At 38.3% G+C, this 72089-nt stretch overlaps 1 long non-coding RNA gene across 1 annotated transcript, besides 1 other annotated feature; it reads right to left on the reverse strand.

The window, feature by feature from the left end:
- Positions 1 to 7846: 7846 nt before the first annotated feature.
- On the reverse strand, positions 7847 to 24536 carry Gm33501. Its single transcript, XR_378983.2, has 3 exons — positions 24226 to 24536; positions 12164 to 12235; positions 7847 to 8048 (listed from the first exon to the last, which is right to left on the reverse strand). It is a non-coding gene; the product is annotated as a predicted gene, 33501 (long non-coding RNA).
- Positions 50284 to 52487: an enhancer, noted in NCBI's record as "VISTA enhancer mm1688". NCBI's record gives its function as "enhancer in: dorsal root ganglion[4/8] | limb[5/8]" and the evidence as "EXISTENCE:transgenic organism evidence [ECO:0001131][PMID:17130149]".

A 72089-nucleotide genomic window follows, 5' to 3' on the forward strand; every position in this document is an offset into this window, starting at 1 on the left:
CATTCCTGAAATGGTAAATATTCTTTTTATTAAATCTTATTTCTTTGGAGTCAAAGCAGACAATGAAAACTGGGCAAGTTACATCATTTAGTTTTCAATTATACAAGAACAAGATGATATAAAGGCATACTTTTAATTGGTACTCACCCATAAGAGGAATTTACTGTGTATGTCTTTTAAAAGTCCCACAATATGATGACTAGCATTGAAATGGCGGCTTCTCAAGCATGCATCAAAGAAACCTTTTAAATGCAATGCAGCAGCACCTAAAGTTAAAGTGAGGGTGTTTTTTGCTAATAACATTGCATTTTATGCCAGGAAAGCCCAGAATATCTTAAAGAAAGAATGATAGTATTTTAATTAGGGTATGTCTTTGAATATTAATTGTCTTACTTAGCTACATTTATAAGTGTCTTGTTTTAAAGTTCTCTCTCTTTTTGATTATAAACATAAGGAGTACTTACTCTTCAAATCTGAAAATGAATAACCATAACCAAGATAAAAGTAATTTCAATGGTCACAGGTTGTGCCTGCATGTATGAGCATGGATATCCAACCCTATACCATGGCACACACATGGAGAGCTGAAGTCGACTTACATGGTCTGTTTTCTCCCTTCTCCATGTAGGTCCCGGGGATCCAACTCAAGTCTTCTAGCTTGTCTGTGTGCACTTTTACCTGCTGAATGGAACATCTAACACTAATATTTACCTCCTTGCTAGCTTTAAATTCTGAAATAAATTACTTGGCTCATAATCTTTCTTGATTCATATGTTATACAGTTACTTGGACTTTTAGCCCTTAATTCTTCTTCTGAACAATTAATTGGACTAGTAATTGGTCTTTTGTTTGTTTGTTTACTGTTTTGAACTTAATCATGTTGCATCTTCTACTAACTTCATGTTTTTATTTTTGCTTTCGTTTTCTGGCTTCAAACGTCTTTTATTTAAAATAGGATTTTTCTCTTTGCTTCTGCACATGACTTTTCTACCTTTTTTCCTGCTCTGTTTTGCAGGTTCAGAGGCTTTTGAAGCATGGTAGCAGGGAGGAAGAGAGAGGTCACAGGGACCCTTTCAGCTGACAACATGTCTCCTTTCCTTCAGTTGGAAGCTCACCTGAGAATCTTTATCCGTGATGATCTATCTCCCTGCTAGGTTCTAACAACACAGGTTTTGCTCTTTTGTCCCACCCCTTTATTGAAAATAGATCCTTTTCTCATACAATGTATCCTGATTATAGTTTCCCCCTCCCTCTCTTCCTCCCAGTTCCTCCCAACTTCCCCTTCCCTTTCAGACGATCTAAGCCATTTCTGTCCCTCATTAGATAAGAACGGGCTTCTAAGAGATAACAGCTAAGCATAACAAAATAAAACATAATATGTTAGAAACAAAAACCATTACATCAGAATGGACAAGGCAAACCAACAGCAGAGATAGAGACCCAAGAGAAGACCCAAGAGTCAGAGAGACCTACTAGCTCACACACTGAGGAGTCCCAGAGAACTACTAAAGTGAAAGCTATACTATACACACAGAGAATTCGGTGCACACCCGTGCAGGCCCCGTGCTTGCTGCTGCAGTCTCTGTGAGTCCCTATGAGCTGGGCTCGGTTGATTTAGAGGGCCTTGTTCTCCTGGTGTTCCCCCCTCACTCTGGCTCTTGCTCTTCTGCAGGGTGCCCTGAGCTGCAACATAGTTTTATCAAAACTTCCTCTTTCAAATGTTTATGGTTTCCCATTTCTCACAGATTCATTTAGTTTTTCAAGTCTTAAGAGTTAGATCACCAGCAGCTGGGAGCAGTGGTTAAGAGCACCATCTGCTCTTCCATAGGGGCTGAGTTCAATTCCCAGCAACCACATGGTGGCTCACAACCATCTATAATGGGATCTGATGCCCTCTTCTGGTGTGTCTGAAGACAGCACAGTGTACTTGCATACATAAAATTTATTAAAAATTGATTTAAAAAGAGATATTATTTGAGAATTTTGCTTTTTTGGTTCAAGTTTTTAATCATTATTTTATGTTTAATATTTACTGCTTTGAACAATGTCAAATCTTAAAATGTACTTTAACTTGTCATATTCAAGTTAGCTCTTTGTTTGAAGCTTTTTAAAACTTCTTTAATGTAGTGATGTATTATAGATTTTTTTTATCAAATGGTAAAACGTAGGATCAGAGAGAATGAGATTTATTTAGTTTACTCCCAAAACAGGATCATTGTAAGGCCCCCTATAAATTTCCACCCTGGTTCTTCAGTCAAACTCCTTTTTAAGAAAAAAAAAATCACCTTTCTAAGGACCGGGGAAATAGGTTAGAACTGAGTTTGGATCTTCAGCACCTACATAAAATCCAGTTGTGGAAAGCCTCTATTTCCATGGCTGGAAAGGCAGAGACAGGAGTATTCCTGGAGCCTGCTAGAAAACAAGTCCAACTGAATCAACGTGTTCCAGACTTATTCACATGTACGCATGTATGTACACACAATCACTTCCTTTAAAACATAGCAACCCCTAACTCAAAATATCCAGGAAATCCAGGACACAATAAGAAGACCAAACGTACGGATAATAGGAGTGGATGAGAATGAAGATTTTCAACTCAAAGGTCCAGCAAACATCTTCAACAAAATTATTGAAGAAAACTTCCCAAATCTAAAGAATGAGATGCATATGAACATACAAGAAGCCTACAGAACTCCAAATAGACTGGACCAGAAAAGAAATTCCTCCCGACACATAATAATCAGAACATCAAATGCACTAAATAAAGATAGAATACTAAAAGCAGTAAGGGAAAAAGGTCAAGTAACATATAAAGGCAAGCCTATCAGAATTACACCAGATTTTTCACCAGAGACTATGAAAGCCAGAAGAGCCTGGACAGATGTTATACAGACACTAAGAGAACACAAACTGCAGCCCAGGCTACTATACCCAGCCAAACTCTCAATTATCATAGAGGGAGAAACCAAAGTATTCCACGACAAAACCAAATTCACGCATTATCTCTCCACGAATCCAGCCCTTCAAAGGATAATAACAGAAAAAAACCAATACAAGAACGGGAACAACGCCCTAGAAAAAACAAGAAGGTAATCCCTCAACAAACCTAAAAGAAGACAGCCACAAGAACAGAATGCCACCTTTAACAACTAAAATAACAGGAAGCAACAATTACTTTTCCTTAATATCTCTTAACATCAATGGTCTCAACTCGCCAATAAAAAGACATAGACTAACAAACTGGCTACACAAACAAGACCCAACATGTTGCTGCTTACAGGAAACTCATCTCAGAGAAAAAGATAGACACTACCTCAGAATGAAAGGCTGGAAAACAATTTTCCAAGCAAATGGTATGAAGAAACAAGCAGGAGTAGCCATCCTAATATCTGATAAGATTGACTTCCAACCCAAAGTCATCAAAAAAGACAAGGAGGGACACTTCATTCTCATCAAAGGTAAAATCCTCCAAGAGGAACTCTCAATTCTGAATATCTATGCTCCAAATACAAGAGCAGCCACATTCACTAAAGAAACTTTAGTAAAGCTCAAAGCACACATTGCGCCTCACACAATAATAGTGGGAGACTTCAACACACCACTTTCACCAATGGACAGATCATGGAAACAGAAACTAAACAGGGACACACTGAAACTAACAGAAGTGATGAAACAAATGGATCTGACAGATATCTACAGAACATTTTACCCTAAAACAAAAGGATATACCTTCTTCTCAGCACCTCATGGTACCTTCTCCAAAATTGACCACATAATAGGTCACAAATCAGGCCTCAACAGATTCAAAAATATTGAAATTGTCCCATGTATCCTATCAGATCACCATGCACTAAGGCTGATCTTCAATAACAAAATAAATAACAGAAAGCCAACATTCACATGGAAACTGAACAACACTCTTCTCAATGATACCTTGGTCAAGGAAGGAATAAAGAAAGAAATTAAAGACTTTTTAGAGTTTAATGAAAATGAAGCCACAACGTACCCAAACCTTTGGGACACAATGAAAGCATTTCTAAGAGGGAAACTCATAGCTATGAGTGCCTTCAAGAAAAAACGGGAGAGAGCACATACTAGCAGCTTGACAACACATCTAAAAGCTCTAGAAAAAAAGGAAGCAAATTCACCCAAGAGGAGTAGACGGCAGGAAATAATCAAACTCAGGGGTGAAATCAACCAAGTGGAAACAAGAAGAACTATTCAAAGAATTAACCAAACGAGGAGTTGGTTCTTTGAGAAAATCAACAAGATAGATAAACCCTTAGCTAGACTCACTAAAGGGCACAGGGACAAAATCCTAATTAACAAAATCAGAAATGAAAAGGGAGACATAACAACAGATCCTGAAGAAATCCAAAACACCATCAGATCCTTCTACAAAAGGCTATACTCAACAAAACTGGAAAACCTGGACGAAATGGACAAATTTCTGGACAGATACCAGGTACCAAAGTTGAATCAGGATCAAGTTGACCTTCTAAACAGTCCCATATCCCCTAAAGAAATAGAAGCAGTTATAAATAGTCTCCCAGCCAAAAAAAGCCCAGGACCAGACGGGTTTAGTGCAGAGTTCTATCAGACCTTCAAAGAAGATCTAACTCCAGTTCTGCACAAACTTTTTCACAAGATAGAAGTAGAAGGTATTCTACCCAACTCATTTTATGAAGCCACTATTACTCTGATACCTAAACCACAGAAAGATCCAACAAAGATAGAGAACTTCAGACCAATTTCTCTTATGAACATCGATGCAAAAATCCTTAATAAAATTCTCGCTAACCGAATCCAAGAACACATTAAAGCAATCATCCATCCTGACCAAGTAGGTTTTATTCCAGGGATGCAGGGATGGTTTAATATACGAAAATCCATCAATGTAATCCATTATATAAACAAACTCAAAGACAAAAACCACATGATCATCTCGTTAGATGCAGAAAAAGCATTTGACAAGATCCAACACCCATTCATGATAAAAGTTCTGGAAAGATCAGGAATTCAAGGCCAATACCTAAACATGATAAAAGCAATCTACAGCAAACCAGTAGCCAACATCAAAGTAAATGGAGAGAAGCTGGAAGCAATCCCACTAAAATCAGGGACTAGACAAGGCTGCCCACTTTCTCCCTACCTTTTCAACATAGTACTTGAAGTATTAGCCAGAGCAATTCGACAACAAAAGGAGATCAAGGGGATACAAATTGGAAAAGAGGAAGTCAAAATATCACTTTTTGCAGATGATATGATAGTATATATAAGTGACCCTAAAAATTCCAACAGAGAACTCCTAAACCTGATAAACAGCTTCGGTGAAGTAGCTGGATATAAAATTAACTCAAACAAGTCAATGGCCTTTCTCTACACAAAGAATAAACAGGCTGAGAAAGAAATTAGGGAAACAACACCCTTCTCAATAGCCACAAATAATATGAAATATCTCGGCGTGACTCTAACGAAGGAAGTGAAAGATCTGTATGATAAAAACTTCAAGTCCCTGAAGAAAGAAATTAAAGAAGATCTCAGAAGATGGAAAGATCTCCCATGCTCATGGATTGGCAGGACCAACATTGTAAAAATGGCTATCTTGCCAAAAGCAATCTACAGATTCAATGCAATCCCCATTAAAATTCCAACTCAATTCTTCAACGAATTAGAAGGAGCAATTTGCAAATTCATCTGGAATAACAAAAAACCGAGGATAGCAAAAACTCTTCTCAAGGATAAAAGAACCTCTGGTGGAATCACCATGCCTGACCTAAAGCTTTACTACAGAGCAATTGTGATAAAAACTGCATGGTACTGGTATAGAGACAGACAAGTGGACCAATGGAATAGAATTGAAGACCCAGAAATGAACCCACACACCTATGGTCACTTGATCTTCGACAAGGGAGCCAAAACCATCCAGTGGAAGAAAGACAGCATTTTCAACAATTGGTGCTGGCACAACTGGTTGTTATCATGTAGAAGAATGCGAATCGATCCATACTTATCTCCTTGTACTAAGGTCAAATCTAAGTGGATCAAGGAACTTCACATAAAACCAGAGACACTGAAACTTATAGAGGAGAAAGTGGGGAAAAGCCTTGAAGATATGGGCACAGGGGAAAAATTCCTGAACAGAACAGCAATGGCTTGTGCTGTAAGATCGAGAATTGACAAATGGGACCTAATGAAACTCCAAAGTTTCTGCAAGGCAAAAGACACTGTCTATAAGACAAAAAGACCACCAACAGACTGGGAAAGGATCTTTACCTATCCTAAATCAGATAGGGGACTAATATCCAACATATATAAAGAACTCAAGAAGGTGGACCTCAGAAAATCAAATAACCCCCTTAAAAAATGGGGCTCTGAACTGAACAAAGAATTCTCACCTGAGGAATACCGAATGGCAGAGAAGCACCTGAAAAAATGTTCAACATCCTTAATCATCAGGGAAATGCAAATCAAAACAACCCTGAGATTCCACCTCACACCAGTGAGAATGGCTAAGATCAAAAATTCAGGTGACAGCAGATGCTGGCGAGGATGTGGAGAAAGAGGAACACTCCTCCATTGTTGGTGGGATTGCAGGCTTGTACAACCACTCTGGAAATCAGTCTGGCGGTTCCTCAGAAAATTGGACATAGTACTACCGGAGGATCCAGCAATACCTCTCCTGGGCATATATCCAGAAGAAGCCCCAACTGGTAAGAAGGACACATGCTCCACTATGTTCATAGCAGCCTTATTTATAATAGCCAGAAACTGGAAAGAACCCAGATGCCCCTCAACAGAGGAATGGATACAGAAAATGTGGTACATCTACACAATGGAGTACTACTCAGCTATTAAAAAGAATGAATTTATGAAATTCCTAGCCAAATGGATGGACCTGGAGAGCATCATCCTGAGTGAGGTAACACAATCACAAAGGAACTCACACAATATGTACTCACTGATAAGTGGATACTAGCCCAAAACCTAGGATACCCACGATATAAGATACAATTTCCTAAACACATGAAACTCAAGAAAAATGAAGACTGAAGTGTGGACACTATGCCCCTCCTTAGAAGTGGGAACAAAACACCCATGGAAGGAGTTACAGAAACAAAGTTTGGAGCTGAGATGAAAGGATGGACCATGTAGAGACTGCCATATCCAGGGATCCACCCCATAATCAGCATCCAAACGCTGACACAATTGCATATACTAGCAAGATTTTATCGAAAGGACCCAGATGTAGCTGTCTCTTGTGAGACTATGCCGGGGCCTAGCAAACACAGAAGTGGATGCTCACAGTCAGCTAATGGATGGATCACAGGGCTCTCAATGGAGGAGCTAGAGAAAGTACCCAAGGAGCTAAAGGGATCTTCAACCCTATAGGTGGAACAACATTATGAACTAACCAGTACCCCTGAGCTCTTGACTCTAGCTGCATATGTATCAAAAGATGGCCTAGTTGGCCATCACTGGAAAGAGAGGCCCATTGGACACGCAGACTTTGTGTGCCCCGGTACAGGGGAACGCCAGGGCCAAAGGGGGGGAGTGGGTGGGTAGGGGAGTGGGGGTGGGTGGGTAAGGGGGACTTTTGGTATAGCATTGGAAATGTAAATGAGCTAAATACCTAATAAAAATGGAAAAAAAAAATAAAAAATAAAACATAGCAACCTTACCATATACAAAGACCCATAGGTTCATAAGTCATGGAATAGTTTATTTTCTTTATGCATGCTTTCTTTTTCTCACAATCTATTTTCCAGTACCAACAAATGTTTGAAACTGCTCATCTCAGCATCTGTCGTGGCTGGCACAAGAAACCAGTGGTATCTGCAAACCATATCAGTATGTTGTAAACAAGCACATCTTGACATGGATCTTCATCCTCCAGAACTCCAGTCTCTGCTAATACATCCCAGCAGGAGACAGGCTGGGCAGGGAGTGGCACTTGACATTCCAAGATAGGAAATCAGTTGCAGAAACAGCTGAGCCTGGGAGAGCTAAGAGTGGCTCATGTAGGGATTATGGTCTCTCTGGGTTGTCTGTTTGGCAAGAGAAGATGTGGGGCTGCATTAGGATACCGGGAAATGCGCTCTGCCCCTTATAGTAAGATGGCTGGGGAAGACGCGCCAAGGAGACGGATAAACCTTCAGATAGGCGATTAGGAGATGTGGACATCAAACATCACTGACGGTAAAAAGGACCGAAGAGTCCACCCACAACAGGATTAACTTGTCCCTTTTCAAGAATAGGTCGCATTTTTAAAAAGTCTCCACAAAGAGATTATTAGTGTTTATCTCATTGATTGGTGTTAATTCCAGGACCTTATTATGATAGGCAAGTACTCTACCAGGGAGCTAGATGCTAATAAAGCCATGGAGAAATCAGACTTGCAGGGAAAAAAAAAAAAAAAAAAGGATGAATGAACCAATACTGGATACTTACAGATTCTATTTTGTGTTTTGTACAATCAATAACAAGAATTAGTAGAAATAGAAAAATAAAACTTTGAGAAGACAGTATATTAGTTCTGAGTGATCAAAAATAAAGTCTATAGGGATGCTATTGAGACAACTCAATGGCAGAATCTAGGATGGAACTGGGCTGCCTGTGACCTGGCTTGGCCCAGACAAAGCCGGCTCTGCCCCTCAGTCTGCCATTCTCTGTGTCTCTGCTCCAGTCTGCACTGGGTCTCCATGTCAAAGAACATTTATCAGAAACCGACGCTATGGCTTATGGTCCACACGGGAACTGAAGTTATTTTGTTTTGTTTTGTTTTTCCATCTCAGATTTGGTACATCCAAACCATCCCTATGAAATGTCTTCAAAGACATGGTGGTCAGTGAGTAAAAGTCATACATTTACAACAAATGACCCAAAGTAGGGGGACACACATTTGAAAAATTAGCTGAATACAATCAGGAAAGAGTTCAAGAGAAGTTCTGTCATGACACTCACCATTAGGAGAGCTCGGAGAAGAACAATAATGAGAAAAAACACAATTATAACATGTACTTGGATTTATGTACAGTGTAGTGTGTGTGTGTGTGTGTGTGGGTGGGTGTTTGCTGTGTGTGTGTATGTTTGCTGTGTGTGTGTGTCCATGTGTGTGTGTGTTTGCTGTGTGTGTGTGTCCGTGTGTGTCTGTGTGTGTCCATGTGTGTGTGTAAGAATAATAACAAGGGCCAAATGGTCTTTAAACATTACTTTAATTTTTAGTGTACTTTTGTTTCTACAAGTCTTTTATTGTAAGCATCTTCATTCTTTATATATATCAAAATATTTAAAGATTTATTATTTATTCATTCATTTATTTATTCAAAATGATGGGGATTTGTGTGTGTGTGTCTGGGTGGGTTTCCCTTCATTACGTGTAGGTAGCTTCTGTAGCCAGAAGAGGGCAACAGATCACTTGGAGCAGGTCCATGTGAGCTGAGATTCTTTTTTTTTAAATTAGATATTTTCTTTATTTACATTTCAAATGCTATCCCTATACCCTCCCCCCACCCTGCTCCCCTACCCACCCACTCCCACTTCTTGGCCCTGGTGTTCCCCTGTACTGGGGCATATAAAGTTTGCAAGACCTAGGGGCCTCTCTTCCCAATGATGGCCGACTAGGCCATCTTCTGCTACATATGGAGTGAGCCGAGATTATTGAGATGACCTACTGGTTCATTTGTTTCCATTCCTTCCAATCTCATCACAGTATCTCAGACTCTTAATCGATTTTGGTTGCACATTTGCCTCTTTCTAGACATTTTGATCAGCAATTTCCTGGTTTGATGTTTTTCTTATAGCATTTCATTCACATGTAAGAGTATTTTAATTTCCAAGATTTTTCCCCTTTGAAAATAATTCTTAATACGTAATAAATTTAAAAAAAAAGGAAATGAGATGAAAAAAAAAGAAAATAGTTCTTAATTTCTCAAAAAAAAATTTTTAGACAGACATTTTGTACAAAATTCTGCTTCTTTGATTTAGTTTTCACTGAGGTTAATTATCCCCAGTTAAATACATTTTTTATTATTAGGTATTTATTTAATTTATATTTCCAATGCAGTTAAATACATTTTTATATATGCTTTATGTTCTAAACGTATGGCAGTTTGATATGAAACGAACTATGTACATATTCTATTGTTTTCTTATTTAAATTCTCTGAACATTATTTTACTTTTATTTTTATAGGGAGTGTACTTTTATTTTATGAGTGTACCAATGGTGAACTGGTTCTCTGAGAATCATGTGGTGTAATTATCTTCTTCTTTATGGAATCTGAGGAAGTTACTTTGTTCTTAAAGGGCCTTGACTGGTATTTTTCATAGTGAATGTCGTCTTGGGGACTGATTGTAAAGACTGAATGAGGCAGTGCTTGGAAGGCATTGACTCTAGACAAGGTAAATGAGAAAAGCATAGTAGATATTTACTCTTCTACAGGATTTCTACAAGCATCTTTGTTTATTTATCAGGGTCTAAATAATTTTGAAATTTTTATTTTTAGTAATTTTTCCAGTATAAAAAGTCGAGAAATAAATAAATACATACTATAAGACAGTATGACTATGGATATAAGTAAAAAGTGACTCTTCTCAGCTTTTGCTCTGTATGTAATTAATATTCATGTCCACTTGCATTCTTTATATTCTGTATATATTTCAGAAACTTTCTACATAGTTGCTCAGTTTCTGTGATATAAACTTGCGCCCTACACCCTTAAATTGTATCTTGAAAACCCATGGGATTTGTGAGCTACAATCTTTTTTTTTTTTTCTTAAAAAGCTATAAATATTGTCTTTCTCTTGCCCAATTTTCCAAGCTGTTGAGGGAGACATGTCTATACTGACTGGTGACTGGTTAATTCCAGCCCCTGGTTAGAAGTTGTAGGATTTGCTTTTGTTCCTTGGAGTTCAGGAGTTTTTCCAGGTAATATAGTGTGACATGTGTTGTTGTTAATCTAGCTTGTCAATCAAAAGCCTTTGATCTGAAAACTCAAGTAAGTGAAATACTGTTCCTTCTATTTCTGCTTCTCCATCTGTTTCTTTGTTCTGAAATGCATATTTGATCTTTTAAATTTTTCTTCTATTACACTTACTTTTTCTTAATTGATACTCTGTTAACTATTGATTATAAGATTGTTTCCATGTTATTATGGAAAATTTTACCAGTATTGACATTATTTTTCACTGCTTTTATTCAATTTTTAAATTAAACACACCCTGATTCTGAAAAAGCTTTGTTCTCATATGTGCTTGTGTGTGCATGTGTGTTCATGTGTGTGTGAGTGTCCATGACATGTGTGTGTAAGTTCATGTGCATGTGTGCATGCATGACATGAGTATGTGTGTATGACATGTGAGTGCATATGTATATATGTGAGTGTGCATGCATAACATGAGTGTGTGTGTGACTGTGTGTGCAAGTGTGTATGTATAAATATATTTAAACTTTCCTTTCATATATCACTTATTTGTTAATTCTTCTTTTCTTCATTACCTTGGTGCCTAAAAAGATTATGTAAGGTAATGATGCCATCTCTAATTCTGCTATACATTAAACTAAGGGCCAATCTTGAATATACATAGGGTAATTTCCACTTACTGTTTATCATTTGTACACTGGATCCACACAGCAACTTAGTTATTTTCTCTGAACCATTTGTCTTTGCAGGGAAATATGGTGGGAGCATGTGAGGAGTGGAAAGCACAGCAGATACAAATACAGATCTGCTTCCTGAGAGGAGGATAACACTTGGGAACCGATGGGCTGTATCTTTTCTCTGGAAGTTTTTATCTTTGAATGCAATCTCTTTGTAGTTCTACAATAGCAAAAGGACTTAATCCAACATGGAGGCATAACTTAAAAGTAACAAGCACCATCAGTTTGCAAACATCTCTCTCTTTTGTTTGGCAAACCTGAGCAAGACACCAGAAGTGTGTTGATGAGGATCTGCTAAAGATAACTGCAATTCCTCAGGAGTTCACCGAGTTCAGCTACCTAGGACTTACTAAGGAAGCAGACCACCTCACTGTGAGCCACTCTATAAACTTGTGCATGATGGTAGTCTGATCCACGTCTCCAAAACCCAAACCTACTGACTGAAACGTTAGAACAAACATTCTCTATGTTTATCATTAACCAAACAAATTCATTACATTACCGAGGACCTCAGCGGAGATCTGAGAGGAGTGAAAAGCAGGAGCACAAATAACAAATGCCTGACTTGATGATTCTAAAAAAAAAGGAGAGAACATCGATAATATATTAAAATACACCTCAAAGGATAATTTGGCTCTTTTCAAAAATGTCTCTGTGGAAGAAAAGTCCTTCATTAATTCTTTCAAACTAATAATATTTTTGCTCCTATGACTCCCCAACATTGGACTGCCAGTGTTCATCAGCTTTCTGTTTCTGTAAAACTGGGCCAAAATTACCTTATAAAGAAGATGAGTTTATGTTGGCTCATTGACTTTTGAGTTTGTGGTCCATGATAGAATGGCACTTTGATCTGAGCCATATGGTAAGCCAATACACTATAACAAGTGGTTCATATTGGAGCAAACCTCTTGCTTCATGTCCAGAAAATGAAAAAGAGGATGAGGAGAAGGTTGGATTGCCACTAGCTGTCCTCTTTTAGGACCTAGACCTAAAGGCTGCCCACTAGGCCCTACCTTTTAAACTTTCCACCATTTTCCTGCAGTCCCAAGGAGGGTCTCAGCCTTTAACATGTGGGCTGCTGGGGAGATTTAAGAAGTTGGACTGGAAAGCTGGCTTATTCCTACTGAGCCTAAGAAATACTTAGCACAGAGTTATGATGGTCTGAGCAAGCAAAGTGAGACATGATTTTAAGACAAAGAAAGATGGACCAGAGAACTTTTGCACAGGAATATATAACAAGATCTAAGCATTGCATAATCTGCTGGTATTTTTTAAATCATTTATATTTGAAGTATTTGCCACAAAATTATACTTCAGTAGAAGATCTCTGGCTACTTCCTTGAAACACACACACACACAGAAAACCTAAATATTAATGTTTAACCTATGGATTCTCACTGGAATTTTAAGTGTTTCTAGAAAAGTTCTCTGGAGGTTAAGCTCCCTGATAGCAACAGACACTACAGAAACAAGAACCAAACAAGTACACAATTGTAAAAATTTTGATGACCTGTATGGAAGAATGTGGTGTTGAGATGGTAGACTGGCTATTTATGATTTGACCTATAAGATGGCCCAGCTATTATTTTTTTCCTTGATTGTCACATAGTGTCTCCTTCATAGTGGGTCTTATAACTATCCAAAATTGTAAAAATTTCCTGGTTTCTGCATGTATTGATTGCAATCTTTACTTCTCTGATACTAAATGTAATTGTCAAGCTTGACAACTATTGTTGACAGAGTCTTTTAGGACTGTGGCCAGCTTTTTGTTTTGTTTGTTTTGTTTTCCCAGTAGGACAAATAATGTATAGGATCAGGACCACAAGGCAACAGGAGTTGCACATCATCCCTTCCCCAGAAAGGAAAATAATAATAACTAGGGCACCATTTGGATAACGTCTGTAAACCTGTTTCCCTGTATTCAACTTAGCATCCTTCTTAGTTCCCCTTCAGCAATAGTCAATGAAGGGAATACAGTCTATTACCCAGCTTGCAGTTTGCTTTCTTGATGTGCTAACTACTGATTCCTATGGGCTTTATTCACTTTTTGGTAACTGGCTTGAGAGCCTGTCGTCCTTCCTTTCTCAGAAATCCACATGTCTGTCAGCTTCTCATCCTTTATTGCCTAAACTATTTAACTTGTCCTATAGTTTGCAGATTTGATTCCACAACACATCTTAATTTTAGTATACTGAGAATCCTGCTGTAATAAAATACACATTATATCTTATCCCACTACATTTAAAACATTCTTTATTTGATTTTTAACCTTCCAAACCATATCCTATCATGTCGCCACCAGACGACTGTGAGAACTTGAGGGGACAAAGCACAGAAATGAAAATATTGCAGAATTATTGTTTCCCAGCATAAACTTTTTCCAAATTCTTGGATACTTTCACTCTGACAGTGTAAGAATACCTGATTGTGGGGGTTGGGAGAGTCTGCATTGGTGTTATAGCTAGAAGAAATAAGGGGAGCCTATCTTTGAGTGACAAGGTGTAATTGGACCACCTATGAATTTACTACTGTTAGACTTTAAGACAAGAACAAGTACACACAGAAGGGAGCATTTGATATTATTTGTCAATATATTGTTTGTCATTATAACTACCAAACACAGCTTCAAAACGCATGAAGCAAAATCACCGGAATCGAGAAGTAGTCAACCCCACAAAGTTGGTGGCTTAAACTCCTATCTCCCAGTAATTAAAGCTTTAAATTTTTAAGAAGGAAGATATAATTGCACTTGTCACTCACCTTTATCAAACTGACATCGGTAGAATATAACACCCACCTAAAGACAGCATCTTCATTTTTTTATGAGATGATAGATCCTTCACCATGCTATGGAATCCTGGCAAATTTAGTTTCACAGACTGAAATTTACAGTGTTTCCTGCCTGCACTTGGATTAATACAAAAATAAGTGGGCAGCCAGTAACAGGAATAATTTCCTTTATTGTTTTGGGAACCTCAAATATCTCTCTAACAATCTACATGGATAAAAGCTCACCCCTAGCCTTGTTTTATTGTCTCTTAGCTTTCTCCTCTTTGTTTTTGTGGCATGTTTGTTGGTTATGACCTTTCTCCAGGTAATCCTTTTGACGCTCTTTTTCTTAAACTTTTCTCCCAAAATTTATCCCAGTCAATGTTTTAGCTGTGATAGCTCAGGCCAGTTAAAATGCCATGTTATTTCATTTCTAATTGCAAATTGCAGAAAGAGGTTGTTTTCTGTAGCACAGTTGTTGATTATCCATCCTGACTTTGGAGAAAACATTAGTCTTCCAGGCTTTAAATTTTTTCATATTCCCTTTACCAATTTCTTTCATTCTTTGCCATATGACTTTTCTTTACCATATACTTATATTATTTTATGTAACTATTATACATAGTGATTCTACCAAACTTACACCTATTTATTCTTTCACTGCTAGAGCTATGTCGAAACTCTCAAGTGTTTTGACCTCTTTCAGAAATTTGTGTTTGAGGATAAAGCCTACTTTATCCCTGTGAATTTCTGAACTCTTTTCTCCTGAACCTTTGGATAGTATAGAGATCCATGTTCAGGCTGTTGTAAGAAAATCCCATGATACTCGGAGCTTGTAAACAACATGAATTTATCCCTCATAGTTCTGGAATTTGGCATATCCAGTATCAGATGATTTTAGGGTCTGATGCGGGTGTTATTTTCTCAACTGGGCTGCAAACAAAGGCCACATGATACAACACAGTGTTCAAATTCTCTATAACCATGATGTGAGAACATTAATTAATTAAAGTGACTCCTGTTCATTTGTTTTATATATTCAATACTCAGATTGCTTTACTCATCATTTATGCCCTACTAATGTGTATATATTTACATCTAGAATGTGTATAAGAGAAAATGTGTAATGTTTAACTTTCCAGCCTATTTCACTTAACATAAACAACTCCAAAACTTCAACACCAAAGCAACTAATTATCTAATCATGCATGCTAATTAATTAAATTAAAATATCTCCAAAAAGGAAATATATTGGAAATAAATATGTTTAAAGTGTTCAATATACTTAGCCCTCATGGAAATGAAAATTAAAACTGCTTTGAGATTCCATGAAACCCCAGTCAGAATGGTTATTATGAAGGAAACAAAGGCAGCAAATTCTGATGAGGAGGCGGTGATGGAAAGGAGAACCCTTGCATGATAGCGATGAGAATGTAAGTTAGTCCTATCACTGCTCAAATAGGTTTGGAAATTCCTCAACAAAGCTGTTATAGAACAACCATATGACCTAGTCCAACTGCTGCCAGGGATCCTGAAGCAGCTTAACAGAGAAATGCTTGCACATCCACGTTTATTCCTTTAGTATTCATAATAGCCAAGATAAGAACCAAATTTCATATCTCTTACCAGAATAGACTGCAAATGTGGTACACATACACAATAGAAATTTATTCAGCTGTAGAGAAGAATGAAATTGTTACATTTGCAGGATGATGGATAGATCTGGAGCTCATTATTTTAAACTCTCATCCCTCATCAAAGAATCTTCTCTTTTTTTTTTCTGTGTGCAGCAGATTGGAACTATTCTAGAAATCCACAGCTAGTCAGTATGCAAAGGTCAAGTGACTATGGGATGCCCAACTCCAACCGCCATAGCATCTACAGTGCAACCCCTACCCCTACGTGCACAGGGACCATTGTGGAAGAAAAGCAGAAAGATTTAAGAGTCACAGAATCAGAATACCTCATACTAGATTGTGTCTCTTACACGCGTTCTCGCGACCGGCCAGGAAAGACGCAACAAACCGGAATCTTCTGCGGCAAAGCTTTATTGCTTACATCTTCAGGAGCAAGAGAGCAAGACAGCAAGAGAGCAAGAGAGCAAGAGAGAGCAAGAAAGCAAGAAAAAGAACAAGAACAAGAAAGCAAGAGAGAGCAAGAAAGCAAGAAAAAGAACAAGAACAAGAAAGCAAGAAAGAGAATGGCAAAACCCCGTCCCTTTTAAGGAGAATTATCCTCCGCCTAGGACGTATTACTCCCTGATTGGCTGCAGCCCATCGGCCCAGTTGTCATCACGAGAAAGGTAGAACACATGGCGGGAAAACTGCCCCTGCACGTGTGCAGATTATGTTTACCACTTAGAACACAGCTGTCAGCGCCATCTTATAATGGCAAATGTGAGGGCGGCTCCCAACAGTGTCTCCTAAACATTGCAAGGAAGTCACACGCACGAAACCTCAACAATATGGTTGAAATGCATAATGAAAATAGCAGTTGAAGGCTGGAAAGATGGCTCAGTGATTAGGAGCACTATCAGAAGTTCTGAGTTTAATTTCCAGCAACCACATGGTGGCTCACAACCATCTGTAATGGGATCTGATGCCCTCTTCTGCTGGATCTGAAGAGAGTGACAGTGTACTCATATACATAAAATAAGTAAATCTTAAAAAAAGAAAAAGAAAAGAAAATAGCAGTTGACATGCCAGTGGGGATGGGGAAGTTTCACAAGCCCCCACTTGTAGATGAAGAGCTACAGGCAATCAGTGACTGATGAGAGAAGACACTTAGTTTTCTCCAGGGAGGAGACCCCCCCCATAAGTTATCCAATGCTAAGTGGCAACCCTAAGGACGTGCACAACTAACTAACACCAAGGAACACTAAATGGACTCAATAATGAATACACACACATACATATACATATATATATATGTATACATATATATATATGAATATATATAACAATAATAATTATAAAAGAGATCACAAATTTGAGGGGGAGTAGAAGACATGAGTTAAGGGGAAAAAATGGGGTACAATAATATAAATATAGTAATTATATACTAAATTCTCAAATAAAAATAAATAAAAACATACTCAAGTCATTTCAATGAGAATGAATGAATAAATAGGTATGTTTTGTAATGTATTAAGACATATAGGACAGAGTCAATAAGCAAATTATTTCTGTGTAGTAGAGTGAACCACAGTGAGATTATTTCCTTTGACCAATAGAGCAAAATAATACAAATATGATAAGCAGTCAACACGTTTTTCTCTTTTTTTTTATATTTTTTATTAGGTATTTTCCTCATTTACATTTCCAATGCTATCCCAAAAGTCCCCCATACCTCCCCCACACTTCCCTACCCACCCATTCCCCCTTTTTGGCCCTGGCGTTCCCCTGTACTGGGGCATATAAAGTTTGCAAGTCCAATGGGCCTCTCTTTCCAGTGATGGCCGACTAGGCCATCTTTTGATACATATGCAGCTAGAGACAAGAGCTCCGGGATACTGGTTAGTTCATAATGTTGTTCCACCTATAGGGTTGCAGATCCCTTTAGCTCCTTGGGTACTTTCTCTAGCTCCTCCATTGGGGGCCCTGTGATCCATCCAATAGCTGACTGTGAGCATCCACTTCTGTGTTTGCTAGGCCCCAGCATAGTCTCACAAGAGACAGCTATGATGAAATATGAGTTGTAGAATACAGTGAAGAGACTGTAGCCAGTATTAATCAAGTATTCTAGGATTGTTTAAAGGAAGGAAACAGGAAAACTCTCTAGTACTATACAGCTTTCCTCAAAAGTAAACAATAGGTATATATTTTATGAATATAAATTTTAATTTGCTAGTAGTATTCCTAAGGAATAAGTATTGTGAACATCATGAAGGTATGTGAGAGACAGGCTTCAGTTAACTTTGCTGTATAACTGGAGGTTATGATCAGTGCAGACACAGCTAAAAGAATAACTGGCCTTTGGTGAGCCAAGCCCCCGCACAGGAAAGAACATTCTATGATCAGTGTCTGATCTCATTTCAGAGCACCAGGCACTGCAGATTACCGGAGAGATGGTTTATTTTTTTTCCCACAAGTCCTATTGTCAGAACTTAAAACACAAACTGAATTATTAGAACATCACAGCAAAATCCAGTCACTGTATATTTTGGAAGAAAAAAATACAACAGAGATAGAAAATATAGCTGGGGGTGCTCTTATATCTTGTGACATATGATATATTGATTGATTTAGATTCCCACTTTAAGATACAATAATGGGCCACAATTATAGCCCTGAAAGTTATATTTGAGGAATTTATGATTTTACTCTTCTTTGGATTGTGAAAGGCACACACGGATTACTATGTCACTGTGTGAATACACACCACTGCCACCAGCATCCCACCCTACCCTGGACATTCAGTGTCCTGGCCTGTAGTATTGCAAATACCTGCAAGCAGTGAGCATTCAGACACACACACAGCAAAGGCAGTCTGTCTGCGAATATCTGGCATACCATCAACAAAATGTGCAAATATGTAAATACACCATTTAGTGTTTAACTGACACTTCTTAGTGTTTATTTACCATAGTCTGCAGTTGCATAAGAAAAGACTAAAATTTCTGTCTGAAATCCAAAAGGGTTTTGGTGTGGGTTCAGCTAAGAATGGCGTGGATTTCCATCTTGGTTCCATTTTAATGATTGTGTGTGTGTGTGTGTGTGTGTGTGTGTGTGTTTCCCAAAAGCTCTAAAACGGGAAACATTTCTGGGAAGCAAAGTATTTGGCCAGGAGAATTTGTCTTTCCCTGTCACAATCTTTAGCTACCATTCAGCTAAATGTTGTTTGGAATAATATGGCCCTAATGCCCCTATCTCCTGCTGAATTGCTCAGACGGGTAGGAGATTAGAGTGAAAAGAGGTGCCGGTATTATCTATGCGAGTGCGCCAGGGTCATGCTACACTAACAAGACCGCCCCAGCCCGGGTGACAGAACCCAGCTGCTGGTCCGCAGGCCCTTCATGTCAGAGGGTTCCACTTACTGTGGGGCCAGTCTGCAGAGAGCCTGGATTCTAAGTAGGTCTCTTCCAGCTCTAAGTGAGACACTGACTTCATCATTTTTTGCCCCCTCACCCCAACCCTCCTCTCCCGCTTTTTTTTTTTAAGGAAGGGCTTACGTGTAAAATCACTTACCTGTTTAACCTATGAACTTAAAGAAAACTTGGATCCCCACTTAAAATACCTAAACTCGGGTTTGCCTTCGCTCCATCCTCCCAGTAACTGTACTAATAAGTCGTTTATCACAAAGACAAAACACCGGGTTTCATTTTATGTTGTCCTTACAGTACACAGGCCCTCAACCATGAGGTTTGGTGAGATGAGGTTTTAGCTCAGGGTTCATTTGTTTTATATCTGTCTTGTACGAAGCGATGCCCTGTGCACAGAGAACACGGTGTGCCTATATTAAAGAATTGTCTTGTTTTTTTTTTTCTCTCTCTCTCTCTATTTTTTAAAGGAAGTAAGTCTTCCTTTGAGTGTTGCTTAATAGATATGTATATTTATATTCGTATATATGATGTAAATAAAGACTTTAGCATAGGATTTGGTGAGTGGCTTTCTTTCCTTTCCCTGCCTGTTTCTGGAGTGAAGGGTTTTAGGTTAGTAACACACAAAACCTGGTAGAGTTGTTTAGCCAGTAGAGGGAGATAGAGCTATCCAGCAGCTTTACTGGGTACTCTTTTTTTTTTTTTTTTTTTAGTGTGACTGTTTCTTAAATGCTCCACCAATAAGAACACTTTGTACATATCTTTTCCTACAAGAGTGAAGCTTTAAATGAAAACTATCCATACCTCTAAGGAGAATCAGTCAAGAGAAGATTATAAGAGTAGCCTTAGGAAAAGAGAATCATTGGAAAGAGAAAGAACTTTTTAAATTATCCTCCTCTTCCCATTGGACACGCAGACTTTGTGTGCCCCGGTACAGGGGAACACCAGGGCCAAAGGGGGGGAGTGGGTGGGTAGGGAAGTGGGGGTGGGTGGGTAAGGGGGACTTTTGGTATAGCATTGGAAATGTAAATGAGCTAAATACCTAATAAAAATGGAAAAAAAAATTATCCTCCTCTAACTACCACAACTTAGAAAGACTACTAAATAAACTTGCATTTACTTAGTGGCAAAATAGTTAAGGAAACACTCTTCAGAGATAAGCTCAAGGAGACCTCAAAGCTTGATCCTGCCTTACACTTCTGGTGTATCAGTGATCTCAATGTGTTAATGGGTGGCATAGATTTCGTCAGTTCATTGAAAGCGTTTGCACAGGCAAGCTTAAAAACAGAAACAAAAAGCATTTCAGGTTCCATAGGGTTTTTTTTTTTTTTTCATTTATCAACGCTTGAAATTTTAGTTAAGTGATTCCAAAACAGAGTCTCCATTTTATATGATGCTTTTAAGTTCTCAAAGTATTTTTATAAGCACTATCTCATTTTAAAGCAGTCTGCTGTTCTTTAGGCTATAGTCATCTCAGCTAGCATTTTAGAACTTAATGAAATTGTGTTACTAACCCTTCCATGACGAGTATAAAATGTGTCGAGGTGGAAACTTTGCCGAGAGCTACTAAATTATTCTTTCAACACCCAGAAACCTTTTGCACTTTTATTTCAACAGAATGAAGTTCTATTGAGTTTCTGTGAAATTAAATGCTGTTATGAATTTGTTGTGGCCACTACTGCTGGGGATTTTGTAGAAATAACTAGATTTGTGGGTGTGCCCAGATGTGTCCATCATAGAATAAGACTTTTGAAATGACACTTTTGAAAAAATTGATGAATATGATAAAAATGTTTTGTTATTAAAAAATTATATTGTGGTATTTTTAAATATACCCAACAGTGGATAAATATTTTTATTGGTTATTTTCTTTATTTACATATCAAATGTTATCCCCTTTCCTGGTCCCCCCTCCCAGAAGCTCCCTATCCTATGCTCCCTCCCCCTGCTTCTGTGAGGGTGTTCCCACTCCTGCCTCCCTGCTCTTGAATTCCCCTACACTGGGGCATCGAGCCTTCACAAGACCAAGGGCCTCTCTTCCCATTGATGTCCAGCAAGGCCATTCTCTGCTACATGTGTCTGTAGCCATGGGTCCCTCCATGTATACTCTTTGGTTGGTGGTTTAGTCCCTGGGAGCTCGGGGGGGTGGGGAAGTACTGTTTAATTGATATTGTTCTTCCTTTGGGGTTACAAAACCCTTCAGCTCTTTCAGTCCTTTCTCTACCTCCTGCATTGGGGTAGAGAAAGTCCTACCTCAGTCCGACGGTTGGCAGTGAGCATCTGCCTCTGTATTTGTCAGACTCAGTGGAAGAGAGCTGGACCCGACCTGAAGTCAGTCCCCAAGTCCCTATAGGGCTAGCACTCATAGTATCAGAAGGTGTTATACAAATTGCCAATGGAGAAAAGCAGCCAACTTTATCCATCTGTAAAGTTTAGGAGGCACAGCAATGACTTATTCTGCATGATAAGCCCCGTGGGGCTATAGAGACCCATACATCTGGTGGAAACAACTGTCTAATTAGACTTAGCTAATCAATAGGAGGGAATTCACACCTGGTACTGGAAAACCTAAGCTGGAGAAGTCATAGACCCTACAGGAGAACCCACTACTGCCATTCTCCTAAACCAACATCGGTTTTGGTTTTGGTTTTGGTTTTGTTTTTTGTTTTTTGTTTTTTTTTGTTTGTTTGTTTTTTGTTTTTTTTTTTTTTTTTTTTTTTTTTGGTTTTTCGAGACAGGGTTTCTCTGTATAGCCCTCTTGACCTCAGAAATCTGCCTGCCTCTGCCTCCGGAGTGCTGGAATTAAAGGCGTGCGCCACCACGCCCGGCTACCAACATCATTTTAAACTGTATTCTAAATATGTTTATGCCCACAAATAAGTGTAGCTCTCATCTCTTGACAAAGAAACTTGTTTTTTCAGAAAATGAAGACAGAGCTCCGCAACTGGTCAGTGACTATGGGGTGCCCAAACACAAATGGTACAACTACAATGAAACCCTTCTACCTAAGGTGCAGAGAACATTGAGAAAGAAGGGGTTGAAAGGGTCTAAGAACCAGAGGTGGAGATATCTAGTGCTAGTTAGTATGTCATATCTACGACAGAGATGTATGAATTCTCAACAATTTACCTGCTCAGCTCAGCTCACAAACATGAGATCTATCTTTAAGAACCTAAAGATGAAGGCAAAGAATGAGAAGGTAAGAATGCCAAGTAGAGAGGATTCAAGTTTGCTAACAGTTTTTTTTTTTAATAGGTATCTACAGAACAAATAAGAATTGAGGTTGGGCCATTGAGGAGACCATCTCAGTATTCCATTATTCTAAGAATCAGGGAATAAAATGTGACTGTCTCCTGCCCTTGCTGACCTCACCACCAATAGTAATGCTGTGATGAAACTCAGGGAATCAGGAACAAAAGTAAACACCAGATAGGAGGCTGTGTTAGGATGTTAGGTAAAGAACAAAAAAGCTTCTGGAAGTTTAATTGTTGAAGCAGCATAAGTCTGGAGAGAAGGTGTATTTTAGAAACACACACGGGTAGCCCTTTCTTACATCGTCTCCTCCTTCCTGGCCATAGTAATGACCAGCTCAAAGCTGCATTTCCAAGCATCCTTTGCAGATCATTGTCAAGTGAAATACAGATGGAGGGACTGTGAGACACCTATAAGCCAACCTTCTATAGATGAGTGCCCTGAATTTATTTCTTCGTTGTTTCTGGAAAATGTGTTAGATACCACACATATTTCCCATTATCCTAGGGACATAAATAATACTATTTTTCCTTAAAGTCTTACATGAGAAAAACTTACTTCTCTGGTTTTCAAACCTGTGTTTATGCTCCACTTACTTAGAGTAACTAGCACTGTATTTTTACCAGTAGAATCCATATGATTTGCTGATGGGTCCAATTTAGATATGAGAGAAACAGAAGAGCCAAAGATAGTTTTCACAGTTTTGAGCTGAGCAGGTGAAATTCTTATTTCTGAAGATGTGGAAATATACAGAAGGAGCAGGTTTGTCAAGAAGATCTAGAATACAATTTTGGTTATTCTTTGTTATAATAATTTTACCTTTGGAAATTATAACTACACCATTTTTTCTTCTCTTCCCTCACTTCAACCCTTTCCAAGTGCCTACCCTGCGCTCTCTCTCTCTCTCTCTCTAATTCATAAATTCTTTACCCTTATCCATTCTGACATACATTTATACATTCCTAAATATATTTGGTTTCTATTTAAAATTGGCATGTATTAATTTTTCATATTGAAGACGGTCAGTGTAGTATTCCAACACACACATACTGAATACATTGATGAAATTAGTCTCTTTGTAATCTTAACTTTTATAATCTATATCCCCATGAAATAATAAGTTTTGTTGTGAACTATAATTTTCTTTCTTTGCTTGGGACACCACAACTAATAATCCCTTCTATATGTGCTTTGGGATTTGATAATATTCCTCCACTCTCTACATTGTTTCTTTGTTCTTTAACTGTAATATTCCTCCACTCTCTACATTGTTTCTTTGTTCTTTAACTGTAATATTCCTCCACTCTCTACATTGTTTCTTTGTTCTTTAACTGTAATATTCCTCCACTCTCTACATTGTTTCTTTGTTCTTTAACTGTTTTCTTTGGTCAATACTTTTTAAGGCAAAACCAATTTGTCTGATTTTGCTTTTGTTTGTTTAAAGATCATACACAAAACATGATAGTCTATTGCTATGTCTTGAATATCTTATGAGAAACTCTTACCAGTTCCTGTCAATCAGTGTTGAACCTTGATTCTTGTGGCCTTCCCATATGAGAGAGAAGACATCAGTCTTATTGTGTATGGATCACGTCACTGAATGGCTTCCGTTGTATCTACTTTGTTTTAAAAGGCAGGGTTCCATTCTTCTCTAAAGATGAAGGATATTCCATCATGGACACAGACTGCATATTCTTCTGATGCACTCATCCTGGGCTAATCTTCACAGATTCCTTGTCTTGGCTACTTAATGATTAGTTTCATGGAAGGTGTTGTTTGGAATGCCAACGTCATTTTCTTTATTTATATGCCCAGACATGTGATAGCTTGGTTGTGAGATGAATATATTTCTCACTTTTTGAGAAACAGTAGAGATAAAATTTTACTTCCTCACTGACAGTGTATAAAACTTCCTTGGATTCTATAGTTGCCATGGTAATGGGAGTGGGAAGTACTCTCATTTTAGCTATGGAGAAAACAGGAAGAGAATTCTGATTCCTGTGTCATGGTAGTGCTTTGTGAAGATTTAAACCAAACCAATATAACCTTTCCCTGCTTTATCAATAACAACAAGATAGGGTTTGTTTAAACAACTATGATGTTCCCCCAGACATAAAGGGCAAGTAGCAACCAACTGCTTCTATGCCACAGGCAGTCTTTTTATCCTATGTGTTTTTTCATTCTTGTTGAGATTTAGAACTCCATACACACATATATATACATATATTTATTTATTTACAATATATATCACATATATGGAAATAGCTAGTGCTCGATAAATATTTATCACTTAAATGATCATTAAATGGCTATTAAATGTGCTGACAGTTTTCTTGTCATAATTATTATCTTTAAAAAAAAAACATTCATGAAGGGACTGGAGAGATGTCTCAGTGGTCAAAAGCACCTACTGCTCTTCCAGAGTTCCTGAGTTCAATTCCCATCAACCACATGGTGGCTCACAACCATCTATAATGGGGATCTGATGCCCTCTTCTGGTGTATCTGAAGACAGCTACAGTGTACTCACATGCATGAAATAAACCAATAAATCTTAAACACACACACACACACAAATGGGTCTATTTTTTAAAAATTTAATAATGGGCTTCATTAGAAGAAAATGAATAATTTATGAAGCTGGCCAAAGCGTAGAGTAACAAGTCTTCCTCTATATACAACATTCAGAGTTACAGCTAAAAAAACTGCTAAAATAAAAAATAATTGACCTTGAGGCCATTACTAAATCAGTTGTTACTACCGTTTTTCCAGTGCCAACACTGGAAGCCAAGTGCTAAGCAGCATAGAAGGCATTGTGTGAACTACTTTAGTGATCCAGTTGTATTTGCATCTCTCACGACTGGTACCTTTTTACAGATTATAATCCCCACTGTATTCTGAGTACATTTCCCTGTATCTTGGTCAAGAGAGATTTTTGTGCTATCGGATGAAAATTAAGCTCAGCATTTCTAGAAAAAAACTACATAATCTGGAAGTGGAATTTGATTGTACACAGATGTAGCAAGACCAAAAATCTGGTTTTTTGTTTTTTTTAAATCACTACATATACTTGGAATAACATTCTCAATGGAAGAGACATAATGCCAGAAGTTGACTGTTTTTTCCTTTCTCCCATTTTTCTGCCTTTTATGTGGTTTGATGTTATTATTGATTTTAATTCAAGAAGGAAATACATTTATTGTTTCCTTAAGAGGGCTCTTGGTTAATGATTTTCCTATCTTATCCCAGTCAAGCTGATTGAACTCAAAGAGACTGTCTGCAACATTTTATATTTATTTATCTAACGACCTTACAGAAGGACTGCCATTTTCAATGAATTGGCTTTAGGGCAGGAAAAAAAACTAAAACAAAAATCAACAACAACAAAACCAACAACACATCATGCTTAAACATCCCTGAGTATAATAATGATTATGTAAATTACTATCATACCAGAAGAAAATATGTGTTCTGATAAAATTTTAAAAATAAATAAACTTGAGACCAGCACAGTGGAAGTGGTGCTTGCCCCCAAGACTAATGATACTCAGGCCCCAAATGGTAGAACGAGAACTAACTCCAACTCCAAGAATTTATCCACTGACCTACACATACTGAGAGAGAAAGAGAGAGAGAGAGAAAGAGAGAGAGAGAGAGAGAGAGAGAGAGAGAGAGAGAGAGAGAGAGAGAGATGCAGACACACTGGCACACAATGATATTCACACCCCACCCTACAAAATAACAGATTAAAATGTAATGAAAATTGTTTAATTAAAAAAAATAATAAGCCTGCCAGATTTCTGGGTTCAAGGCTAGCCTGGACTATAAAGTGAGTTCTGGGATAGCCAAGGCTATACAGAGAAACCCTATCTCAAAACCCAAACCAAAAATGAATGAATGAATGAATAAATAAATCTGCTTTTATTGAAGTGTTATTGAACTAGTAAACAAGATTGGTAAAATGCCAACCTTTACAATTATCATAATGACAGCTGTGGACACTAGCTCTAGATTCAGAGGAGTTAGTGATGGAGGGAGAAGGGACCCCAAAGGCCTTATCACCCACTCTTCTCTCTTCTCAACTGACAAATTCTGGGAAAGAAGGGTCATGGTGTTAAGGAGCTTCCATTGTTGAACCTAGCAGGCTCTAATGGTTAGTTCAAATCTTGGGAGCCCAGAGACAAGCGTAATTAGACCCTTTGGAACTCTAAACAAAATGTGAAGCAGTAAATAGGGCAGAGGCATGAGTGATAGACAAAAGAGAGAAGTGATGACCTAGAACCAAACAATGCAGTGCACTCGTGCAAAAACTGTGAAAGAACAACATTTACTAGTAAAAATAAGTTCTCTTAATAAAATGATAAATTGAGGATTTGAAGTCAGGCCTGCAGATTGCTATGTGACAGAAAAGATGGTTCCCATGAAATGTAGCCATGTGTGCCATCTTCTGTTCCATCCCTTCCTGTTTATCATGTGCTTTCTCCAACCATTGTGCTCCCCACATCTCCTAACTTAGAAGTGATTTTAGACTGAATACTGGGGTGGGCAACATTTTGTGTATGTACTGTTCCCAGGAGACCTGCATGGGTTTTGTATATATCCGTCTCTGTACGTTATGTTCTCTAAGTACACAAAATCACACAATCAATCAACTTTAATTGTGGTACATCCAAGATAAAAATCTTATGAACAGATTATTGACAATGCATCATAAGGAGAAGGAGAGGTCAGCAAACATTTGTATCAAATTCCGGTATTCTTAGAGGGAATAAAGCAACTGGAGCAGAATTACCTGAAGCCGTGGGCTGAGGGAATGCAAGTTAGTTTGGGATAGTTTACTCAAATAGAAAATGCTTAAGAGGACTGTGGATATTGATACAATTGTGAACTATTTTGTAGTTGACTTACACAGGAATAGTGTATAACCATGTTTCTAAACCCCAATGTACTCTAAAACTATCATGGCAGATTTATTTTTATTTTTATTTTTTATTTCTTTCTTTTTCCCTTCCAGTTTCCATCTTCAGACAAACGTAATCAGCAAGTTCCAGCTACACGCTAATCTTGATTTCTACGGAGATTTTCCAGAGTGTTTCTTCTCCATGGCACAGCTTGGGGACCACTGAGCTGGGGATGTTTGGGAAACCTTTATCTTTTTCATTGTTCTCCTAGTACTTTGTTTCTTTTTCTTCTTTTTCCCTCTTAGAATTTTCACAATGTAGCTTGTATAGTCACTATTTTTCTAGGACTTATCTCTGGATTGTTCATATATTTCCTAAAGATAGAGACAATGGTATTCCCTCAACTGCCGGCCAGGATTTAATGATAGCAGAGAGTTAAAAATAAGTTGAAGTGAATTCTGATCACGGTTCGTTTTAGTGCATCTTTGGATTCCTACTCAAGAGCCACTTGACATCAATCTCTGAATTAGGGGAAAAATGGTAATTGGAAGAGACCTGAGCAGAGTGAAGTTAAGGGTAAAATGGGTTGTTTACCAAAAAACTACCTAGAAAACTCTCAAAGAGCAACAGCAACAACAACAGCCAAAACTTCATCTAAAAAAGCCTTTATATTGGGATCTTTGATTTCCTTCTTTCTCTCAGTCAAAACTAGAAGGTTGGGCAAGATGAAAAGTGCTTGTGAGATCAGAACATTCAAAGCTGTTTGTGAGAAGCCTGCGTTGCGTGTGGTCAGCAAGCTCAGAGCATGTGTGTGTGGCCAAGGATTTCTTTAGGAATACACCCTGAGAGGAAGTTAAGACTGAAGCCATTCTGAAGTATAATTAATACAGCTCTCCTCACACAACAATGAAGAACATGGGACTGTTTCTGGATAGATCTGTTCTACACTGAAAATCATGTTACTACAGCTTCATCATCTACTCAGCTCCATCAAAAAGGAGAAGCATACTAGAGGATTTCTAGAACTCTGTTTTAAGTTTTTCAATTTGGAGTTTACTGGTGTGTATAATTTTAAAGAATTTTCAAGAGGTTTTTTTTGTTTGTTTGTTTTTTGTTTGTTTTTGTTTTTGTTTTAAGCCAGTAGTTCCAAAAATAAGAAAAAGCCTATAGAAGTGGGCTTCACTTTTAACATATAAACTACATCTTTAAAAATTGTACATAGTAAATATGATCAAGCCCCTTTAACAGTTTTAAAAAATATAATTACAACTACAAACTTATTTGAATGGCCATGCAACTTCAGTGGAAGCAGGAAAATGTTACAAAGAATTTAAACATGCCAATTCTAACAGTGCACTCAACATTATCCTGCAATGTCTTCCCAGACTACACTAATTTTTCAAACCTCAGGCAAAGGTAGACTAATTCTGAGAGTCGTTCAAGCAATCACTCCTGTATTAGTTCCAACGTACAACACTATAAAACTGTAGGTAGGGAGAGGGGAGGAGAAAAAGTACTGATTTTAAGTATACCGGGAGGGACTCTTAGCTCAGGAAATGTAGCATTTCTTTGATTTTTAATTGTTCCTGCATTACTTGTGAATGTGACCACGTGTCTCTTTTATGCTATTATGTTGTCAGGCTTCTGATAATGGCGAGGAATGTTTGTTTAGACTGTGTAGCTCTTCACTTTAATTCACTCTGGCTCCAGCATGACATGTTAAAACTGCTATCAATGGAAAATCCAAATTTCCCAGAAAGACTTAAAACAACAGCCACCCTGTGAACTGAAATTATCTCCTGTTGAGGCTAATTACCTTCGTTCTCTTAGGAAAAGCCTCTCTGGAACTCTGCTGCCTTAGTGACTCTTTCTGTGGTGAATGAAGTCACATATTTTCTGAGGATTCGACTGTGACTTCTAGTTCTGGCCATGGTGAGCAGAAAGCCTGGAATGTCAGTCACATTGTGCAATCCACAACATAGCACATAATATAACTGTCTTGTAGTGATACAGCCTGTAACTAGAGAGTTCTCCTGAGAAGAATGTGGTTTCTAAAGAAAGGGGGTTGCTTAAGACATTAATAAAGCAACTAGAATTGCTAAATAAAATTTATTAATTTGAAGACATATAATTGATAACGTCTATGACTTAAATAAATAATTGTTTTTCTTTTTTCTATTGCTCAAAACATAACTCAATCTAAAAGTTAGTTTACTGTGTACATGATTTCCTGTATAAAATGTTAGTCAGGAAGGAAGCTCTGGTCATAGTTTGTGAATGGTTCAGTTTAGCGTCACAAGACAATTAGAACTGGATTTTTTCTGTACATATAAAATAGTTTACTTTAGGTCAAATTCAATTCTATTTAAATAAACATGAAATAGCCAATTATTTCTGGAACACAGGTTTGAGCATCTTTTAGTCTTCATACTTCACCATCATGCTTCAAATGACATATTGTAAATTGAGCAAACAGGATCTGTGCAGTATAGCCACTCACAGTTGAAATATATGCAAACGCTAAAACACAAGATTCTTTACTCTGGTATCAAAGTTTAACTCACACATTTTGCTGCCTTCTCTATAAGTAAGTTTGTTTGATAATTAGTACTTATTCGATAAATATTCAATCTTCAAATCCCTTTTCAATATTCAAAATATTTTGTTTGTGTGTTTGCTTGATTGCTTTTATGTTTATTTGTTTGTTTGTTTGTTTTCAAAACAGGGTTTTACCATGTAGCTCTGGCTGTCCTCGAGCTCATTATGTAGACCAGACTCAAATTCACAGAGATCCACTTCTTTGTGCCTCTAAAGAAGGGGGACTAAAGGTGTGTACCCCTACTCCTGAGTGACCAAAATACTGTTAATTATCAACTGGCAAAGAAAACTGTAACTTTTGACCTATACTTATGGAAATACAGAAATGTACACAAATGGGAAGTCAACTTTAGTGGGTATTTTCTGGCTAACCTCATCAGCTAGATGATACAATGGCTATGTACATTACTATTTTAGACTAGTATAGTAACAGACACAAAGACACAAAGCAGAAAACATGTTACAAAAATGTAAGTATGCCAAATTGTTGAGAACTCAACAATGATATGGGGGTTGGAGGGGGGGTAGTCTAACACATTAAATCAATGTTTTTGTTATAGTTTATTTTTATTGCATGAATGTTTTGCCTACATGTATGTATACGCACCACACACATGCATCTTATGTGCGGAAGTCTGAGAAGGGGTTAGATCCCCTGGAACTGGAGTTATAGGTGGTTGTACGCAACCATGTGGATGCTACGAACTGAACTCAGGTCTTTCACAAGAGCAACAAGGGCTCTTAATCACTGAGTCATCTCTCCAGTTCTATCAATAGCATCTCTATAGGGAGTCTAATTTATTTATCTGTGTGTGTGTGTGTGTGTGTCTGTGTGAATGTCTGTGCACAGGGATGTGATAAGAAACAAATTCTTATAAATTTCCCTTGAACAATCCTAGCAATAAATTTAAATTCTTTGAATAAATTTAATGAAAATTATATATGTATAAATGGCAGAGACTATAGCCTATGAATATTCTGTGTTGAAACGTCCCTGTCCCAGTTGCCATCCACATACATACCTTGGACTCTTTCTTCTGCTCATGATCCATAATCATCACCAGGGTATGGAGAGCTGTCCCCAGATTCCCACAAGGGAACTTTGTTTTTGTTTGTTTGTTTGTTTGTTTGTTTGTTTACAGTGATAACTTGCAACTTTCCAACCAAGGTTTTCATAAGAGGGTTAGTTTATCTCGCATTTTCAATAATGAGCCTCTGATGTCTGTGGATCTACATCTCCTTACTGTCCAGAGAGTATTTGTTCAAACACAGCAAGTGTTTTGAATAAAGAATCACCTGTAAAACAACTCCCAACAGTTACTGTGGATACATGTTACTCTAAAGTTTACCAGTTTAAAACAAGCAATATTTAGATACTGTGAAGTTTTGGGGGGCCTGAATTCCAAGAACGGCTTAGTTAGACATTCTGCATATTTCGTCTCAGAGTTTCTCAGGGAACTGTGATCAAGGTTTCAGCTGGGGATTGATTGCAACCTGAGAATTTTTTTCAAGTAAATTCATACATTTCTCAGTGAAAGCGTCTTACAATATGGCCCACTTCTTATGACTGTATAAGTGTCCCTACTAAAGATCTGGCATCCATCAATATGACCCAAGAGGAAGAAAACTGTTTCAATGTCTGTTATGACTCAGCAAAATTCAAGTTCTACAGTCATTTCCGTAATATTCCACTGGTTACATAGTATATACTGGTCACCTATATTTGAAGTGAGAACAGACTCAGCAAGCTTGGATACCATAAGTATGTCATTGGGAACCATTTTAAAAGTTGCCTGAATGACTTCTTCAGTACAGAAGTCATTTTGGGGGGCAGGGGATAGAGTCTCTAAAACTTAGGGGTTTTGTTGTTTGCTTGTATGTTTTCTTGAGAAAACTACTCAAAATCAAAATTTCACTCTGTTCATCAATTTCGCTGTATTAGTAACTTAAGTAATAGTTTGGTTCTACTTTTCTATTTCTTAAGTAGTTCCTAGAAGAAAGTATAAATATAGTTTAACTTCCACAGTTGGCACAAATCAGCAAACTAAGCAGAAACTATACGTCTTTCATGACTCATGACCTGCAATTTTGACAGGCTTTGAAGACCACTTCTGCTTTCTTCTATTGTTCAAACAAGAATTTTTCCTATTTAGAAAATTACTTAATAATTTAGAGACAAAGTGTGCACAAGCAAAACTCAAATGTTATATTCAATCAATTTAAAACTGAATGTCTGATAATATCCCTATATTCAATCTTTGCTTATTATAGACATTAACAATGCAAAGTCAAACCCACATCTTCATATGCATATCACACTATGACACCATTTTTTGAGCATACGCTAATAATGAGGTACAGAAATGAGATATAACCTGTAAAAACTTCATGAAACTGCAACTTGGGAAAACACCAAAAATATATATTATCCTTGCGTTAAGTTATTGAATATTATATTTTGCACATGGCTCTTACATTTGAATCACACAAACAAAACAAATGGCTAGAACTTACACATATATATCAATGTACTGACTTTATGCTAGGTGTTTCATTGTTTTTTACCAAAGAAGCCCTAATTAATTAAGGCCAAACTTAAGGGGAGGGGGATTTATTCCTCCTTCCAATGACACGTGGGAAGCTAAGATTTCACAACCATCTTTAGTCTGTGAGAGTCATAGATAAGGACTGGAATAATAATTCTCTTACTGGATAAAAGATAATTTCTTTTAGAAGATAATTTTTAACACTGTTTAGTGCCCACATCTTTTAAACACCTCTACTGCTTTTTACCTATACTTTAGAATGGTTTAAGTCTCCTCCTCCTCCTCCTCCTCCTCTTCCTCCTCTCTTCTTTCGCCTGACTCCCCTCCTCCCATTCCTCCTCCTCTGTCCTCATCCTCCATTTCCCTTTATCTTCCCTTTCCTCCTCCTCTATCCCTTAGTCCTCCCTCCCTCTCCTCCTCTTCCTCTTTCCTCTGGTCCTCCCTCCCTCTCCTCCTCTTCCTCTTTCCTCTGATCCTCCCTCACCGCCTCCTTGTTTTTTCTCCCTGTTCGTTGTTCTTGATGCTGGGTGTTTTGTTTTTGATGGCTTTGTTTGTTTGTGTTTGACACTAATATTCCAGTCTGTGCTCACATTTGCAATACCTTCTCAGTTTTCTGGAGTTTTGACATTGCAAACTTGGGACACATATCTAACTTCTTGCTCTACTCTCTTTTCCCAAAAGTAGTTTCTTAGTTTTACATTAGGATTGATTTTTCAGAAATAGTGAATTATTTGGGGTCTTTAGAATCTACAATGCTTCTAGCATAGAAAACAATTTTACTAAATTTCACTAGGATACAAAATTGGCAATATTTTAGTTCTCTAAATCTTATCAAAATTCAATTTCTGTTCTTTGCTTACTTTCCATCAGTTTCCTAGACTTTTCTGGATAATTTCTCAGTCAGTTTTCTCTTGGCATCTCTTCATCTCACTAATTACATTATCTATATAACTCTCTAACTAAGTCCCTTTTTTGTCTATAAAGACTTTACCTGTACCTGAAGATAGCTATTTTTCTAAAATTTCAGTATGCTGTCTTCTCAACAACTGTATTAAGTCTTGTTAGATATAAACACTGTTATGATAACATAATCTAACTATGTAGGTTCCATTTGTTAGACATTTGTTTTCATGTTCTTTTTTTTTAGAATAGTTCTTAGTGAACAATAGAGAATGAGTATTTTTTGAACAGAATCAAATGTATTCTGTTTATTTATTTTATACCCAACTCTAGAGTTTATATATATTATAGTATGGAAATGATATTCATAGAAATATTTTATATTGTTCCTAATTTAAATTTTACAATATAAAATTATAACTATTGAAGTATGTTTTGTTGGAAATAGTATTTTTAACTAATACATTTATTTTTATTTTATGTGCATTGGTGTTTTGATTGCATGGATGTCTGTATGAGGGTGTCAGATCCTGTGAAACTGAAGTTAGAGACAGTTGTGAGCTACCATATGGGTGCTTGGAATTGAACCCAGGTCCTCTGAAAGAGCAGCTCATAACACTGAAGCATCGCTCTAGGCCACAGAAGTATAATGTTTTTGATTGACTTATGAAAGTAAGTATAGGTGACACATAATATGAATAGTCCAAAGTGGCACAGCACTTTTATAGCTATGTAGAACCACTTTTCAGTTTCCCTTTCATACTTCAAATGTACTCAAAAGCCATATGGAGGTGTTGTTTCTTCTTTTTTTCCAATGTTAGTAAATAAACAAAAATGACTTCTCAATTCACTCTTCCTCACAGGTCTGGAGTCTAACTAGTTTGGTGGTGCTGAAGAAGTATCTCCACAGGATAATGTTTGCACATGGAAGAAAGTTGGAATACTTAACAGAATGCAAAACAACGGAGAAGGGGTGAAATAATAAAAATGTTTAAGAATTCACTTGTTTGCCTTGTTATATATGTTCCTGTGTGCCTGGGTACCAAATGTGCTCAGGTGTCCTCAGGAGCCAGAAGATGCAAGAGCACCACATGGTGTTGGGAATTGAACTTTGGTCCTATGCAAAAACAAGGACTTTTAATTTGTAAGACACCTCTCTAGCTGCTGTATTAATAAGTTTAATAAACACTTAGATAAGAATCTGTTCATTTTTTTAAAAAAATACAAATATCATTTAAAAGTCAGGTTTTGTAATTTAATAATTGTCATCTTCCATTTCTTGGTTTATAATTATTTAAAATTATAAATTATTTGGAAGGTAATACTGTATCAACACTTCTTTTGCAACACATGGGAACTTTTGCAAAATTATTTTATATCCAAAGACTTGGGTTTTTTTTTTCCTTCCAGAAATCAGCAGTGTGTCTTGTTAAGTGAAGCTTCAAAGTTGGAGCATAATTTTTTACTTGGCACATAAATAAATGGGTTAGCTGCCAGATTCCCCCACTGACTGAGTTTATTCTAACTTAGTAATCTGTTTTATTTAACTAAACCATAACTTTGAATCATCATTCTTCTGAAAGACAGAAACTGTCATGGAGGAAACAAATAATGTATCACAAATTCTTTGATAAAAAGGGATGTCGTTAACTTTTTTATTATTAATTTTATTCATTTGTATTTCAAATGTTATCCCCCTTCCTGGTCTCCTCTCCACAACCTCCGTACCCTATCACCTCCCCATTGCCTCTAACAGAGTGCTCTCCCACACACCCAAACCCACTCCTGCCTCATCCCTCTAGCATCCCCCTTTTTTCTGGGGTATCAAGCTTCCATAAGACCAACCTCCTCCCCTCCCACTGATGCCATATGAGGCCATCCTCTGCCACATATGTAGTGGGATCCATGGACCAGCCCATGTATACTCTTTGGTTGATGGCTTAGTCCCTGGGAGCTCTGGGTAGTCCTGTTAGTTGATATTGTTCTTCCTATTAGGTTGCAATCCCTTCAGCTCCCTCAGTCATTCCCCTAGCTCTTCCATTGGGGTCCCCAGGCTCAGTCCAATGGTTGGCTGTGAGGATCTGCATCTGATTTAGTCAGTTGCTGGTAGAGCCTCTCAGAATAGCCATACCAGGCTCCTGTATGCAAGCACATCTTGGCATCGGCAAAAGTGTGGAGGTTTGATGTCTGTGGATGGAATGGATTGCATGGTGGGGTAGTCTCTGGATGGCCTTTCCTTCAGCCTCTGCTCCATTTCCTTTAGACAGGGTCAATGTGTTAATATCTTCATTTCTTATAAGAACTCACAAATTCTAGCTTTATGAACATTTATTTTTACAGTGGTAAATCTGAATAGAAGCTGTTAAGTCTACAAATACACAAAGCACATGAGAGAATGTTTTCTACTATACTTTTATGTATATGGAATAGCTACACCATCATTCCACAAACTTTATCATCCCCCAAATAAATTATTCACCTCTTTGATTATGTAGATGATCATCAGTAATTCTCTCTCTCTCTCTCTCTCTCTCTCTCTCTCTCTCTCACACACACACACACACACACACACACACACGCACATGCACAGGTTCTTAGAAATTAAGTTCTATTTCTATTAATTTTTCTTTTTTTAATATTTTTATTAGATATTTTACTCATTTACATTTCCAATGCTATACCAAAAGTCCCCCATACCCTTCCCCCACTCCCCTACCCACCCATTCCCACTTTTTGGCCCTGGCGTTCCCCTGTACTGGGGCATATAAAGTTGGCAAGTCCAATGGGCTTCTCTTTCCAGTGATGGCCGACTAGGCCATCTTTTGATACATATGCAGCTAGAGTCAAGAGCTCCAGGGTACTGGTTAGTTCAAAATGTTGTTCCACCTATAGGGTTGCAGATCCCTTTAGCTCCTTGGGTACATTCTCTAGCTCCTCCATTGGGGACCCTGTGATCCATCCAATAGCTGACTGTGAGCATCCACTTCTGTGTTTGCTAGGCCCCGGCCTAGTCTCACAAGAGACAGCTATATCTGGGTCCTTTCAGCAAAATCTTGCTAGTATTTGCAATGGTGTCAGCGTTTGGAAGCTGATTATGGGATGGAACCCTGGATATGGCAGTCTCTAGATGGTCCAGCCTTTCGTCACAGCTCCAAACTTTGTCTCTGTAACTCCTTCCATGGGTGTTTTGTTCCCAATTCTAAGAAGGGACAAAGTGTCCACACTTTGGTCTTCGTTCTTCTTGAGTTTCATGCTTTTAGCAAATTGTATCTTATATCTTGGGTATCCTAAGTTTCTGGGCTAATATCCACTTATCACTGAGTACATATTGTGTGAGTTCCTTTGTGATTGGGTTACCTCACTCAGGATGATGCCCTCCAGGTCCATCCATTTGCCTAGGAATTTCATAAATTCATTCTTTTTAATAGCTGAGTAGTACTCCATTATGTAAATGTACCACATTTTCTGTATCCATTCCTCTGTTGGGGGTCATCTGGGTTCTTTCCAACTTCTGGCTATTATAAATAAGGCTGCTATGAACATAGTGGAGCATGTGTCCTTCTTACTGGTTGGAACATCTTCTGGATATATGCCCAGGAGAGGTATTGCGGGATCTTCCGGTAGTACTATGTCCAGTTTTCTGAGGAACTGCCAGACAGATTTCCAGAGTGGTTGTACAAGCTTGCAATCCTACCAACAATGGAGGAGTGTTCCTCTTTCTCCAACATCTTCGCCAGCATCTGCTGTCACCTGAATTTTTGATCTTAGCCATTCTGACTGGTGTGAGGTGGAATCTCAGGGTTGTTTTGATTTGCATTTCCCTGATGATTAAGGATGTTGAACATTTTTTCAGGTGCTTCTCAGCCATTCGGTATTCCTCAGGTGAGAATTCTTTGTTTAGCACTGAGCCTCATTTTTTAATGGGGTTATTTGATTTTTCTGGAGTCCACTTTCTTGAGTTCTTTATATATATTGGATATTAGTCCCCTATCTAATTTAGGATAGGTAAAGATCCTTTCCCAATCTGTTGGTGGCCTTTTTGTCTTATTGACAGTGTCTTTTGCCTTGCAGAAGCTTTGCAATTTTATGAGGTCCCATTTGTTGTCTCTTGATCTTACAGCACAAGCCATTGCTGTTCTATTCAGGAATTTTTCCCCTGTACCCATATCTTCTAGGGTTTTCCCTACTTTCTCCTCAATAAGTTTCGGTGTCTCTGGTTTTATGTGGAGTTCCTTAATCCACTTAGATTTGACCTTAGTACAAGGAGATAGGAATGGATCAATTCACATTCTTCTACATGATAATCGCCAGTTGTGCCAGCACCATTTGTTGAAGATGCTGTCTTTTTTCCACTGGATAGTTTTTGCTCCCTTGTCAAAGATCAAGTGACCATAGGTATGTGGGTTCATTTCTAGGTCTTCAATTCTATTCCATTGGTCTACTTGTCTGTCGCTATACCAGTACCATGCAGTTTTAATCACAATTGCTCTTGTAGTACAGCTTTAGGTCAGGCATGGTGATTCCACCAGAGGTTCTTTTATCCCTGAGAAGAGTTTTTGCTATCTTAGTATTAATTTTTCAAAGTCATGTTGGCTATATCAACTTGACTCAAGCTAGAGTCACTGAAGAGGTTGGAGCCTTAATTGAGAAAATGTTTCAGTAAAATTGAGGTATAGGCAAGCCTGTAGGGAATTTCCTTAATTATTGAGTGATGTGGAGGGTCAGATCATTGTAGATGAAGTCTTTCTTGGGCGAGTGCTCCTCAGCAAGCCTGGGAAAGCAGACTGAGCAAGCTACGAAGAGCAGAACAGTAAGCAGCTCCCCACCATGAACTCTGAATCATTTCTTTCCTCTAGTTTCATGTGGATTCCTTCAGTGACGGGCTACAGTGTGGAAGTGTAAGCTAAATGAACCTTCTCCTCCCTAACTTGCTTTGGTCATGGTGTTTTATCACAGCAATAGTGACCCTAAGAAGAGAGTCATTCAAAGAAGTAATAATTCCATCAGAAAAAGAAATCAGAACATATTTCTCGAATCAACATTGATTATATTATTTATATTCTTTTTGAAAAAAAATTAAACACTTGAGTAAAAATGAGTTACTAAATTGAAATGTAACTATTTAAATTTCCTTTTAAGATGTAAAGCTACATTTCTCATCAGGATTTTCTTTACAGAAGCCCCATTTTCTATACATTCACACTAAAGTAGCAAGAACCCTGAGAGTAGAGGGACATGTCTGTTTTTCTGGAAGAAGGGAGAAGAGAAATAAGCCTGTAACTCTTTAATACATATTGTGAAAACTTATACCCAATATACACCACATTTCTGGGGAAAGAATTTTTTTCAATGAAAGGTATGAGTATGAAATAAAAATTCTTCATCTATGACTGGAAGAGTTGACTCTGAATGTCTTCTTACCTCTGACTAAAATCTTTCATGTCCTAAATCCAATTAGAATTTTAACAAGGAGTAATATTGATAGGACCCTAAATTGCTACAGAAATCTAGCACATTCCATGTCTGTATTTATTGCCACCAAGTGCCATTTATAGCTTCTGTTCAACAGGGAAAGTGGACTACAAGTGCTGTCTGCCACAATGTTCATGAACAGTCTCTTCCTATCTTGTTTTTCTATACTTACCTTTGATGCTGGGTCAATGAGTTGGTGGAACTAAAATGTGAATCCAGATAGAGAAAATTCAAAGCATTGGGAAGTTATATGGACCTACCTTTCATATCTGTTCAATCCCTATATAATTGAGGATGATCTTGAATTTGGGATACTCAAATTTTTATGACTCTAATACTGAGATTATAGTCATGTGCTACTGTAACCAGGGGAACTATATCTTTTGTGGAGTTTTTCTCTTTTTCTTTGGCTGCTTTATATTTTGTTTTGTTTTGTGATACTGGGTCTCACATAGCTCAGGCTAGTTTCACACTTGTTGTAATGCCAAGGATGACCATGAATTTCTGATCCCTTTCCTCTGATCTCCAACTTTTAGGTACTGAGACTATAGGTGGGAGCTACCTACTATGCCTGGTTTTATATAGTGTTGGAGATAATTCCAAGAGCCTTATGCATGCTGTCAAAAATATGACATATAAAATATACGACATATATAATGTATATATGATATATATCAAGAGAGAGATAAAAATAGATAGATAGATAGATAGATAGATGATAGATAGATAGATGATAGATAGATAGATAGATAGATAGATAGATAGATAGATAGATAGATTAGATAGATTAGATAGATCTAGATATAGAGATAGATATGACCATATGATGTTTAACAAAAAGGAAGGCCCAAGTGTTGATGCTTCAATCCCACTTAGAAGGGGAAACAAAATAATTACAAGAGGTAGAGGGAGGAAGGGACCTGAGTGGAAGCAGGAAGGGGGAGAATAAAAGGGAGTCAGGATTAGGTATGGGAGGAGACAAGACAGAAGTCCAGAGAATCAAGTAGATAGACATGGCTCCCAGTTAGCAGTTGGGGCCAACCAACCCATCTCAAAATTTTAAACCCAGGATTGTTTCTGTCTAAAGGAAATGCAGGGACAAAAAATGGAGAAGAGACTGAAGGAAAGGCCATCCAGAGACCAACTCGCCTTGGGATCCATCCCAGGCACAGAAACCAAACTCTGACACTATTGCTGATGCCCAGAAGTACTTCCATGGTTTTTTGTATGAGAACAATGCAACGGGTTATCCTGTCCCTCCTTCACAGATTGTGTGTAATTACATGATCTTATCTTGCTGAATACCAGAGACGCAGATATAAATCACATATAAACCCAGACAAAATTTAGTAGAACTGTGCTAAAGGGAGCTTCCAAACATGTCTACTGTTGACTAGCACTTCAGGTTCTGGACGTTTCTTGAGCACACAGAGGCCAGGGATATACAATGGGGAATTTTTTATAAATGTGATATTGGTAAAATGTAATACTTAAAAAAATTTTTTGTATGTCTGTGTGGGTTTGTGGACATCAAGTGGAGGTACAGAAAGGTGTAAGCCTAGAAAGGTGTGCCAAATCTCCTGGAGCTAGGGTTCTAGGCAGTCATGGATTGTCCATGTGGGTAGTGGGATCTGAACTCCAGCCCTCGTCCAAGAGGAGCAAGTGCTCTTAACTGATGAACCATCTCTACAGCCCCAAAGTGTCTGCTTGTTTTACGTTTGCTGAAGCATTAAATAGATTTGAATAGTTAAGTTTATTCTAAAGACCATCATGCCTCAAACCTCCACTCTGTTAAGCAATTTGATGTCACTTCACAATTCCAGGCAATCTGAAGAGTATATTGTTTTAAGGATGCTCAACTCTTATATGGTTCTGCTGTTTTCTTGTGTTTGAGATGAAAAGGGATGAGCTGCCTTGGAGGTCTAAGATAATTAGACCTCTGAAAGCAAAGGGAAGGAAAGCCCTGAGATTTGCTCGTGAAAGTGTTTAAAAGCCCTAGGCTGTGAAATGATGGGGTGTGGTGTGCTGAAGAAAAAAACCTGTGTGGGTAAATTATGAGGCTTTCCCAGCCCAAGTAGCACTGATTAAGAGTTTATGGTCTGCCCACCAAGTGGCCAGATAGAGTCCCTGTGACCCTCACCACACACTTGGTTATTGGCATTTTGGCACCTTTTTGTGCACAGTGGGGGTGGGCATTCCTGACACTGTCAGCGGAGTAATTTTCCCATTACTCATTAACCTCCGGGCAGAAATTTAGCATAATCAAATATCCTTTTGCCACCTGATTTAAATCATCAGAGGACTGAACCTGTAGCAAAACAAGATGAAAACAACAGGTAGCAAAATGCTCCAGGGTTTACTGTAAGCCTTGTCAGTTTTGAATCTGTTACTTGTCATAGTTATTGTGTTAGCAATGTGCTAAGAATAAAATGAATTTAAAGCATGACTAGTGTGATGTAGGAGAAACGTGGTTTGTTTGTGTTTTTTTATTATTTTATTTATTTACATTTCAATTGTTGCCCCTCTCCTGGAACCCCCTCCTAGAGTTCTTCATCCCACTCCCCCTTCTCTTAGCCTTTGAGAGATACCCCACCCCCACCCCGATCATCTCCCTCTTTAGAGAATTAGGGGCATATTCTCCCACTGGGACCAGACAAGACAGGCAGTCCTCTGTTACATATGTGCTAGGGGCCTCAGACCATCCCATGTGTGCTCTTTGGTTGATGACTTAGTTTCTGGGAGCTCCCAGTGGTCTACTAGGTTAGTTGACACAGTTGGTCTTCCTATGGGGTTGCCATCCCCTTCAGCTCCTTCAATCCTTCCCCTAACTCTTCCATGGTGTTCTACAACCTCAATCCAACGCTTGGCTGTGAGTATCTACATCTGTCTCAGTCAGCTGCTGGTAGGGCCTCTCAGAGGACAGCCATGCTAGGCTCCTGTCTGCAAGCACAACATTGCATCAGAAGTAGTGTCAGGTTTTGGTGCCCGCCCATGGGATGGATCCTAAGTTGGGCCGGTCATTGTTCGGCCATTCCTTTATTCTCTGCTCCATTTTTGTCCCTGCATTTCTTTTAAAGAAGAACAATTTTGGGTCAAAAAATTTGAGGGTGATTGTCCCCATCTCTCTACACGGACCCTGTCTAACTGACTCTCCAAGTTCCCACTCTCCACTGTTGGGCATTTCGGCTAAGGTTATCCACTCTGAGTCGCGGGAGGCTCTCACATACTAGGTCTCTGGGAATTTCTAGAGGTTCCCCCCAGCACCCCAACCTCAGCAGCTTCCACTCATTCTCCTGGCCCTCTGGGATTCTCTCCTGTTTCTCCCCATAACTGATCCTGCCTCTTCCCCTCCCTCTACCCTCTCCCACCCGGATCCCTCCCACCCTCTGCCTTCTATGATCATTTTGTTCCTCCTATTAAGTGGAATCGAAGCATCCTCACTTGAGCCTTCCTTCTTGTTTGACTTCTTAGAATCTGTGGGGTATATGTGGTGTTTAGTGGAGTGGCTTTGCCTAGTCTTTTCTATAGTGAGAAAATATAATTACATCAAGCATCAGAGAAACTTTTTAGCGAGTAAATGTTTCTATTCCATTTTATTGCTCTGGCATCTCACAATTAATGCAAAAACACAATCATCTTTGTGTTGGTAACAGCATTGCCCACTCTGACACCTCTATCTTCTACTTGTGACTTCTCTGGGTATAATAATTACCTGAAAACATGGAAGAGATGCAGTTCTGAATACTTGCCCAGCTTTTCAAATAGCCAGGTCCTGGAAAAGGTTCCTTCCTGAGCCCTATTCCCTGCTCCCCTGATAGCAGGTGTGATTCAGGACCAAAACAGTAATACCATACAGATTTTATATGACAAACTGACAAGAACTACTAATCTTAAATTAAAATAATCTAAAACATCAAGATATCATTAAATTATGCCAAGTGAGACCTTATTTCTTAGATAAAAAAGAGTAAAAGGAAAATTTAATACATTGAAAAAGTTCACCTCCCATGGTTTTTATGAAGCTTAACTTATTTCAAGTTCATATAATATTATTAACAAACCTTCACACTACCTGAGTTATATGTAAAAAGCATCTTTCTTAACCCAAATACTTATAGATGGAGCTTGTATTTGGATAATGAGAGAATGAAATGGAACTCTGTGTTATGCCTCCAATGCAGGCATAATTTTTTATGTCAATAGTTTGTTCCATAATTAAAGGAATACGCCGTATTATGAGTTACCACAAGAGAGCCTCTGTCAAAGCTTGAGTCTGACATATCCCACATAGGCTTGTGTTTGGAATACTAGCTTTCCAGGGTAGAGCTGTTTCAGGATGACTTGAGGCCTATCTAGAAGTCACTAGGGCCCAAGACTCAGAGAGTCAGGCTCAGCTCCTGATTCCAAGCTTGCTGGTCTATAGTGATGTGAGCAGTGTTATCCACATGCTCCTATGACCATGAACTGAGCTGTGCCATCACCCCTTTCACACCATGATGGACTGAAATACTCTGAAACTGGGAGCTGAAATACCTTCTTCCTCCATTAAGAGTTTTTGTTTGGGTTGTTTTGGTAATATGCTGCAGTCACAGCAGCATGAAAGCAACTCATACAACATTTATTACATGTATTTGCTTCTGTGTTTCTGGGTCAGCCTGAGGATCAACTGCATCCTCTTTCTGAGAAGACGGTGGCACAAGGACAATTTCTGGCCCTTTCCATGACCAAGGAACAAAAGGGCTGAGATGAGGGAATCCAGCAAAATCTAGGATGACCTAGAAAAGGCCAGATGTTTGTCCTATTCTCCATCAATGTTCCCACTTTTTCTTTAGCAATCTTTACCTTTACCTTATCAGCTTCAGTAACAGATCGATTATAGAGAATTTATTCACATGGCCATTGTGGTAACTTTCAGATGCCACTCCGGCCACTTCTCAGGTCCAACCTGGAGACTTCCAAGAAAGTTACATGTTAAGGCTTTCCTCTGACTGATTAGAAAAGACAGCTATCTTAATTTCGACATGGTCATGTTTCAAAATCGTTTGATTGATCTTTCTAATGAGATTTGAATGGGGGATAGAAAATACCGTCTTTGTACCTCAATTCCCTTGAAGATTTAAATCCAAATATAGGCAAAATAAACTACACCTTTTTGCCCCTGCATGTTCCAACTGTAGTGTGAATAACTTTGTGAAAACAATTGAGAGTAAATTTACTATGGTGATAGTACATTTAGCCTTCCGTGTAAACCCAGAATCACATGAGCTTTCACCCCGGATAGCACTACTTTCCTTTACCTCTTTCTCTTTACCTCTAAAGTATGGTGGGCAGCTCAGCCTATCAATGAGCCCACCACTATCCTCTTGGGCACAGATGTTGTCTTTATAAAGCCCAGGCATAGAGATCATGACTGGGAATGTCGTATGCAAAGCTAGAGACCAGCTTTATGACTAAGGTATAAAACTAATGTAGATTTCCAGGCTTTCTGTCCTTCTTGTATTTTGTGAAGTCCCCAGATGACTGACAGGTTCATTGTCCCCCCCTCCCTGATCATGATGCACCTGGTTCTTGAAGACCATGAGTCTATGTCTTTGAATTTTCTGTCACCATCAGGGAATTTGTCACATGTGCATCTAAAACTCTGTTAGAAGATATTTGAGACACACTCTGAGATAACTTCATCAGTAGACAAGGGGCTATCTCTGATTCCCGGTTACTTCTTAGTTTTGTGAGTTTCATGTCTGTCTTATAGAAAAGCTACTTCTATCAGCTTTTCAGATTTTACTGTCTTCCAGCCTGATAATCACTTCTAAACTCCTCAGACAAAAATCATTGCAAGTTCCTTTCACCCTCATGACCACCTGGACAACTAACTGTTTGTTCCTCCTCTGGGTCAATCGTTGTTTTTTTGTTTTGCAGTCCTGGGATCCAACCCATGGCCTTGCATAGGCAAAGTAAATAAACCACATCTGCAGACTTCCTCCTGTGTTTCAATCACATGATTTATGCTAAACAATCCTAATATAGTTAATAAACTATCATAGATGTTTAGAATTTAACCATTAAACTATAGGATTTCATAGTCCTGAACGGTAGGCAAACAAAACGATAGAGTAGCCAAAGTAACTTCTGCCCCAGATCACTGTCAGGCACATAAAAGAACTCTTTTGTTTCCTTCTCCCATTTGTTTTGCCTTTTTACTAAAAATAATTTTTTGTACAATATACTATGATCACACTTTTCCTCTCTCCCAGCTCCTCCCAGCTCCTCCTCACCCCCCCACCCTGCCAAGAACCCAATTCCACATGCTTTCTTCCTCTCTTTAAAACAAGCAATGAACAACAATAGCAACCACAAAAACCAAAAACACAAAAAATTCACATAGGAAAGACAAAAAAAAAAAAACAAAAACAAAAAAACTCACAAAAACACAAAGTCAAAACCAAAATATGCAAGCAAAAAATAAATAGTGTCAAAACAAAGCAATATGAGACGAAGGGCTACAAAAATGCCATTGAGTTCTTTTTGAGTTGGCCATCCACTCATGGGCATTGGCATATCATCAAGGGTGGGTAATATATGTACCCAGTGAGACTCCATCATTAAAGTCTTACATTGTAAACATTGAACATCTTGAGCAAAATCTGTCAACATTTCCCCTTATAGAAATAATGATAATGACCTCCAAGTTCCCATTTATCTTTCCCCAAACTGTTAACAAACTATCAAGCTATCATAATCCTTGAGCTCAACTTTCCTTTTGTTCCCTAAAAACATCTGAATGTTTCTTGTCTTTTTTATAATCACTCTGTGCTTGCAACACAGATCCAACAACGAATGAAACATGCATAGCATGTATACACTCCTGAATTATCGCAAAATGGTAGCGCAGTTGGTACAGTAAAATTGATTTACTTAAGGAATCAGAGACAGCTAGAGCAAAGATCTGAAAGGTGAAAAATGAGGGCTTTATCAGCTAAAGTACTCAACAACAGACTCCCTTGCTTCATAAGTATAATGCCACCTGTCTGCATAATGTATCACTGGCCTTTGGTGTTACATTGCACGCCTGCCTATTCTGTCATAATTAAAAATCTCTGAGAAACCTAAAAGCTGCTAATGGCCAGCCAAGTGCTTGCCAAATGAAATATGCTCGCGAAAATGGGTTTTTGGGAATCATTCTATTTATAAGAGTCTAAAGGTGAAGTGGTTATCACATGGAGGGGTTTAACAGATGGAAAGGTAGCGATAATGTTCTATGATCAATGCACTTGAATATTCTACTTTCTAGATAATTCTATTTGCAGAGAACAGTTATGCTTTAAAATAGGGAGTTGAAGTGTTCACACATTCTTTACCTTTATGATAAGATAATTTATTTTCCTATGTAATAGCTTGAGTTGATTGCAGACTAAGTGTTCAATTATAATGAACTGTGATTCTAACTCTATGTTTTAAACTTATGAGCCTGGCAAAGCAAGAAATTAATTTATTCAGTCTACCACATAGCTAGGAAGGAGCTAAGCAAGGCTTTGTCCTTACCGGTAACGCCTCACAAACCTTTATTTTAATACAGTGAAAGACACTTACAAAAACATCTATCACATGCTGAGTTTTGGGGCTAATTTCATTATTCATAATATTATGGTATTATATAGTCTTTGCTTTTACATACATTTAGGTTAATTTTTAAACATGCATAGTAGCTTTTTGTTTCATCATTATTTATGAAATTAGAATGATCCATGAATTTTGTGTTTTTATAATTTATAAAAATAATTTCTAACATGCTTTTGCAAATAGATATCTTATGTATAAACTTATATGTGCTGAAAATGCATTTTTACTAATAAAACATTCATTTAATATGATAAATGAATAAAATTGTACCTTAAATATATTTTTATTAGTCTATGGGTAAAGATACATATCTCTAGAAGGTAGTTTTATATTGTGCCCATTTAGCAAAACAGCAGTAGTAATTTCTCCTGTGAGGTCCATGAGCTCTTTAGTCATGGGCTCTTGGTCAGATTTCCTACACCAGGCATGTGTTCCATCCTGCCGTGTGAGCTTTATATCCTACCAGAGAGCAATTGGTAACATTCATCCCACCATTTCACCCATGAACCTGTCTTGTCAGGCTGCTCATTACTGTAATTGCAGAGTTCCTAGATAGGTAAGAATGTTATTTGGGGTTATTAAATGGGGCTCAGAGCTGAACAAAGAATTCTCACCTGAGGAATACCGAATGGCAGAGAAGCAACTGAAAAAATGTTCAACATCCTTAATCATCAGGGAAATGCAAATCAAAACAACCCTGAGATTCCACTTCACTCCAGTCAAAATGGCTAAGATCAAAAACTCAGGTGACAGCAGATGCTGGCGAGGATGTGGAGAAAGGGGAACACTCTTCCATTGTTGGTGGGATTGCAAGCTTGTACAACCACTCTGGAAATCAGTCTGGCGGTTCCTCAGAAAATTGGACATAGTACTACTGGAGGATCCCGCAATACCTCTCCTGGGCATATATCCAGAAGATGTCCCAACCAGTAAGAAGAACACATGCTCCACTATGTTCATAGCAGCCTTGTTTATAATAGCCAGAAGCTGGAAAGAACCCAGATGCCCCTCAACAGAGGAATGGATACAGAAAATGTGGTACATTTACACAATGGAATACTACTCAGCTATTTAAAAAATGAATTTATGAAATTCCTAGGCAAATGGATGGACCTGGAGGGTATCATCCTGAGTGAAGTAACCCGATCACAAAGGAACTCACACAATATGTACTCACTGATAAGTGGATATTAGCCCAGAAACTTAGGATACCCAAGATATAAGATACAACTTGCCAAACGCATGAAATTCAAGAAGAACGAAGACCAAAGTGTGGACACTTTATCCTTTCTTAGAAATGGGAACAAAACACCCATAGAAGGAGCTACAGAGACAAAATTTGGAGCTGTGACGAAAAGATGGACCATCTAGTGATTGCCATATGCAGGGATCCATCCCATAATCAGCTTCCAAATGCTGACACCATTGCATACACTAGCAAGATTTCGCTGAAAGGACCCAGATATAGCTGTCTCTTGTGAGACTATGCAAACACAGAAGTGGATGATCACAGTCAGCTATTGGATGGGTCACACAGCCCCTAATGGAGGAGCTAGAGAAATTACCCAAGGAGCTAAAGGGAACTGCAACCCTATAGGTGGAACAACAATATGAACTAACCAGTACCCGGGAGCTTTTGTCTTTAGCTGCATATGTATCAAAAGATGGCCTAGTCGGCCATCACTGCAAAGAGAGGCCCATTGGACTTGCAAACTTTATATGCCCCAGTACAGGGGAACGCCAGGGCCAAAAAGGGGGAGTGGGTGGGTAGGGTATTGGGGGGGTGGGTATGGGGGACCTTTGGGATAGCATTGAAAATGTAAACGAGGAAAATACCTAATTAAAAAAATATGACAAAGTGCTTTTGTTTTTATACTCAATCAAATAAATATTTCAATTTTTAATAAAAAGAAAAAAAAAAGAATGTTAATGCTTTTTCTCCCAGTAGCTTACATAGCATCGTTCAGTACTATGAAAGCTACCTAGTAGCAAGGAAGCTTCCTAGTCAATACCAGCTTGTTTTGTTTTTTCATTTCTAGTAAACAAAGAGTTGTATCTTCAGACTCTTGCCATCAATATCTAGTGAGGTACCAAGAAGAATGACAGTAGCTTAATAGCCTATATTACTTTAGGTGTCTTTGGGATACCAACAACTTGAAAGTAACTCACATCTGGAACTGAGCTGTTTTATCTGACAACCCATGATTTGTGGGAGGAACATTTCGCTCTGTATAGGAAGCCCCATATTTTTGTACACACACACACACACACACACACACACACACACACACACACACACACTCACACTCACAGGGAATAGATAGATAGATAGATAGATAGATAGATAGATAGATGATAGATTCATACATACATACATACATACGTATGTAAATACATTATCTACTACCTGTTGGTGGAAATGTATCCTAATTCTATTTCCTTGACACTGTAAAAAGAGATTTCGAAGAATGCTAAAATGTGGTGTTGGTGGCAACATTCACTCTATGTGAAACACAAAAGAATAATAATACCTCCATAGAATAACTAGGGCAATTTAGTCTTGATATGATGAAGTCTGTTCTAAGGAAATAGAAATATGTGTAGAAGTTTCTCAAAAAAGTACAGATAGAGCAAACATGACCCAACTATAGCACCCCTGTGTGTATATCCAAAGGATAATACATGGTATCATAGAGATATTTTTATCATCCATGATTTTTGCTGCTCTTTCCAGTTGCCCATGATTAGACTCACTTTTGATCTACAAGTGAGGTGACAGAGATAACGACATTTAATAATTTTTCTCTGGTCACATAACTACTATGTCTTGGTTATATACACCTTGCTCAAGAGTATCATATGACTTGTATCACCATCATTTTATTTTCTTTAAAAAATAGTAAATGTGCTGAGCATACGGTACACACCCAAGCTGGGTGATGGCAGGATACACCTTTAATCCCAGTACTCAGGAGACAGAGGAAGGCAGATCTACGAGTTCAAGGCCAGTCTGCTCTACAAGTGAGTTCAAGACAGCCAGGGCTGCATGGAAAACATGTTAAATGCAATGTCTTTTCTGGGAATCACAAAAGCACACTTCAGTACAGCAGCAGAGTAGTCAATCATATAAAACAGTCTCTAGCTTAAAAATTTCTGCAAGAATAAGCTTAGTGAATATGTCTCAAATACTCATGAATCTGTGTACGTCCATGTAGTCATGTGTACATGGGGTTATTATGGATAAAAATTTTCTATGTTCATATCCATGTATACCAAGGATTGACAGACATAGGTAAACATATGATGATGTTAAAAGCATCCGTGCATATTTTAAGTTATATTATCTGTGTAAGTAGCAGATCCAGAATTCAAGACCAGATCTGTCTGAGGTGTCTACATCTACATTTTCTCAAACAAATAGGAAGAAAATATAATAGTTTTGCTCAGTTTTGTGGACTACAAAGTTTTTTGTGTGTGCTTTCTATTAATTGTTTAAAGAAAAAGTGTGCCACAGAGTGTTCCATTCCTAGGCTCATTGGTTTGTCTGGATAGAGAATATTTAAAAGATTAAAATTTATGATGAAATTTGTGTATGTAACCAGAAGAAGGGAAATGAAGATTATATGACAGATGTAATGCCTTTACTGAGATTTTCCTTTCGTTGACAAGTCTGCAAGCAAATGATAAGGACTTTCTCATCAATTCTGTGCATCTGTGAAGCGCAGCATCTCCTGGTTTCTGTTTTGTTTTCTGTTTGTTTGGTTTGTTTGGTTTTTATCAAGACAGGATCCCATTGTGTAGCCCTCACTTTCCTGGGACTTGCTTTGTATACTAGGCTGGCCCCAACCTCAAGCTCTGCCTGTCTCTATCTTCCAAGCATTGGGATTAAAGGTGTGCACTGCCACTGCCACCACCACCAGACACATTTCCTATATTTAAAGGAATATAAAGTGATGTGAATACAAGTCACATGAGCCAGGTTAATGCTATAGTCAAGATGGTTTGTTATCTCTGCGGATTCTCAGCAGCCTTGAATGGAGCCACTGATCTTACCACATTCTCACCAAAGATATCTGCATCTTTCAGGGACGATGTGGCAACATGTTTTTTGCTAGATGTGTTTGCTGTTGATAGCTCATCTCTCCCTATTACCCAGATGCAGAAATATCTTCAAAAGATTCTCTTAGAAAGAATCAAAGGCAACTCCAGTTGAAGCTCTCTGAAGGAAACGTGAAGCAGACACGCTCACCTTCAGGGAACTCTGACACATTAATTTCCTTCAGCCACCCCACTTAAAGTTGTAAGTCTGGCACCACCATGGCGGGGGCCCTAATCAGATACCAAGCTGGTGCTGACTACATCAGAAATGATGTCAGATGAACGGCAGTCCCCCACCACTGCCTCATTTGGAGCAAACACTGAAACACTTGTTTTTTAGACTACTTTATGACTTGCTTGAAAAATGACTTTGTTCACTATGGAAGGCCAATAACGTATGAGGTGTTGCCCAGGATTTTAACACTTCTACTGCATGCATGACATTCTTTGTGCACACATAGCTACACAGTGAGAATATCACCGGACTACTTATAGCATCAATACCTTCTATCGGGGGGAGAGACTGCATGGTAACAGCTGTGTTGATACTTCCAGGTATATAAAATCTGGTAAGAAACCATATTGCCAAAAGTACAGGAAGAAATGTTTTCATTTTACGCCATATGGTTTGGCTTAGATCGGATTTACACATTTGGAGTTCCTTATTTATTTTTAATGGTGGTCCTTCACCTCAAGTACATGAATGTGCTTTTCACCTCTGCTCTTTGGGGACTGTACCTGTCAAAGGCTCTGTCCCATGCAGATCTGAGAATTCTATGCCCCCCCCCCATTGACAGATCCTACCTCCTCCTATCTCCTTCTAAGGAAGCCATGTTGTTTTAGGAGCTACAAGGGCAAGCATGGAAGCCTCACTGGGATGGCGAGTAGACACCAAGATCCTCTTTGTGACAAACAGGTGACTCTTTCCCTCAGTCGCTGTGGAACTACAGCACAGAGAATAACCTCTCCTCAGACTCTCCTCCTCTCGTGTCCTGCTACTGGATAGTCGAGCCCAAGCCTGGTCTCCTTCTGGAAATTATTTGGTAATAAGAAACAGACCTTAGTTGGTGTTGTGAGATGAAGCTGTGACCTTTCACCTTCGGAGACCTGGGTGCTGAACCTTTCTGGAGGTTGGTGGTCTCCATCTAGTTCACAACAGGTATTTTCAGTGCCTCCAAGTTATATGGCATTTGTGGTCAACAGTACCTTGATCCCAAAGAGAAATTTGTAGTAATGTATTTAACCACAGGATCCTTGGGAGGACAAGCCATTCTCTGCCTCATTCTCACCCATCATTACTGTGTCAGATCCAGGAGACTTCTTACTTTAATACCAGTATTTTGTACTAGAGCCACTTCTTTTGCAGAGCTCATGGCAGTCTCATATTCTTGACTGTATAATGTGCTTCTTTATATCTTGAGATCTGCCCAGATTCTAATGCATGCTAATGGCTGCCACTCTTTGCATTCACACTTTGAGTGTTCTCTCCAGTTCTATTTAAGAAGCTTCAGCTGGAACAGGCATATCAGGGCAATATATTTTCCACCTTCTTGTACAACGTTAGTATCCATTTCATTTATCACCCATGTTCCTTGTTTACTTTAGAGCTACCTAGGCGAATGCAGACCATTACACAGTTACCTGCATCTGAGAATGGCTTTGTGTTTATACTATCATTGAAGATCCAAGATAAAGCTATAGAAACCTGGAAACCTAGGTTCTTCCAATGTCTCAGTGCTGTAGCTCCCAGAAGCCAATTACATAGGACAGCAAATTTCATTGGCCCTGAGACCAGTGGGAGCCACAGCACTTGGGTTCCAAGCACAGATCTGCTTCCCATTATTTGTGTGACTCTGGGTGAGGCACTTACCCTCTAGGCATCACTTTCTTCTTATCTATGAAGTGAGACTGATAAGAGTATCTTTGTTCCAGGGCTGGGACTCAATGCATTTGAAAGGTTCAGAACTGTGTCTGGTACCCAGGGTGTTACATAAAGACTATTATCTCATGAAGAGAAACAACGACAAACTTCCTCTAATTTGACAAGCATTTCCAGAAGACCATGTAATAATGGAAGCACTTTATGTAAAACCTAAAAACAAATTACCTATATGAGTGAGTCAGTAGGAAATTTGAGAGACAGAATGAGAACAATAGAGAACAAAAGTGAGACAGCACCATCAGCCAAATTCCATGTTAGAACCATAGCCAAATTCCATGTTAGAACAGCCAGCATAATAGACCCTTATGCATATAGAAAAGCTATAGATGGTGGACTATTGATTCTCTTTTGGATCTCATTTTTATCCAACAGTAGCATTTAACATTAAGTATGCCTAAGATATCCTTTATTAATTCTCTCCCCAAATAATTTTCCCCAGACTCCCAAAGTCTTAAGTAGCATTCCCTCTCAGACTATACCTAGTAAGACTTAAACAACCAAGCAAAAGCAAACTACTAGTTAAGTGAAGCATCAACTTTTCTACACATTGGGAAGTGAATAGAACTTGGGAATTTATGAAGATTCTAACCACACTGATGCAGAATTGCTTGGATAAGGTATTATCCTGTTTTGGAGGACATACACAGAGCAGAGCTTTTGTGGGCCAGGCTCAGAGGACTTTATGACCCTGAACACCTAAACTGAGAAAAATCGCACTTTAGTGCAGACATGCTCCTGTTACTTCTTAGCAGCAGCAGAGAATGAGCAAAACATTTCAAGCCACTCATGACCTTGTTCCTCCTTTGTATATAATCTTCCCTGCAGCATCTTTAGGATTTTCATTTGCTTGTTTTGAGGAAGCAAAGAACATCTACATCCCCAGAGAGAGGTGAGGCATACACCCTTTGCTGCAATACCTGGGAAGTCTATCTCTCATTTGGAGAAAACATTTTGATTTATCTAGAATATAGCTGAGACATTACTTCATACATACATTTCAGATACTAGCACTGAATAATCTTCCACAATAGGCAATAGTGAGTTTATGAATTATTTTTAAAACACCAATTATAAGAAAATTATTATATAACTATGTAATTAAAAGTCTCATCCCTCATTATATGTTATGCTTAATTTTGAGATTGCTGTTAAGTGATGGATGGAGTGGATATCTTCAGCTCAGGAAAGTGTTTATGCAATAACATTTGTAAAGATATGAGCTTAAAACACTCATGCTATCTGGGAGTGCATGTAAACATTTTCTTGAAAATTGAAAAGCCCACTTTTAGGCTCTAGAACTTTTGAAAATGCTTTTTGAAATCCAAAAAAAATCACATGTGTAATTATGAAATTCAAATTCAGGTCATTGGATTTCCTATCAATATGAACCATGGATTTTTTTTTTTTGCAAAATGAGTAATATTAGGTTTCAAAAAATGTGAAAGATTATCCTGGGAAATATTGGTGTGCTAGAAATTAAGAAGTTTATTTTAGGGAGAATTATGTCAGTGAAGAAAACATGACTCAGTTGTGGAGCAAGCATGAGCAGCTAAGTTCAGATTCCCATCACCCACAAAAACAACAAAGAGGTTTAACAGTCAATTTGTACATCTCAGCACCCAACACACAGACAGTTACAAGGCATCCCTGGGCAAGATGCCTACATGGCCTAGTCAAATCTGCAGGCTCTAAATTCAAGTGAATGACCCTGCCTCGATAAATAAGGTGATGACCAATTGAGGAAACACTCAAAATAAAACTTTGGCCTCTACACACACACACACACACGGGGGGGGGGGAATTATATCATGTCAAAGGGATAGCAGACATGGTGAAGATGAGAAAAATTAGTAAAAATATGACTGCAGTAAAGGAAGAAGGAAGACACATCACCAGTAAATAAATTTATAATGAAACATCTATCCTAGAAAGACTCTGTGTTGGATATATTTGTGACTGGGATATGTAGCATATCCCCAAAGCCTCAATGAATACAGAAAAGGTGTCTTCAATATTGTATCTCATATAAACTATATTTCACCTTACCTAAATAACTGATCTATGTACTCTAGGTCAATTGATCTAAAAAAAATTCAGTGAAAGTATTTAGGCTCATTATAGTAGTGAAGCAGGCTGACCTCTGACCCTACTGATCCATCATAGCAATAGAGAGAGCTCAGTGGCCAGACAGGTGCCACATGAAAAGCCACAGTACATCTCCATTAATTAGAACTGAATTTCGTGCAGTCAGCCTCCAGAACTAAGCTACAATCCCCTAAGTAAACCCAAGAGACAAAAATGACAGTGGGAGGCAACTGGTCAAATGTGAAATGCAAATTTTTCTAATTGTTTCACCAAGGCTGTGGAATAAATGGACCAAGGAAACCTAACAGCATAGTACAAGACATTGATGCTAGGGGGTTCCTTGTTGCAAGAATTCAGATATAGACAGACAAATTAAAGGCCATCGAGGTGCTTTGAATACAGACTGGAAACACGAATACAGCTTCTATTTGGCAGTTATTTATTTCCTTTTTTTAAAAAGTTTATTTATTTATATGAGTACACTGTATGAGACACACCAGAAGAGGGCATTAGATACCATTACAGATGGTTGTCAACCACCATGTGATTGCTGGGAATTGAACTCAGGACCTCTGGAAGAGCAGTCAGTGCCCTTAACTACGAAACCATCTCATCTCTCCAGCCCCAGTTATTAATTTCCTAAGCATGGGGCATGGTAATGGAAGAATAAGAGTCTTTAGCTGAAAGCATTTATAGGTAAAATAAAATGATACTTGGGTGTTTTACTGTTTAGGAATTTCCTATGTAATGTAGTGAACCTTAGTTGCTTTTCAAGCCCCATGCCCTTCCTTGTTCCTTATCCCTCTCCCAATGTAACCTTTCTCCCCAAGTTCCTCTCTTACGTTCTGTGTGATTCTCTAAGCTTAGAGTTTCTTGCCCCTGTGAGGGTAGACGGTTAATTACTGAAACGAGTCAAATTATTGGTGGTTTATACCACTGAAGAAAGTTACATCTCTACCGCCAACAACCATTAACTGCCATGGACTGTTAGGAAAAGATGAGGGCCCATCAGCTCCTTTCCCACCACTTTTTATATGTTCCTGAAAACACATTTCTAGGGAAAAAGGTATCTAAGGAAAATTTTGTTGGAAAACATTGATCACTAATGGAGTTCAGTGAAGGATATATGAAGTACTTGGCGGAATAGTTTTTACTTCTGCTCATTTTTGAAAATTAATGCTTAGAATCTGGATAATAGAATAGGTTCCTCATATCTGTATGTCTTAAAATATGAAATAGACTGGAAGATTTTTCTGGAAATTTTTCTATCAATTTGTGTAGTCTAACAGTGTGATTAAGAAAATCACATCCATATTATTCATTTTTGAAATGTTCATTGTGTATCAATTTATTAGACAAAATCATGAAATAAGATGTACTTAATTTAGGTGTTTTCTGACTAATATCATGGGTAAGAATTGAGTAATATTTTCAATTGTTTCTTTTTTAAATGATGGCAATGAAAATCATGTCAGACAAGCAGTGACACATTTGAAGATGACACAGAGACTCATAACACACAACACAGAGACACATAACACCTCACAACCACTCTGCTGAGTTCAAAGTCAGAAGCGGTCACATCTCCATCTTAGAGAAAGAAGGATTTGACAGCACTGCCTCCCAATTCAGATTCACAAAGTTCACAGTAGCAAACATTTGCCAAGTTTTCCAGTAAAACAGCAACTTTCTGACGCTTCAAGGTTTTCCCGAATGACAGCTGGAAATGTTACAATCTCTGAAGAAGCAGCTCCAAATCTCATACAGTATTCACTGAAAGGCACAGTTTGTTACTGAAATAGTAGCTGGTGGTCAACACCATCGATGGCTGGCTCTGTACACACTCTAATACTGGTATCTATCATGCTGGAATTTGTATTCAAATGCTTATTTGGTATGAAGAGTGAGAAAGATCCTTTTCAAACAGAGACAATGACACTGGTCACTCCAATGAAGCTTGTAAAAGGCAGGTGACATCTACTGAGTGCTTGAGAAGAACTTGTATAGTTTCTGGCTTGCATATGGCTTCTAAGTATTAGTGAGTAAAGTAATTCAAGTGCTTGCTTGGGCTGTTGTCTGAGTTTCAATCCAGTTCGTTTCTACCTGTTATTGTCCCAAGTCCCTTATCAAGCCAGCGACTCTAATAATATTAAAAACAAAAAATCCTGTCCCAGACCCCAGGGGAGTGAGAGTGCCAGGACCCAATGAGGATGACTTTAGCCGAAATCAGCAACAAAGGGAAGATAGAACCTCTAAGGACTACCTCCAGGAGATAGGCACGGATCCCAGTTCAGGGATGTCAAAATTGTTAAACCACAAATGTTCCTGTCCAAAGGAAAGGCATGGACAAAAAAAAAAAAAAAAAAAAAAAAGAAGAAGAAACAGAGACTGAAGGAAGGGCCATCTGGGGACCGCTGTACCTGGGGATCCATTCCCTCTGCACACACCAAACCCAGACACTATTGCTGATGCCAAGAAGTGCTTGCTGGCAGGAGCCTGGTATGGTTGTTCCCTGAGAGGCTCTGCCAGAGCCTGACCAATACAGATGCAGATAGTCAATCATTGGACTGAACCTGGGGAATCCAGTAGATGATCTAGGGGAAGGACTGAATGAGCTGAAGGGGATTGCAACCCCATAGGAAGAACAAAATCTTTTGTGACTGGGTTACCTCACTCAGGAGGATATTCTCACATACATGGGCTGAATACCTCCTGAGTGAGGTAACCCAATCATAAAAGAACACACATGATATGCACCCACTGATAAGTGGATATTAGCCCAGAAACTTAGAATACCCAAGACACAATTTGCAAAACACATGAAACTGAAGAAGGAAGACCAAAGTGTGGATACTTTGTTCCTCCTTAGAATGGGGAACAAAATACCCATGGAAGGAGTTACAGAGACAAAGTTCAGAGCTGAGATGGAAGGAAGGACCATCCAGAGACTGCCCCACCTGGGGATCCATTCCATAAACAACCACCAAACCCAGAAACTATTGCATATGCCAGCAAGATTTTGCTGATAGGACCCTGATATAGCTGTCTCTTGTGAAGCTATGCCAGTGCCTGGCAAATGCAGAAGTAGATGCTCACAGTCATCTATTGGATGGAACACAGAGCCTCCAATGAAGGAGCTAGAGAAAGTACCCAAGGAGCTAAAGGGATCTTAAACCCTATAGGAGGAACAACAATATGAACTAACCAGTACCCCCCAGAGCTGTGTCTCTAGTTGCATATGTAGCAGAGTATGACCTAGTTGGCCATCAATGGGAGGGGAGACTCTTGGTCCTGTGGAGGCTTGATACCCCAGTGTAGGGGGATGCTGGGGCTGTGAGGCAGGAGTGAGTGAGTGGGTGGGGAACACCTTCATAGAGGCAGAGTGGAGGAGGGAGAGGGAGAATGGGATAGAGGGTTTATGCAGGGGTAACTAGGAAGGGGGATATCATTTGAAATGTAAAGGAATAAAATGGTTAAAATAATTCCCTAAGCCTTTGATCCCAAATCCTTGCTAGTTCACAAATGGACTAAGGATTGAAATTCTGGGTCACAGTCCTGCCCAGCTGAATAGAGAAAAGAGCCTCTGGGGCTATATACTGAGAGTCAGTTGTGCATCAAAGTAAACTTCAGAAGCTGAGTTCCAGAAGCCCCAACCAGCTGCTGGTCCATTTCTTCCTGTTACCCCACATACATGGGCTGAATGCACTAAGCAGCATAAAGACTCATAGAATGATTCTTATTGAAGTCACCCAAAGTGGAGAATGCTGATTTAAAACTCAACCATGATTTCAAACAGGGTCTGAAAGTTTCACCTGTGAGTCAACACTGCAAGCCTGTAAATAAAACTTGAGTTAATGAAAGTATTCTTTATAAAAGCCCTGTAATTCAATTTTAAAGAAAAAATTTAAATGATACATTAAAAGCTAGCTCATGAATCCAGTTGCATTGTACACTGGCCTTTCAGAAGGAGTTTTGAAAAACTCAACAGCTTTTTATTAAAAGAAAAGACATGTGTTAAGGCAGATAATGAACCTATTCAATTATATAATTCATTGTATATGTGTATATATGATCTATATAATAAATATTTTATGTTCATGAATAAATACATGTGTGTATTTAATCAACAAATGCAGGCATTAATGTTGCATGTATCATTGTAAGAGCACAAAACACTTCAGTAATACATGTGTTCAAGTGAATGCTGAAAACAGCTACACTGCAAAGATGACCATTTCCCAGACATGGAGATGGAAGGAGGTATACAATTTTGCAATATAATAATAACAACAACAACAACAATAATAAAAAAACATATCTAGGAAGTCTTTTCCCACCAAAGATGTAGCCTGTTCTTATTGTTCACCAACAGGCTATTGTTTGACCCTTAGTCGGTTCTATAGACAGGCTTAGATTTGAGGAGACACAGTAATCATACTAACTGATCTTTAAAACATCCTTGCTTTCCTGAGAAGGAAACCGACAGTCCAATGATCTCAGCTACTTTCTTGTGAGCTGCAAGAAACGATTTACAGGAAGGATGCATGAATGAAGCCAGATATAGCTTCCTTCTTCTAGTCCCATGGCCAAGAATCTGAAATGTATCCTGAAGGAAAGTAGGTAGAGGGAGGATAATTGAAGGATATTAGTTCTGGGAAATACAGTTCCTATGAGTCTGTGTCAGATAACAAAAAGATTATGCAACTGAGAATATAGGAGATAAACAGCGAGTGTTTTCAAAAGATAGCTCCAACGGCCTTTCACACCCCCTCCCGCTACCTCGTTTCTTATGATGTTTAGAAAGAAAACAGTGTTGAGATAGAAGATGTTATGGCTCAGCCTCACATGTATAAGAAACTCTGGGGTGTTTACACTGTTTATGATTCATTGCTATTCCTTTCTCCATGGGAAAATTTCATCTGTGAAACACTCACATTCTTCCATTGTAAAATAAAGGCTTAAAAATAATACCCATCCATCCTTGTTAAAACGACAAGCCAATTTAAACTCAGGGGAAAACAACTTGAAATAAGTCGGGGAAGGGTCCCAAGGAGCTTTCATTTACTGACTTTTGTCGGCCCACTAGATAAGAACACAGTCCTTCACTTTTATGTCAGCTAATCTCCCATTGACCCGCCTAGCCATGATACAGCATCCATCAGCAAGTAAACAGAAGCATTTTGCTTTCTGATTGCATCCATTGACACTCTTTTTCTTCCTGAAGACAGATTATCTTCTTTTCTTCATAGAGTCAGTCTATCTCAAGTCAATTCTATTCAAAATTTAAAGCCACACAGTTTATAGGGAGAAAAAAAAACTTTTGTGAAAACTTGAATAGAACGATGTATATAATTTTCATATTGCCCAAATATTTTAGGTATCTGATTGCTTTTTATTCAAGCAGTTCTGGAAGCAAAACATCAAAACAGCCTTGATGTTTGCAAAGGGATAGCAGTTAAATGAGTTGGTGCATGCAGTTAAGAATTAGCCACGGAACAAAACCCCACAGGCTGGTTTACAGCCCCCAAATATACTGAGCCAGATGTGGGTGTTTTAAAGCATCACTGATGGCCTAACCTTCTTTGAGGGGTGAGATGAAGCACTCTTTAAAAGATGCCTAAGAATCTGCCTCACTTAAGAAACCAATGGCATCTGAAGTGATAACAGAACAGAGTCATTTCAGGCTGGCTGCCCAACTTGACTGAAAACTTAGTGACAGATAAAGCATAAATCAGAGCTCTTATCATTCCCCTTCCTTGCTTGCCAAATGGGGGTTTAGTTTATCAGTGACCTGGAGGCCCACAGACTGCCATTCCCCTTAGAGCTAGCCAGCCTGGTGGAGCTGGCTGGAAGCTAAATGGCTGTTCTAAAACGTGTTCATGTAAACAAGCTGGGGGAAGACTTCCTTGAACTGCCAGTTAGTAAAGTGTCATCCATCTCACTAAACTGTACATTTGATAGGGGCATATCATCTATATCTACAAAGAAAACAAATAATAAAAAAACAAGTTCCGTGATATGGGCTGGGACCTCTCATGGTGATAAAAGTACTAAGAATTAAATTGCCTGACTCTAACAATGTCTGCACATTAAAAGGAGACGGGGGATGGGGTGGAAGAGGTAGAGGATGTTTTTTGTTGTTGTTGGTTTTTTGTTTGGAAAAAAAACCATATGGTAGTTACTTTAATTTTCATGCAGCATAATACTAACTAAAGTATGTTTTCATATATTTAAAGTGACAATTCCAGGAATGTGTTGGAAAGATGTTTCCAAACAAGCTTTTTATTTTTTTAACCCCCATCTTTTCATCCAGTTTCCATGCGGCGACAACATGGTGTCTCAGCCATAGCTTTGAAAGCTCACATTCCCATATAACACTTCTATCTAACATGGGAATTTATTGATACAAAGTGTTGATGTTATTGATAGCAAAGTGTTAAGCTATTTTCATATGGGCACTAGTAGATTTGGTTTAATGTTGTTACTATTTTGTTTCTAAAGTGCAGTAGTCCAAGTAGTCTCTGATTAGAGGAACAGGTAGCCAAGATTTTGGAAATAACTAGTATAACTTCATTTAGACGGCAAATATGTGACCAGTATAAAAGGCCAAATTGTCATGTGTGGGCTCTGATAGTTAAGCATCATTCCAGAGATAGAAGGAATGGCTGGAAATCAACTATGTTTGGCATGGTTAAAAAGGTTTGAAGGTAAGGTTGATGGTTTAGGAAGAAGAGGACAAAGAGAAGGAGAAGGAGAAGGAAGAAGAGGAGGAGGAGAAAAGGAGGAGAAGGAGAAGGAAAGGAATAAGAGGAACAGGAAAAGAGGAAGAGGAAGGAGGAGGAGGAGGAGAAGGAGAAGGAGAAGGAGAAGGAGAAGGAGAAGGAGAAGGAGAAGGAGAAGGAGAAGGAGAAGGAGAAGGAGAAGGAGAAGGAGAAGAAGAAGAAGAAGAAGAAGAAGAAGAAGAAGAAGAAGAAGAAGAAGAAGAAGAAGAAGAAGAAGAAGAAGAAGAAGAAGAAGAAGAAGAAGAAACAATATATATTTCTAATAGGAAGACCTATTTTCCTCAATAATGTAGTAAGGATAAAATTCATAGTGATGAACTGTTCTATACATTCCTCATGTGGCTGAGACACGAGATGCATATAAATGTGCGTTATTTTTGGCTACACCCAGATATTTTACCATGTGTTGTGAGAGTACTACTTCCTCTCTCAAGGTTGGCTCACAGCCACTGAAAGTTCAGATGTTTCCATTTAAAAATTAGTTCTTGTATATAAAGATACAGAAAACATACCTGTGGCCCACTCAAGATATAAGCATGTAGCTGAACTAAGGTCCGTAAAGGTGGAGGAAGTAACATTTTGTCCAAAACCCCCAATTTCACTCTAGGAATCACTTCAGATGTACTTTGAAATGCCCTGCACATATCATCCACACTCTTAACTTGATGGAAAATTTGTATTTAAATGTAATACTTTTACTTAGGAAGTTTGGTGTTCTCTTTTGGTTGTCTTGCATTATTACAAGTATTGACTATTTTTTTTTCCACTGAGTAATTAAAGGCTATAGGAAGAACTTATCTATGAATACAGATAACTAACACATATCTCTCTGATAAAACATCTGAACTCTATTACACTTAAGGGTAATAAAGTAATCTTTGTTATATAAATAAATGCACTGGACCAGACTTAGGGATGAATAGGGTAGGGGTGGGTTTCCTTTGCTCTTTTATCTAATCAAACTATGGAAATACAGACATTTGATATTTTTTATCCTTTAATTCATATCTAGTCATCAAATAGTTTTGAACAGCTATTGTGTCCTATAGTCCTGATAAGCATTTAAAATATACTAACACACTTATGAGGGATTGTAATAATAAAAGTCAATTTTTATATAAAAATATAAAATTTATAACAATAAAGGACATAATAGCATAATACACATTATATTTTGAAGGACTTTCAGATTTTGATGTGTTTTAAAATGTAAATTTTATGAAAGAATGAGGAGGTACCGTTAACCTTAGGGAAATTTTCATTGACATCTTAGAGAAAACTCAAGGCAGCTTCAAATAAAGGTTTACTATATTTATAAGACTGGTATCTCATCCCATCTTGTTCTCAACCTTTAGAGGCTCTCCAAGGATCTGAGAAGTACTGTACTGGGGTCACTATCTTAAATTGTCTTCTCCAGTCTTACACTTATCTGAGACTTCAGAGGAGAGCCTCCCTTGTTATCATTGCCCTCCAGAGGATGAAAAGCCACAGCCTTTCCTCAGTACCAAACAAGTCCAACTCTTCAGAAACCATTTAGTTACTCTCCAACTTTTATACTGCAATCTAAGCAAGTCTCACTGGTTCTATATCAGTTACTTCTCTCCTTTGTGATGAACAATGTAATCCCTGCCTTTCTAGAAGTTACACATCAATTTTCCTTTCTTTTTGCTGGTTTTTATAAAGTGTTCATATTAAGTATCATATTAGACACCACCTCCAGTCCACTCACCTCTCCCACTAGTTTTTCTGGATGGTTTCACTGTTATTTTCGTGCCATATATACACATGATTTTGTGTATGCAATATAAAATCTAGTAACTAACTCCAAGTGAGAGAAAATATGCAATTTGATTTTCTGAAACTGACTTAATTCACTTCCTGTAAATATACCCAGTTTCACCTATTTTTTAAAAATAACATAGCATGGTTGACAAATTCGTTGTATATTCAAATCATATTTTCCTTTTGTTTATTTTCCATTTTATTAAACATAGATGTTTTTTCCTCATACAATGTAATCTGAATACAGTTTTCCCTCCTTCTGTTCACCTCAGTTCCTCCCCACCTCCTCTCCCATCTTGATACACTCCCCTTCAGTCTCTCATTACGAAAGGACAGGCTTCTTAAAGATAACAACAAACAGAAACCAATTAAATAGAATAGGATAACATGAACAGCATCCTATCCAAGTTGGACAAACAAGCCAACAGAAAAGCAAGAGCTGCGGCAGGAGCAAGAACAGACGCCATTCGTCTACACATCCAGGCATCCCACAAAACCACTCAACTAAAAGCTCAGACATACATGCTGAGGGTGAGGCGAAGCCCTGTGCAGGCCCTGCGCTTGCTGCTTCAGTCTCTGTGAGTTCATATGAGATTTGCTCAGATGTGTAAGAGGGCCTTATACTCCTGGTGTCCTCTTGTCCCCTCCGTCTCCCACACTGATTCTGCTTCATCTTCCTGAGGTTTCTGGGCAGGGGACCATTTCTGCTTTCCTGTGTTCTGAGGGGAGGCATTTGATAACATCGTCTCATTTAGATCTGTGTGTTCTAATACACCCCATGTTCTTTATCCATTCCTCTATTGTTGAACCCACCGTGAGGATTTCATCACTTACCAGTGTAAATATATTATTTTGATTTTTCAGGTGAAATATCAGTTTTATTATGCTTATTTTCCATTTGTTATTACGACAATTCCCAGGTGAAATATCAGTTTTATTATGCTTATTTTCCATTTGTTATTACGACAATTCCACCTCTTCGGTTAAAAGCTCAAAGAATTTTGAACATGATCTGGCTTAGGAGGTAGACTAGGTTAGAAGACTGAAGCATCATATCTACAATAGATCAAAGACAAACCTAACACAGGGAAGCATGAATGTGGTGCACATGCATACATTCAGAAACAACACCCATACACACAAATGAAAACAAACAAAACAGTAACAAAACAAATAGAAAAAAAAAGGAAAGGAAAGAAAAAATGCCAGAAACCAAAGAATAATTCAAAAGGATCGCAGATCTGACATAATCAGTTTCAAGTACTCTATGGGCAGGAGTTTCTATTGCAAACATAAGCCCTTCACCAGGACTTTTCTTTTGAAGTCAAGTGAAGTAAATTGCCAGTGATTCCAGCTAAAAGTCTGGATTCTCATTAGATGTTCTACAGAGGCTCAAGCAAAACAAAATGCTCAAAACCTTCCTTGGCTCAGCTCTTTTCCTCTATTATCAGCTGACTGTAACATCCTCTCTTCTAGCCTCCAAGCTTCTGTGACCTTAATGTGACATTTGAGTTAGGTGATTAATCGCTATTACAGGGCGTGTGCTGATTAAAACAGGCCTTGTTGGCATAGTAGCCAGTTACAATGCTTCGATTCAGAGGGATAAGCGTCAGCATACACAGTTGGATGGAGTAATATCTAATTTGTCAAAGCTCTTGTGTCTTAATTTTCTGCCACAAGACTTGAAAGGCATGGTGGCCGAACAAAAGCTTCCGATTTATTGCTTGGGAGACTTTGGTAAATTGGTCCTGCCTATCATATAATCTCATTTGGAACATTTTGAGAGACATCGAGGAGCAAGTAGATTGAAACCTCCTTAAAAATGGGCCTGAGGGTTCCTGATCAAGAACTTTAAAGCTAAGTGGAAAGATATGATTGTCTCTTCAGAGGCAGACAACAACCAATTTGCCCGGCCAGAGCTTTCCCTGCAGGGTAATTGCATAAAAGAGTAAATGTCAGTCAAAGGATGAAAGATTCATGGAGGGAAATAAAAATATATACCAGGTCCTGAAAACATCAGACTGAAACAGACCACAGCTCTATTATGAGAAAAATAGAACAGGAGCAGCTAAAATTTCTTTTAAACCAGTTATTGCAATCATAAAATCATAATTATTTTAACATAACAATAGTTGCTTTTCCTGGCATATGTTTTCAAAGCTGGTGGGGATTTTTTTTTTAATTGGAAAAACAAAGATACAAGATAAGCTTCTGTTTCAATCAGTAGCATAACAATTATTCTTCTCTTTGATCAGTAAAAAGAATGAATATGAGTATTGTAGACTAGGAAAAATAGTTACTTGAGCCTGATAAGTAAATGGAGTAGCCATAGACCCACTGAGAAACCCACAAATATATTGGGTTACCCAGAGTCTATTACATACAACACATTTCCTCTAGATATCATGGAAATAGAAAAATTAGCAAGACTATCAGTCCTTTTCCTAAGTCACAAGTAGCATCTATAGCCAAATACACAATGATAATACATTCCTTGAGGGAAGGTTTAATCTTGTCAGAAACAGCCTAGATCGTAGAGGGTGGGCTCGGGAAGAGAAGCAATGTCAGTCTGAACTTCTAAGTAGACATTATCTGAGCAAACTATTGCTGGAAAATTAGAACTCACACCCATGGGCTGGGCATTATGAGATACCAATAAAAAAATGATACAGTGAAAGTATAAGTTGGAATTATCTTATATGTAAGTCAATATCCCATTCAGTCACTTATACAAATGCCTACTTCCACATCCTTCAGTGAGAGTGTATTTATTAGAGTTTAGACCAAGAGTTTTCCCCAACACAATTGTCCAAATAAGATGGACGTTGTGTTCCCCTTCATGGAACAGGCTTGGTGAGAGCCAGAAGGCCATAGCAGGTAGGTATCTGAACCCCATGAGCTCACAGACCTTCATATTTATTGTCTATGAAACAAATCTAGTATCTTCCATGAATCCTAGGAGTAGCTTTATCCTCAAGTTGACGCCAGCTCACTGGAATCTTATCTGCTTTTGTATTTGTGGGTAAGAGCAGATATGGCAAGAAGGCCTTTTGCTAAGGACAGCTCAGGAAGGGGCTCTGTACCCAACATTAAGAATTTAGCTGGAAGGCTTGTGCCTTGAAGTTCAAAGCATCCAATGATTAATAAGTAGGCAATATCAAACACTGAGAGAATTAGGCAGCTTCAGATAGTCAGTTTTTGGTTAATGTAGAACTAAAAAATATTTTAAGATTTATTTATTATATATAAGTACACTGTAGCTGTCTTCAGACACACCAGAAGAGGGTATCAGATCTCATTACAGATGGGTGTGAGCTGCCATGTGGTTGCTGAGATTTGAACTCAGGACCTCTGGAAGAGCAGTCAGTGCTCTTAACCACTGAGCTATCTCTCCAGCCCAGAACTAAAAATTTAATAATTACAGGGACAACTGAACATTTCTGTGTCTCAAATAAAACAAAACTTAACAGGTATCAGTGACCTCTTACTTCCTTTTATGAACAAAAAGAATTGAAAAAAAACGAAAAAACAAAAACAAAACCATGTTCTATAAAGGTGAAGAAAAACTGTCAGAGAAAGACTTGTAACTGAAGCCTCCCTTCAGCGAGCGTCCTTTAGTAAGGGATGGACTTCTTCACCAGGTACAAGAGTCAGCTGCTAAGTTTTCAATACTGAGGCCCCAGAGTAGTCCCATTAAGCTACAGAGTTGTACCCCACCAGCCACGTTTTCTCATCACTTTTAACAACCCATGTTCATTGTGAGACCTTGATCTAGCTGTTACGAAGTGGCTTTCCGGAGAGAGAAAGTGTACATTGGACTGCAAGCCCCCAAGATTCCATGTGTTCCTCCTACTGTCTGTAGCAATCCCATTTCCACTGAAAAAGAAAAAAAAAAGCATCTCAGGGCTGGGAAGATTGCTCAGTTCATAAAGTCCTCGACTTACAAGAAGAAGGATCTGAGTTCAATCCTCTAAACCCACGTTCTAAAAACCTCAGTGTTATGAATGTTTGTCATTCCAGAGCCAAGGAGCCAGAGATAGACAAATCCTGGACTTACCAGCCAGACAGCCTAGCTTATTTGGCAAGTTCCAGGACATTTAGAGAGACTGTCTCAAAAAGAAAAAAAAAAGTGGGTGGTTTTAAGCAAAAGTATAATTTTTCTTACCACAAGGGAGGATAATATAAAAACTTTGGAATATATACCAGTGCAAACAAGCACTGGTAGAGAGGCAACTGGGAACAACTGACAGAGAGGGCTCAGCTACCACGAGTGATATCGGAAACCTCTAGGGAACTGTCAGAGAGAAAAAGGAAAAGCAGAAGGGTTGCAAAGGTCTGGGGTGGTTGAGGCTTGTCTGCACGGACCTTTCTTTTGACAGTTCACATCCATCTTAAGCCGAATTATTGTTTATTCTTATTGTGCCAGGTTTCCTTTCATGCACTGCTGCTTCACTGGGGTGTCATAGGCCAGTAGTCCCAGTTTTCAATTTTCAAAAGCATTTGGGATGCCAAAACAACAAAATGTAAAGGGTAGCCCGCAGCACAGTTTACTTAAGAGGTTTTAATCATAATACTCTGCACAATGTACTGCGAGATCTCCTGATTCAACTGTCTCCTCTTTTTCCCTGTAGTATCTAAGGAAACACCAAACATCCCTCCCTCTAATTTAAATACACTATAAAACTTTTGGTGGAAGTATTTTGTATCATTCTAGCTTGTTGAGAATTTTAGTTTCTGTTTTAACCAAATTAGCTTCTAAGAGAGCCCACTGGTGCCGTGTAACAAACTGAGTCACAGGTAGAAAGTCAAATGCTGTCTTATGACACTTAACGGTGGCCAGTCTGTGGAATTTGGAAAATTCTATGAATTCTGGTACGTGGCATGGCTCCGCATGCATCCTGTGCCTTCTGAGATCTCAAAAGACTCACAGCAGCCTCTGCTGATCTGGAGTTGTAAATGCTGGCCTTGATGAATGGATGTCTGATAGAAGTGATCAAAACATCGTCTGGCCAAAAGGCAGAAAGCAAGATCAAACTCCCATAATTCAAGCATGACAAAGAAACCATTGCAAAAGAGATGCACCGTCATCATGCCAGACTCCAAATGAGTTATTTCTCTCCTGCCCGGGTCTTACTGCAGTTGCCTCCCACTTGGCCACAAATGGCAAGCTTTCATCTAAGCTCAACTGCAACCCCACAGTCTTATCAGTGGATCTCCACTCCCTGAAACTGCACACAATGGAGGACGTATTTCCAGTGCAAAGGAATTGACACCATTACTACTTTAATTAACCAGTTGCCAGTTTATACTTTTTCCCTTTTCTCTCCTTTCCCTCGCCACTGTCAGTCCCCCCATCATCTCTCTCTCTCTCTCTCTCTCTCTCTCTCTCTCTCTCTCTGTCTCTCTCTCTGTCTCTCTCACACACACACACACACACACACACACATAGACACAGACACACACAGACACACACAGAGACACACACAGACACACACACACACACACACACACACACACACACACACACACACACACACACACATTATTTCCTTACATTTTGTGAAAAAGAAACTGGTTTAAGTATAGAACAAGAGACAGGAGACTCCACAATAATTCAGCTTGTTTTCTTCACTGTCACAATACCCCTGTGATCACTAAAGGGGTAAGGTGAGGGCTGGTGACCCTGTCATACTGAGATCTTAAAGTTCCTCATGACAGGTTGGCCTTTAAGAAAGAACAGGGTGTTTCCTTGAGTGGCCCGTTCAAATTGGGGGGGGGTCACTTGTTTATTTTATCAAAGAAAACGAAACAATAAAATTTAAAGGCTGGTAAGTTAACAATATATATAAATAAAATAAGAATCATAAGAATGGTTTAGCAAGGCTGATTATGCAACTAATTTTGCTATATATAAAATTGCTTCAGGTTCAGTTTTCAGTACAAATTTTTATACACACTCTTCCCTAAGGATTGAACGTTTTTGCACGTATAACTTTAACAAAACTGTTTCTGGAGACTTCAGGGAGAGCAATGATAAGCATGTTGCAATCTCTTCAAAGGTCATTTTAAATTTAAAAGTCGGGTTTCCCACACACATACATTCTCCAGCTTGGAAAAACTAGCTTCCTGTTGTAATCAATACAGATTACTCTTGGACTTAAAAAAAATCAGACAAATATTCTAAATTGTTGAACTTTCTGGGTACATGTATCTTCTGCTGTAAGTTTATTTACTTTATACAGTTTCCCTTCGTTATTACTTCAAGACCTGCTTAATATCAATGACTAAATCACTGCAGGAGCAACAGCCACCTACTTGCGGCTGAATCACTGAAGCAAGAAAACGCTTGCTCAAACATCCAGGAGACGTTCTGGATGATCTCTTAGTTTTGCTCACTACAAGACTCATAAAAAACTGACACTGATTTTAACTGTAGCACACCAATTGGCTATCCAATACTGAACAGTCAGCCCTGTAAACAGACATAGAACATGGACTGAACAGTTTATAATTAGGAATATATATATATATATATATATATATATATATATATATACATATACCATATAATAGCAATGAGTGAAAAAAAAAGAGACTGAATTTAAAGGAAATGGGGAGAGGTATAGGGAAGGGCTTGGAGGGAGGAACAGGAAAAGAGAAATATATTTATATTATAATCTCAAAAGTAAAATTTAAAAAGAAGAAAAAGTCAGCTAAAAATCTACCACAAATTTTATATATTTGCAACCATTTGAAAAACTGTATATGGTAATAATACATTTTAAAATAAATATATTTATTTATATTTTATCCTTATTTTATGAAAATGGTTTATCTTCTTGATAAGGTTATGTTATTTTACTTATACCCATAATGCTTCATTGTGCAATCAAACCATATATCTCATTGAGTATTTGAGTCTTCACACCAGACGAAATTACTATGAATTTGTTTTTTCTGTTGTTGTTCGACTTTTTTCTTATAAAGTAAACCATTTAATTGTGGCTGGCTTACAGTTTGACGGTTCAGTCTATTATCTTCATTAGAGGAAGCATGGCAGACAACATGGTGCTGGACAAGGGGCTGGAAAGTTTGACATCCTGACTGAAAGCAGCTGAAGGTGACTGTGGACCACACTGGCCATAGTTTGAGCATAGAAGACATCAAAACCTAACTCCAGAGTGACACACTTCCTCCAACAAGGTCATACCTCCTAATAGTGCCACTTCCTATGGCCACAATATGCACTTGTTTTAATATCAGGAATGTTCCCATCTTGCTCCTTCTTGATTATAGCACTTGAGTTGAGGATTTATAATTTGCCAAGAGAAAGCTATTTGGTCATCAAAAGTAGGAACCAAATGGTAGAAAGTTGAGAGAGGATGGATGTAGTGTTGTGCCCGTTCCACTTGCCTGTGGCCAATGCAGGGGATAGCATACTAGACAAACATTTCCATTATAAAGGAGATAATAGAAGGAAGAAGGCACAGAAGAGATCCACAATAACAAATAAACAATAGTTTTAATGAGTTCTTCATGAAATGAAAATTATTATATTTAATTCGAGTCTCATACAGCAAATAATAAGAGGTATGAGCCTCTTGTCTTGTAATTTAAAAATTGTATATTCATTGTGGGATTAGCCTCTTGCTGGATTTTAGCTTCTTCGTTGCTGATCTTAGAAAATAATCTAGAGCATTTGGGGGGGCTGCTTTGAGCACATGAAAACCTCATTACTAATCAATTTATCAAGAGAAAAGGTTTATTTGGATTACAATTTTGGAGTGTTATGTTCATGATTAGTTGATCCAGTGACTTTAGCTTGTGGAGAATCAGTACTCCACAAGAGAATCACGTAGGACAGAACTATTCACTTCATGAAGCAAAAGAGAAAAGGAGGAAAGAGCTGAGAGCGCATGGTTCCCTTGAAAGGTGTACCAGTGATCTTTGTTCTCTTATAGGTTCCACCATCTTTCAATAGGGCCAAGCTTTAGTAGAAGCTAACCATGGGACCTTAGAGAATATTCCAGATCCAGTCCAGCACTTGCCTCGTCTTACTTAAATGACAAAAATATTAAAATAAGTCAAAGTTCATAATTTGTTAACATTTCCTAAATCATCCTGGTTGACTATAAATTCTATCTCTGGATCAAAACAGGATTCTTATTCTTTCTCATGTTGGATCATAGGGTGAAACAGCCAGATGTCTGTTTAGTACTCAGTTGATCTACATCATAGGTGCTGAAGGCACATGAGTGTTCGAGAGTGTCGCCTTTAAGGATTCACAGGGTCTAATTAAAGTAGGAGTTGGTGGAGAAGGACTACTGGCTAAATGGCCAATTCCAAACAAGGAGATAAACATATAATACAGACAAGGCATGCTGATTGCATAATAGTTTTTGGGTTTTTTTTTTTGTTTTTTGTTTTTTTTTTTTTAGACTTTTGGATTTTTATGAGGCAGAAAAAGAGCAATCAATAACCATTACAAATAATCAAAAAATTACACGCTAACTCAGAACAACCATAGGAGTAACTCTGTTCTCATTACTGGATGAGGAAACTGGGATCTTTGTAAACAGACACAATTTATGTCTCATCAAAAGAGCTAGATTCAACACATGTCTATAACCACTTGGGAACATGA

Source organism: Mus musculus, chromosome 8 (assembly GCF_000001635.26).
Source record: "Mus musculus strain C57BL/6J chromosome 8, GRCm38.p6 C57BL/6J".
NCBI lineage: Eukaryota > Metazoa > Chordata > Mammalia > Rodentia > Muridae > Mus > Mus musculus.